A 60,948-nucleotide genomic window follows, 5' to 3' on the forward strand; every position below is an offset into this window, starting at 1 on the left:
TGGGCACTGTCAGAGCCTGTGCAAGGCCAGACATTGCACAGCTGCTCACACCCTGGCACAGAGACCCTGGTGCTTGCTCGCAGGACCAGGAGTTGTCGAAATCTAGGCAACAATTGTTCCAACTTTACATTCTTGTTTGCCAAGAAGCTGGAAAGATTAGTTCTTGTAAAGAGCTTAGTTTTCAAAAGCTCTTCTGCCTAACACCTCTGTCTGTCAAGTTAGATGCCAGCCTGCTCCTCCCATCCCCAGTGCATAAATAAAAACATCCTGGTGGGGCTGCAGCATGTGACAGGCAACACCCACAGTCCAGAGCCCATGGAGGCAGCAGGAGCATCTCCTCCCAACATCCAAGTAAGCAGATGAGTGAGAGCCATGAAGGCAACAAAACATTGTGCTGCCATGCACAGATTGCCACATGGAGAAGAAGGCTGGTAATCAGCTGGACCTGAAGAGATCTGCATCTTCAGCCAGGTCACACAGCCTTGTGTGACACTGTGATGCTTCATGCCTCACACTCGGGGAAATTCCTGGCCCTGTAGCTCCCCATATGCTGCGCAGGTGGAGATGGACTGTGTACATTGCAGCACATACACTTGCCTAAGCTGGCTTCAGTCTATCTGCTGAGCAGGTCTGCTGACTGAATAGATATCTTGTCTAAATAGAGAGAATTTTGCTGGGTTTCATTCTCTGGTGAGTGCTGCAACTTGACTGCTTTGTTCCCCATGGTCTGTCAGAGATTTCTGTACCAGGGTGGGAAGTCCTACACTGAGACCCCAGCAAGCAGGGCATGAACCTGCAAAGCTTGGCAGGAATATTTGCCAAGAAAATAGTGGATGCCCAGATATGGCCACACACTATACGTGCAAGGCACCTCTTTTCACCAGCAATTCCTCAACCCACAGCTCCAGTATAGGATTCAAAAGGAAAAGAGGCAGCTCTCTTAGACAGGGATGTAAGAGACGTCTTCCTACTCCACAAAGACCTGATATGTGCAGGAATTCCTGATTCCACTGACTTTGAATTAGGACCTTGATTCCAGATTTGACATGTTGACAGGAAGTACCCTCCCTTTGCATGCTGTCCCCTTGTTGAATCTGTTTCCAGTTTGTGTAAGTCAGGATTGAGGGAAGATACTTGGCTTGTCATGTTGCATCTCTGTCAAGTGCTTTAACCACCATGCTATAACGTTTTCTGCCCTGATTAATGTTTACTGTTCTTGAAGGGTGGACCTATACTTCATAGGAAGAGCTCATGCCTGATTGCCATATCCTAATTGCTACCTCCCCCACCAGATTCTGTCCCCTTTCTGAGCAAGGTAAAATGGGGTCTCCTGGGTTGCAGGGTAGTGCCTTAGGGTAGGAGGTAAAATAGTGACAGCAGTTGCTTGTTATCAGGGAGATGATCTGAGAAGACGAAGTAGAGACTGCCTTTCAAGCAATTGATGGGGAAAAGCAGAGTTTGATCATCCCTCTGGACCTTAGGCATTTGTCTGGTCTCTGCACAACTTGGCAGTGTCAGAATGCAACTTGTCCATGTTGATGGAAAAATTATTGGGAGTTAAGGGATATTTGGGAGTTGATTGATCACCCAGGATCTGAACAAATGTCTAAAGCTGGATCCAACAAAATACTGATTTAAGGCATCAGAGTGACCTCTTCTCTGGACCTGCTCTTTCATACCTGTGACCAGGTGCGCATTTCTGTTAGAAACATGTAATTTCTGTTCTCTCTCATTCTCAAGTATTCCTGTTTGTCAGACCTTGATTAACAGGAGACTCTTAACATTAAAAATCCCATTTTTACATTAAGGATAATCTTATACAAGACAATAGAAGAGTTTGCTGACACTCTGAGAGTGTTACTTGAAATTAATTCAGTCTTCAGCTAAAACAGTATTTGGATTCAATTTAATCAAGGAATAAATAGGAGACAATTCAGTGAGTAATGTATTATAATAGGATTTAGAGCTAAAAATTGAACCCATATTTATCAGACTCCCTCTGCACATTCTCTGTTGCCTCCTTTCTTCTCCAACTGCAAAACAAAGGATTCTCTCTCAGCTGTGCCCTAGGTATGACTGTTGTAGAGGCCTAGAAGTGATACAGCCAACTTAAATGGAAGCAGGGGTTTAGATGATTTTAAAAGCAAGAATCAATGTACAAGCGTGACCTAATGCAAGGGCTTGCTGGGACTTGACTGAATATATTTATAAACTTATTTGTCAGTTTCTTTCATAGGCAAGGTCTCATATCTGGTGCATCCAGACATACAAGCTAACAAATGTATTCAAAAAGTGTTCAACATCCTTTGCCAGAGAGCTTCACAGCCATTCTACAGGGAACATTTCTTCACAAAGCTGAATGCACACATGCCTATGCTTACTAATTATCTTTGCTGATGAAGTTATCCCTTCAATTTTTTTTTTTCCTTAAAGGATCCAACATTTTATCCCATATTAACTTAAGTCCTGAAACCAGGTGGGGAAAATTCTCTCCTGCTTACTAATAATAAGGCTCCACTATCTCATTTTCAGTGCAGGTGATATGGAGATATGCATAAACTTATCTCTGACTATATCTAGTCTGTGGGTTTGTCTTAGTCTTTTATCTGTATCTTGGCATGACTGGAGTGTGCTCTATCTAACTCCTAGCAGACTGCATGCCTGGGTTTTTTGCTCAGAGATTTGGGAGGTTGCGTATGCCCAAGACCTCCAAATTGGGCTCCAAGTCAGGAGCTTGGGTGAGGCCCGAGCATCTTCCTCTGGATAGTCCTCCAGAGGGGTCAGACAGGGAGATAATGAAGGGCTACCTGGCAGGAAGAGCATCCTGAAGCTCTACAGGGCAGTACAAGAGTAAGTTATTATTCGAAGTTTTTGACAGAAAATACTACATTTTCAATCTGAATGGAGGTTCCATTATACTTTCAAATATTGAGATTGCCACTGTATCTGTTCGATCAAGATGTTGTAAAAATAAACTATAAAATAAGTTGGAAGTAACTCACCAAAGACCTGCAAAGCGGTTTCTTCATCTAAGTTATCTCTTTAGGTGCAGATAAGAAATTCCTTCTTCTCCACTCTCACTCAAAACCTCATCATGAACCCTCAGTGAAAACAACTCTCCCAGTCTCTGGAGAGGTGAGGCAACTCCCTGCAATCCACTGTCTAGCAGTGACATTATCACATTTATACACAGATTCTCAAATCAGTACGGTTCAGCTGGTGTTGAGTGAACAGAGCATCCATCTCTGGGCTGTCCCTGAGCCTCCAGGCTCCCCTGCTGCCTACTCCTGACCTTTGGGAGAATTCTTTCAATCACAGAGGAGCCGGCTGGGAGGAGGCTGTCCCGATCAGTGTCAGACACACACACACAATTTCTCTGACTAATTTGACAATACAATATAAACAAAAAGACACACTTCATGGAAAAGGCATGAGGCACACCCTGACCCAGTTGCTCTGCACACTCACCACCCTGCATAGGAAAAGGCTGCATAGCTGAGCTATTTCCATTAGCTGAAGTAAACACTACTTGAGTGAAAATAGGAGGGAGACGTGCCTCCTATTGAAATATTTGAGTCCTTTCTGAAATGGAGATCTTTCAAATGTTTACTGTCCTTTTCCTAAGACTGTGTTTATAGTTACTATTAGTGCCACACAGTAGTGGTGCCACCCAACACCCCTTCATGTTTTCATGAATGAGATTTTGAATTGATTGGTTCTGATTCTCTTGCTGGGGGAATATATCTCATGGAAAAAACAAACAGCATTTTTTTTTATAACTTGAGACTTTTGTTTTAGTGGTAATAAAACTTCTCTTCTAAAATGGATCCTACTACAGCTTTTCTTTGTCTCAGCTTTTTCATCTTCCTTAAAACTGAAACATATTTTGGCTATTCTGATGATCAGAGAATTAATATGAAGAAGACTGCTACTTCTCTTGTGTATCAGCCATAAAATTGTGTATCAGCCATAGCCCAAAGGCTGATTCCTGGGCTGAGAAAGAGACGCCTAGGAGGTGCCTTCTCACCTTTCATTGCCCTTTGAAATTCCAGTCCCTGCTGTTATCTGCACCATTGACTGCAGCCATAAACCTCTTTGCAGAATGGGATTAACAGGAATACTCATCACTTCTCACATTTTTTTTAATTAAGGTGGGTAGAACATGCATAGGGTCCCAAGCCCATGCCATGCTAAACAATGTAGAGTCAATGATCTTGCTGCCTTCCCCAGCAGCGGCATTAGCTGTGGCTCTTTTTTAAAATTGCTGTAAAGCACATTCTCGTCATCAGAAATTATGAGTTTTTACTCTGGTTTTCTCACTTGTAGTCTGTGAATGGATTGCATATATAGAAGCTTTTCCAGCAGTCAGTGATGGCCATTTCTACAGCTGTGCTTTTGACTCTGAATGGTGTGGTGTGGCTGAACTGGTAGAAATTGAGTAATGCTGCAGGCAATTCACAGTGAGAATTTCTCAGCTTGGAAATTCAGCCGTGAACAGTCTTGAGTATAAAATCTATATTGATACATGTCTGCCTGAAAATTGCAGTTAAACAAACCATATTCATTTTAACTAACTGCTTAATGACTGATGGTCTTTGAGTGCTTGGGGTCCTTGGCATCTTACTGGCAAAGGATGAAGAACAGGGAGCCTGGATTTCTACACCAGCCCTCTGTGAAGCTGTGCTTTGCTCTGTGTTCCACAGGACACTGGCTCAAGCCTTCCCTCAGGCAGGAAGAACAGGGATCTGAGGTGAAGGGACAGTGAAGACTGGGATCTTCAGGTGTTTGCCAGCCTCTGAGCTGATCTCTGTTGCAGCAAGCTGAGCAGTTGCCATGAGTTTCTGAGCTGAGCTAAGGCAAAACTTCATTCCTGCTTTTTTTTCTCAGCCAACACTGCTCTGTTGTCATTTTAGCTCACAGGTCCGCTCCCATGATACTCACATGCTTTCCACTTTGATGACAAGTAGATGAGTTGGTGGATTACTGAGTATACCAAGCTCTGCTTTGATATTCTGGCCATCTGCAGCCAACCTTATCCCTAGTTATGCACAAATGGAAAGGCTGCCTCCTCCCACAGCCTGAGCTGACCCTCACATACTTCTCCATGTCTTGTTACACTCTCAGGCCATAACAAAAGCCCTGATCTTAAAGGAACACAAAAGGTGTATTTATAAGGAATCTTTTCTGGGAGATGGAAGTCTCTATAACCCTGAAGCTGCAGAGGTCTTGTTAGGATGCTGCTGAGGGTCACATCCCAGTTGAATTACAGATTATTAAACCTGGCCCTGGAGCTATATGAATGCAACTCTGCAGCATCAATCTGTTTTGTAGTGTGGACAGAGTGAAACTTCTGCCATCCAGACACCAGGGGCATTTTCTTTCTAAAACAGGAAAGATAATACTTCCCCCAAAACTGAGATGTTGCACAGAAATCTTTGCAAAGCTTTCAGATGCAGTTCTGATGTGAAGCAGATCAGCAATAAAATTTCAGATAGGTAGATTACCATGTGAGTTTGTGAGCTTCTAGCTTACCTTGGCTACTCTCTCAATGTGAAGTTTCAAAGAACTTTGCTGCTGAAACTTTTCAAAAATAAAGATCTATCTTGCTGCAGCTAAGGGAAAACTGTTGAAATGTTAAAATGACTGATTTCACTAGAACAAGCACAAGTTATTGTTGTGTGCAACTAACAGCAAAATTCAGCAGTGTGAAAGGATCGATGGGAGAAGATGAGAATACAAAGCAGCTAAAATCTATACCACTATGACTGTGTGCTGAAAATTCATGGGCATGAATTATGTGATGTAATGAACATGCAGCTCAGGATTTCAGCCACAATTTTATAAGCTTTGAGTGGTTCTAAATAAAGTGGAACAGAGGAACAGAACCAACAAATTGCAGTCATATTTCAGATGAGATTCTCTTAGTACATATATACTTTAAAAGAGCATGAGTGTTATGTAGAAAAAGAAGAAAAGAAGAATGAAGAGTGATTTTATGCTGTTTGCAATGATGTGAAGAATAATTTTATGTTAGGATATTAACGAATCACGGTTGTCTTAAATTTCTCTCTGACCTACCTACTCACTGCTGCACCCTCAGCACTGTAACATGGCCTGCTTTGGGTTTTTTTACAGTTTTATGCAGCAAAAGAAGGCAGCACACTCCAGACTGACCCCTGCAAATAGCTTTGCAAATTGGTGTTTCACATCTGTGCCTGCAATTAGACAGTAGTAAACACAAACTAACCTTTCAGGGCAGTTTCATGCTTTGCAAAACTCAGATGGCTGCAAGAGTGATATGTCCCAGCACTAAACAGTTTGCTGGCATTCCCAGGCGCAGCTGTGGAATTAGACAGCTGTTTTCAAAACTTTGGCCATAAATTAGAAAAGAATTACTTTTTTAGCTGGTGGAACAAATGTTGACTTAGTTGAATGCAGTACCTATAGTTCAAAGGTGAATTAAAGAGACCAGAAAAAGGGTATATGGCTTGAGGCCATATGGCTAAACTCTTCTACCCTTAAAAGTTATTTCAGGTCTAAAATTTCTATGTGGAACAGACTGAGGTCCATTCTACCTCCCCGAAATGTGTCCATCCCTCTTCTGAGAAGGGCTGACCAACATGAGACCAAGCCTGATGTGCACATACCATTGCCTGAGCCAGTGTGCTGGCCCTGCTTGGCTCACTGGTGTGGATGCAGGCAGCAGGGACAAGGGATGATGCAAGAGCAAACCGTGGCTGCATCACACAACCCTAACAACACAAGGCATCCCTTCGGTGGTGTCAGGAAACCTGAGCCTGTCCTGCAAACGTTCTGCTACAGAGCAGCATGGAGCACATAAGGAAAATGTCTTAAAGCCCTTCCTCCTTTCCTTCTTATTGACTTGCTTTGAAAGAGAGGAAGAGAAAAAAGGGGAGGAAGAAAAAAAAAAGGCATGCATCATGTAACAGCAGAAATACTGACCTTGCACAGGTTTAAATAAAATATTAACTTAGCATGTAGGGTATAATCTGCCCTGACCACAAATGGGATCTTAAAAAACACTTTTGCAGCCATAGAAGAGTTTGTCATTGATTCAGGAAAGTCTCCTTCCGTGTGTGCTTTAAAAGATAATCAAGCGATTGATCCAGGCTATTTTTAATAAGACTTTCACAGTCATCTTTTTTTTTTTCAAAGAAACGTGAGAGACTGACCAAATCCTAGATATAATCCCTCTAAGCCTTTAAACAAAAGGGCAATATTGACACAAGGATATGTATGTACAAACCAGGTAAGTTGTGATAAGAAGGTACCTGGGGGAACAGCTTTGTGTGGAAAAAGTAGAGGAAACATTGCACAGCACTAGGGGATGATGTGGTGGAATAGCTGCAATAGCCAGGAGCTGGACTTTGAATCCAGTGAATATTGCCCCACTCCTGTGACATCACTCTACAAACAACTTCAAATTACACACACACATTTTTATTATCATGAGGCCTTACACTGCCCAGTCTTTGCTCCTCTGCATCTTCTCTCTACAGAGAGAGAAAAATATAAGAAAGAACATTCTTTCTTTAAAAGCTGTAGTGTTATAAGAAAGATAAGTTATCCAGTTTATATAGTCAGTCTCACACTGGTCTGGTAGGTTGATTTGAGATGTAGAGGACAAATACCAGTTGTTTAAATGAAGGGTAGAAGGAGGCAACTTCCATTTCCATTCACTAAACATTAGTAGCAGAAAGAAAAAAAAATCCAGGAAAATAAGTAAATATTAAACACATAAATTCCCTAGAATAAAGAAGTGTTTCCACAGACCATATCTGCTGTGCTCCCTCCCAGCAAACTCTCTGGGTGCAGTTCACAGACTTTCCAAGGTCTGAGACTATTACTGCAGGTAATCTGAATATATCAAGAACATATGTCATCTTTGTAATACCTTAATAACAGGCTACAGTCTCATAGGATATGCCAGGGACATTATTTTCTGCTAAAAATTGCAAGAATTTCTTCATTGTTTTCTTGTGCCCCGAGTCTCTAAATATTCCCAAGGAGAAAGGTGAGAGCCATCCATGGTCAGTGATGGCTGAAGTATTTGCATATATTTGGGTTATCAAGTATTATTAAAAATATTATTAAAAATAAGCACAAAGTCAGACATTTTAATTGTAAGTGTTTCTGAGGGTAGAAGCCTTTCAAAAACCCACAGACCACTCCATTAATGAGACAGGATGCAAGAGAAGCACAGAACTGCTGGGAAATATATTGCACACTTCCTCCAAGTGACCAAGCCATCTAAAAAGTAACTGAGTCTACTCAATTAAAGTACAGTCAAAAGAATCATCTGTCCCAATATAATTACTGCCTTAAGCAGGAAAACTACATTCAGACCAGATAAAAGAGTTTCTATGTATCCCAGCCTCAATTCTGCAGTCAGGATTAAAGGACAGAACAGATGCTAAGGAAGAACAGAGAAATGAAGTTATCTTGTGCACTTCTACAGTACTTTGGCCTATACTTGCATTTAGCAGGTTCTCTTCTCACCATAAGTGAAAATGACACTTTTTTTTTCCCCCACTGGAAAATGCCAGCACATCAAAACAGAATTTCTGTTGTGATGGACTTACTTCAGCTGAATTTCTTCAGGACATCAATGACAGAGAAGTACTTTCAGGTCAGAGAAGGGAGGAGAAACACTCCCGAAGATCTGAGCACCTGGGAGTGACAGTGCTCAACTTGGCCAAGAACAGAGTGGTTCAGTGAATTTTATTAACTGAAACAAATATTGATTGGTCTTTGGCCTGGGGTTGAGTACCCTCTGGAGCAGAATGTGGCTGGACAGGGGGAGCCAGGACGAAAGGCAACACAGAAACACCATGGGACATATTTGATCTAGCAAACCTCATAGCTTAACTGGGTTGAAAAAAGGGCAGTCTCTGCCATGGGTAGGTTGCAGGTTGCAGGGAAGGGCTGAGACCCAGCAGCAGCACCCCACCTAGCCTACATATTTCTCAGACACCACTTCTTCACAGTCAGTACTTCCCTGGCAAATCAGAGCAGCTTTGTGTAGCTTCCTCCAAAACTCTGGCTTCAGGGGTAACCTTAGACAGAAGAAATACTACGGTGAGGAAATGGAAAATAAGTGAGGTTATTTGTTTACAGGAGAAAAACATCTGATTGAGCTGGGAGAGGAATTTCTGAAAGAGAATTCAGACAATAGTCTCCTGTGACCCTCAGGACAACCTAGCACAGATGTCTTGCTGCACTAGATTAAAAAAAAAGAAAAAATGAAGAAGAACAAAAGAGAGGACTGTGAATTTAATGTTATATTAATCAGTTGAAGTAGCTGATTCTAAATTCAGGAGTCCTGTGTAATTTAACAAACACAATGATCTCTTAATAGGCTAAATCAAAACTAAAAATCTGCTTTTCTGGTCCTTACCTATTTCCTTTCAACTGCTTAATAGCTTCCCCTCAAAAGGTGTGACAACATCATCCCTTCCTACTTCAAAAACTGTTTCGTTTATGAGTTAATAATTTACTAGAAGCCTCAGGTAGTTCTGCTTGTAAAAAATGCATGGGAAATCCCAGCTGCAAAGTCAGCCCTGGCACAGTTATACCTCCACATCATCATTAAATTACCTTAAAGCTGCTCAATACGAGGTAAAGAGCCTGGCCATTGCATCTCTGCTTCATCAGCACTTGTCATCAATATAATCTGCCTCTACTTGCAGGCATCCTAAAGGGCCTGAAACACTCATCTAACTTTTGCACCAAGAGACGGAAAGCAAGTCTAAAACTGCTGACAGCCTCTCTGATTTTGCAGCTTCTGCTCAGAGGATCCACATTGCTTGCAGGAAAAGTAGACCTTGGTATATTTACTGTCAAAGCACATGGAAATTCGAGTGGATGTGCCTTTGCCACATCATGTGGGTAAAAAGGGGGATGCACTGTTGTACCATATACCCATGAAAGGGAGGGCTGAAGTCCAGGTGAGCCATCCTGCTGAGTGAGCCCTTGGAGATCTTCAGTGGGGGGAGTAAAAGAGGCCAGTTTGCAGAGCAGCTTGCCAGCCACACTCAGCTGGCAGAAGTGGTGTGCCCCAAGGTGCTAAAGGCACACATGCAACATACAAAAATGGTTTCCCATACAGAAATGCATGTCAGTGATGGGCCAGGGATGGGGAATGTGAATTATGGGCAAATTAAAAGAAGTAGGTAAGGATGGGTAAGTACTGGTGAGGAAACAGGTGAAGGTGGTCATTGCATAAGTCAGGCCTATTTTCATGTCAGAGCTGAAGATTTCCTACTTCCCTTTAACCATTAACTCTCAGAGGTCACATCCTTTGCTCCCCAAAACTGGCATACTGATACTGAGTTAGTTGGGGGTTTTTGCATGTCTTTTCCTGAGGCACATCAAGTGTTTTCTTTTCAAGCTGTAAATTAATTTAATGATAGAATTATTGGCTTGGGTAAGTTTTACTGAAATGTAATTACAAAGGATATTCTTCAGGGAGTACGTTTTATAGGAAATCTGACTATTAATATCACATACAATGCATGACTGAAAGTTACTAGAAACTATGTAGAAAAAAAATCTTATTTACATCACTTACATATTCAAATAGTAGAGGCAAAACATAATAAATTAAACCAAATTCATATGCAGCTTCACTGAAACAAAGATTTTGTTATATACAGCTGAATGCTCTAAACATTCTATTTTTCTTCATAATTACATAAAATGTTTCCTGCCCCATATCCACTACATGGGGAGAACAAACTTTGTGTAAATAAACAAAATTTAGTTTGTATCTATAAAAATGCCTTTCATATACAAATGCATTGAAAACTATGAATAGTTTCATACAAATTTTGGGGGGGTTCAATGAATAGTAAGTGTTAAAATGCAGACCTCATACATGTGTCTGTATATATATGTACATGTAACAGTTCTAAGCCAGAAATGAGTGATGGCTCTCGCCCAGAAAGGGCAGTAGATTGTCTAGAGGAGACTTTCTGTATTTAATAAAAGCTTTTTTTCATGTCAAGCTGATTTAAAAACTGCAGCTGCTGTATTTGTTGGAAATTCATTGTAATCACAACAGAGTTTTTTATATTTGAATAGCTGCAGTGCATTCTAACTCTTTATTTTTGCTCACTTGAGCTTCTATTACTATTACACAGAATACAACAGATTTTTGATAGAATTTGGAACTCATTAAAAGGGACAGATGTCTCAAAGACTCTGCAGGTTGTATGTATGTATATAATTTTAAAAATTCCTCAATAAACTATATTTCTGTGCAGTACTCCCATGATTTTTTTAATAGTCTCAGTCAGCAGAGCTTTTATGAGTACATCAGTCTCCTAGATGATGTGTAAACCTAAACCAGATTTTCAAGGATTGTTTTATGTAATATTTTTTGTATCTATTCCTTTCATAGGTGATTACAAAAGTAAAAAAAAAAAAAGGCATGACAGTTTTTTATTTTTTTATTTTCAGAAGTTCTACCTTGTAGCATTTTCTAAATTAAACCGTATTTCCTCTTCTGCACTTTCCCACCTTCCTACCATTTATCCTTTTTACGAGGTGTAATATACTATCAATATCTTCACAAAATTTTCCTGTTACTTCTCCTCAGTCTTGTTCTTTATATCTTTTCCCGTTATTTACACCCCCGGTACACACTACTGTACTCACATTTTTTCATGGCACAAATATAATGCATTGAGAGGACAAGAAAATGAAGTCTACTACTCTTTGTCAAATCCCTCCTCAGTTCCAGACATCTAATACAAATTTAAGCCTTCACAAAATAAGAGGCTCTTTAAAGACAGAATTACAGTCTGCATAACCTATATTTTGACATATACAAGGTCCTGTGCCCACAGCTGATAGAAATGAGAAGGCTTAATGCTGCACATGAGCTAGTAATGTACCTAGGACTGTCCTGACAGATGCAGCCTTAAATTGCATTTTTAATGTACTCAAATAAGCTATACATAATTAGGATTAACATTGCTACCCCCTGACTGATTCATGATTAGTATGTGTGGGCCCTTAATATTGCTTAGGAGGAGGATCAAGTGACCCTAATTGTATCCAGCTTGCCTATTTAAGTGCTTGATTTTTTTCTGGAAGAGTTGTTTATATAAATAACACAGTGAAGGGAAGCTGGTTGTTCTGGTTAAGTTATTATTGTTCTGGTTTTCTTTTAAACATGGTGTAAATTACAATTTCAGTTATTCATGCATCTTGTAGAAGTGTACTTCAAAACATTTCATGTTAAATTTATTAGAGATTGTGAGCCAATGCATGAAAATGTAGGAAATGAGAAACCTTGTTCATATGCATCAGTATAATTACTCTAGCATGTAGAAGTATTTCTTGGTCTTTCAGCTAAATATTTTCTTTTCCAGTTCACTGTTAAAGCAAACAGAATGTGTATGCTTTTTATCTTACTGTTGATTAAGAAAACCCTCCTAAAACCCTACACCAGACCTCAGAAGCATCATTGTGCAGCGACAAAAGCTTTTTATTGCTAATTGTAAAAGCAGGGCAGTCTCCAGCAGAGAGTTGCTGGGTTGCTGACTGATGCCTTGACAGATAACAGACAATCAGTGCGACACTCCAAGATTCCCGGTGGAAAAACAAAAGACACTTAATTTACGAACAACAACCAGGCATCCACTTAGGGATACCATTATGCACTGGAAAAGACTCTGTGCCACGCAGACATACAATGAGCTCGCTACAAAGTAGGGAAAGCGTTGGGCTTGCCCCTGAAGGAATGGCCATGACACTCATTAAAAGCCCCAAACCCTTCTTTCCCAGCTGGGGTGGGGCTGTCTAGTGTTTACACAGCGACAACAGGGCAGAGGTGCTCACTTGGATATTTAGACTTATTTTAAGGGATTTTCTATCCCTCAGTTTGTCAAAATGGGACTGTTGGACATTTCAGTCCTGTTCCTCACTGTAGTGGGAGGGTGACAGCCGGTGAAGGTACCATAGGTGAGGCATGAGGCATCAGGGTGCTGCTGCGGACATGGAACAAAGGTCCAATGATTAATGGGATTTCTGGAGCTTCTCAGTAGCTTATTAAAAACAGGCCATGGCTGGATCCTTTTTCCTCTGAATATAAATCTCACACCAAATGCAGTGCAGGAGGAGTATGAAATACAGAATTGTTATGGCAGCAAAGGGCAAGTTTTACTGAAGCAGCAAGGTGGATCTAAGCTTGTCATGTTTGCTTACTCCATTAACAGCTCCTCTTCACCCTTCATCAAATCTCTGTCGCTGTTATTATTTTTATTACATGGACACAGACTGTGATGGCAGGAACGTGCCAGCCACAAGCAAAACCATGATGACAGAAGTAGATGGAGGCAAGGAGGAAAAGGGGGTGGTCTCTGCCCTACAGCACCAACCACATCACAGGAAAGCTTGGCAGGCGCTAGGGAAATGTATGAGAAAAGCAGAGGAAGCCAAAAATCTAGCAAGCATCACAGGGAGGCTGAGATCTACAGATCTTTTAGAGCAGGAGCTGGCTTATTCATAGTGTATGAGAAATTCTGGGTAGAGCAGAGCTGCAAAGCAGCCCTGAAAATACAGGGTCTCTGTGCACAGCAGTTTGGCTACTGCCATTTGTTTTATTAGGTCTTTTGCTTTTAACTTCAGTCTTTTGAAACTCTGCTGTCTCATTGAGCGCTGAGCTGGGTGTGAAGACTATTGCCTTATGGAATTCTTTGTAGCTGCAGAACATGGGAAGAGGAAGTGAGGGATAAAACCCGTCCAGGCCCTGACTGGCTGCAGGAAAGACTTGCTCCCTCTCCTGCTGACTATGCAATTAAAGCCACACAGAGACTACCAGTGCCTCATGGAGTGCTATGACAGAGGCTGGGCATATCCAACAGCTTCTAAATAAACCAAAGACAGGTTTGTCCAGACATGGGAAAGAGGGTGTGTGTGGAAACAAATGTGTCAGACCCTCAGCATGAAATCACACCAGCTGCGAAATTTCTGGAGAAGAGCAGGGGTTTTGTCAACAGATAGCCCCAAAAACCATCTGAGGAATAATTCTAATGTGACAATAAATTACTGACTGGGCTGAGGTTTGGCTATCTCTGGTACAATGGCAAAGTTGATTGGAAAACTGTTCTTCCCCAGTATTCCCATGCAAGCATGTGCAGCTTACTTACTATTACCTAGATGCTCTGCAGCACACTGGAGAGAAGTGGCAGGTTTGAATCAGTTGGTAGAGTGGAACACAAGCTATGTTGAGACACAAGCAGTGACCTTTTGACCATGTTTAGTGGTTTTTAACACTGTGCTGGAATGTACACTGAACAAAGAGAACAGTTTCTATGAAAACAGGTGCATTTGAACTGGTCAACCAAATACTGCTGAACAAAATAGAAATGCTGCTGAGATTCCTGCCAGACCCCCTGGGTGGGAGCTTTCAGTTAAGACCAGTGGAAGCTATCTCTTGCATAAGATACAGTTAATTCCTGTGGCACCCTATAGCTGAATGACCTGCCATCAAAAGCTGTCCTTCTCCTCTGGCATGCAGGAAGATTGTCCTTTCCCATTCATATGTACACTAGGAACTCATGGAGTTTGCAGGAACTTGCTCTGAAGTTTGTTGTTATTTTTTTTTTTCAAACTCTCGAACAATATCTGAATTACATTCCAGAGCAGAAACAAACACAGCAGTGCAACATTCAAAACTATTCAGCAATTTCCCTCGCAAGTTACGAAAGTGCATCTCTTACTAAAGGAAAAGGAATGCCTGTTACCTTTATTCAGCCCACCCAAGGGAGTATCCTGCTGGTAAAATCCCTGTCTGTGGACCCATAAGCTTCTCCCTTTTAAACTTCTTTTCTTCAAGGTTTGCTTTTTTGTTTTTACTCTAAATTACATAAGAGAGCATTAAAAACTGAGTATGTGTGCATGCCAGAGTAAACTTTATTGTAAATTTAGTTACTTACACATTGAGTGTCAGCAAATGAAATGAGATACAGTACTTCATGCTTACAGTCCATTTTTCACATGGATGTTTGTGATAAGAAATCTGAGTTCATTGCATGAAACTGTGTGTTTGGGTAAATCTACAGAGATAAATTACAGATGGTAATTCAGACTACTGCAAACAGTAAGAAAACAGAGCAGTTATGTGAAGGAATTAGAATAGTCATACTTGTGGGGAATCCCTGTAAAATAGGTACTTTTCCTGTTGATAGAGTATATATGGGACTAGTAGGCATCCAGGCTACCAAAGACATACTTTCTCTTTCCATTGAACAGTTTTATATAAGTGGAGAATGAAGCATTGGTCATACCTAGGATTTAGGATTTTGTCCAAAAAAAAAAAAAAAAAACCTGAGAATTTTTTTAAAAACTTTTTTCTTCTTTTACCCTGAATTAACGGATGTCTGGTATTTAACAGTCATTCAGAGAGAAAGTCTTTTTTGCCTTTTGTTTTCCTTTTATTCTTCCCCCTAAGGAAAGAATGCAAGTTTTCAGTCCTTTTGTTTTGGAACAGTGTAAAGTCATATGAGAAATATCCATTTTAAAAATCAGCTGAGCTTTTCAAAGCCTCTGAAAACCAATTATGTGCAAATTCCCTTTGATTTGATTTAAGTGACTACATAAGGTGCACAGGAATGGTAATCTGGCCTATTTGATTCTTAAACAGATTATTGAGCAGAACAGTAACTAAATGCCCAAAGAGGAGGGACACAGTGCTACGTGCTAAAGCCTAAAAAGGTAGATGCTGCAACTTTCCAGACATTATTAGGTATTACTGAGTTTTTGCAAGTCTGTTCAAGATATAGCATCTTCTGGAGTAAAAAATACTTCCTCATCTCGGCAAAAGTAGAGGAAGAAAGAAAAGCACAGGTCCAAGGGATTTTTTAATGTAACAATTTTTGATTGATAGATTCCTGTTGTATTTCTTTATTCTTATAATAATCTAGAGTTTGGACATAATTTACAACAACATCACAGCTCTATACTGTGCACGTGCTATGACTTGCCCTTACTTGTGCCATCTGTACATTTATGTGCTGTGCCTACCCTGAAACTCATTGCCAGCTTTGCCAGCACTCTCTATGTGGCTTCTTTATAGAAATCCCCCCAAAAACATATTAATTCTCTTTCATTTCTTCTAACAACTCCTTAGATAGCTCAGTGACAGCCATATACCACCAAGAGAAGCTACCCACACCCTCAGAAATCACCTTTGTCTAATCTGATGTTACTTATTCAAAAGTCAGGTATTGCTGAACTGAGTCATTTTGGCTTCTCACAGTCAGTCCTTCCCGAAAGCAATTCAGGCCACCTATCTGGGAGACCTTGTGTGGAATGAGGTAATTTCCTTGCTGGCGTCGGTGCTGCTCACTCTGCTGGCAATATGAGGTCCCTAGGAGACTGGTTTAGCCCAGATTCCTAAATTTCAGATGCCTTTGGACAGATGTAACAAATTCCTTCCTAAATCCATTGCTATTTGCCTTTAAGGCATTAGAAGAGACCTTCCCCTAGCTTGCTGGGAAATTTTTAAACCAGCTTTCTTATCTAAGCATTGCTCTTCCCTTAAAACGGAAATACCTTATAGGAAACAGAATAAACAAAAAGTTCATGGACTAAAGCTCTGAAGGATTATAGAAAGATTTAGTCTGACCTCCTGCATATTACAAGTCACAGACTACACATAACACAATAAAGATTTTTTATTTTCTCAATGACAACATGGAAAGTGTTACTTTTAAAGAAAAAATGTCTTTTAATGAAATAATGGAATAATTTTCATTGAAGACAAACTCCTGGCAATATACAACTTCACTTTATAGTCTTTATAGAAAAAAAACTTTGTAGTAAAAGTAGTATATTCTTCTAGAGATTTGGTTTTATCTGGCTTGAACTCACAAATGCTTACTGAAATGCTGGAGGCGAGTGTAAAACACAGAGATAATTTTGGCTCTGAACCTCTTTTAAAATCAGGTTTGTTTTGGGGAAGATTTAATGATCTGTTTGCTTTTTTAAACCTAGTTTTCTCACTTCTTGGATGAATATTCAAAGGAAACCACAATGATTATCCACAGCCTTTTATTGATGGAAGGCAAGTTGATAGGAGACCTTGTATCTCAAAGACAGACCTTCAGCTTTACAGGAACAAGACACTTTTCCTACGGGCATTTGAGTAAGTGAGAGCAATTAAAACTGACGTGGCATTGTGCAGCTACTCAGGCCAAACATACAATGACTGTATTATATAATACAATAGACACTTTATTTGTTGTATTCCTCTTAGCAATATGTGTCTGCTGAAGACAGTAATTGTCCTGGCTGCCTTCCTTTTAGTCTTGTTTAAGTCTGTATACTTACACTATACACAGTAAATACTTTATATATATATAGTATAGCCTTTATAGTCTGCATACGGACTTGGCCTTCTTATACCTGGAAAGCTGATGTGATCTGAATCCATAGGGAAATACAAACAGTGGCTCTTTGTTGAAAACCACATTATCACAATGAATTTTATTATAAAATGTGATTTTAATCAGTGCAATTTAGGCTCAAATTAGTGTTGGAATATGTAAAAAATAGCATTCTGCATCAGAGAATCAGGCAGTTTCAGCCTCAAATTTAGAGAGAGGCCACTCAGGAAGCAAAGTCTGCTGTCACAAAGGAAAGCTCAGGTCATGTCTCTGCTTCTTAGCACATATTGGGATGGACAGACACCAGAAGGCACAGAGCCTGGTTCCAAGTGGCACACTCTTACCTCTGAGCCTGCGGTGGCCATCTCAGAAAAGTCAGGGAAAGCATCGTGTAAAAGGGAAAGTGGGTGAAATTAGTTCTTGAGTTACAATATGTAATTATGGGTAATGGTATAGAGAACAGTTTGTACAAAATGGGTTTTTTTTCTTTTCTTTCTCATTGATGTCTTTGGAGCATTCATCTCATACAAACCAAAAAGGGCTTGATATTCCTCCAGTTAGTAAAGGTGAAGATCACACATACCTATGTCAAGGAGCTGAACTGATGTAGTGAGTGAGCACTGAGGGATGCTGTTAAGTGGGGTCATCCTCCCCTGCCTTACACAGCTGCAGATGTGCCACCCAAGATATGTGGTGGCTGCATTGCATGAAGTATTTGGTTGCACCTAAAAAAGGGACAGTGGAAGACCTGTTTGTTCCCTTTTGGGTTTTGATTTCTAGTCCCAGCTGGATCATTCTCTGCTGTGGCTTCCTTGCTTTCTAGGGAGTTAACATCCAGTGTCCCCAGATTACATGTCCCAGAGACAACCATACCAATGAACATGAGATATAACAGTACACTTCTGCAGGCTGTTTGAGGTGAGGTGGCCAAACATTTTCTCATTAAAAGTTCTCTATGGCTCTGAGGTTAAATTTTATAACCTGATGATTCTTCTGAAAAAAAAAAAAAAAGGAAATCCTCGGAAGAAAGTTCTTGGCTGCAGCACAGCACACATGGCAGCCAGGGAGGTGACGAAGACTGGGTGGAGGGGTCGGGGTGCAGGAGCAGCCCAGAGGGAAGGTGACTCCCAGGCAGCTGACACCAAAGGCTGGGCTTGGGAGAGTGCCGTCAGCTGCAGATGATGCAAACGCATTTGGGATACTTGGCTCCTAACCCTGGCATGTTTCCACGGTGCACACACCTCCCTGACAACCACACACTATTACTTAATGTGGGAGGCTGCTGTGATTCTATGCTAACCACAGTGCTGGAAAATTATTAACCCTCCGATAATAACAGAGCTTTAAAGTGCCCCTTTTTATCACCCTCCCTGCCTATCTTGCAGCCTGTGTCAGTCCTCTGTATTTATTTAACACCATATGTGGAGAGCTTTTCCCCTTGATTTGTAGTAACTTAACATCAGACTTTGAAATTGTTTTCCTCTAATCTCAGCTCTCCTGGAATTCTTATTTCTGGTTTTGTAGATTTGTTCTGAAGCCCTCTTCATCTCGGGCACCTAGGGGACAAGTTGTGGGTTTTCAGCCTTTTTTGATTTGTGAGCTTCTAAAAATTTGTAAGGTAAATTCATAGTGTGGTACAGTGTAGTTAGGCCTGCTGGCATTAGGCTTTCTGTTCATAGTTACCTTTCTTTGACCTTCTAGAAGCAGTCTGTGCACAATAAATACTGGTTATAAAGCTGGAGTTGTAGGCATACCACTATTATATCAATTTCAGTGCCCCAGTGACAACAAAGGAGACCCAGGATGAAACATAATCAAAATCATCGAATCTAAATGTAGTGCGAAGAGCTAGAAAAGCCATTATATAATCATACCCATTTTATTAGAGGTAATTTGTACATGTGAAACATAAACCCACTTTTTTGTTAGAGGGAGTAAAGGGGTCACAAATTTCTAACATTTCAGATGTAAATGTACATTTCAGGTGATTCAGATTTCAGGTATAAATAAGGTAAGCACAGAGGAAGCTTTCCTGAAAATCTTGGTGTACCAAAAAAATCACCAAATTATTTTCAAGAAACTCAGCCCACTCCAAAGACATATTTAATAGAACCATCCCCAAAGACATTAGCTTCAGCAGACACGATTAAAACAAAAAAGGGGAAGGCTCACAGTGTTAATTTTAATCACCAACATCTCATTCTTAGCACCTCTTCAGTTTTGTGACCTTTTTTCTTTGGAAAATACAGTCAGAGGCAGTGACAAGAAACAAAGTAGTCCTAAAACCCTTTCTGCTTTGATTCCAATTGTGGACATAATCACATCCATCCATTCCATGAACTGCCTCTTCCCACATATCTATATATACATCTAACGCTAAGAAGATGTACGGCAAATTTCTATTTCAAGCAATAACTTCATAAACCTCAGTTCTTAGGAAGAGTAGAGAGTTCTATGCCAAGGTGAAATTCTCAGCAGCCAGAGGTCACAGTGTGGTTGATAAGCACCTTGTTCTTCCACTAATGCACAGTGGAATAGAAATACTGTGAAGACCACAGATACTGATTTGTTATGCGCAGAAGGATGTTGAGCAACACAGTTAGTGAGCACACATTATAGAATCAGGAAAATCTTCCCTTTGGGAATAATTTATCTTCATGCAGCCCTTCATGTTGCCATAAATTGCATCTGAGATAAGGAACTTGTTTAACTCAAATGATCTCAGAATAGGAAACTAGACATTAACTTCTTCTACTTTCTTGCCATCGAATAGGTTAAAAAGCGGCTTTCTGCATTACATTTTTAAGACACAACCAATTTTCATGCCGACTGCAATTGTCTCTGCTCTTGCTCTTCTGTGTGTCAAGTCAAATGACCCCTTTAATAAAGAGCATGAAAATGAACTTATGGTTCTCTTCATTGTATTCTTTAGGGAAAGTTAAGTAAAAAACAAGGGAAAGTGCATAAAGCCCCATACTACTGGCGTTTTTGGAAATTCTTTACAGCCAGACAGTGGTTAAAGTCTTAATAATTAAACTTTTTGGCTTTCATTAGTGAATGAGTTAATACTCTTAGAAAATGAAAGATTTTATATGTGTTTTGGCATTATAGTGGTAATGACAGTCTTGAAGGAAAGCTTCACTGTTGATGCTACAACTTGTCTTACAGGGTGCAAGTGTAATTTCTGGATACCTGGTGAAGCATAGGTCTTGTTGTCTACAGAGTCAGTGTATCCGTATCATTTCATCTTGCAGAATGTAGAAGAATTTGGTGGGGTCTAAAATAACACCCTTACACACTGACACTGCATGAGTTAGAAACTTTAGCTTTTTAAAATCACTTCTGGTACACTAGGAGTGGAGAGAAAATATTGCCTGTAAATGTAGGGATGAAGGTTTGCAGTAATGCGTATTTCCTCAGAGCAACTTGCCAGCCTGACATGTCCATCTTGGGCTGAGGAGTAGGCATCCAGAATGATTTGACAGAGCTTTTGAGCAGATCCAGTTGCCCAAGTCTACTGGAACTAAGATTCTTCATTTGGGGCTTCTAAGACTACAATTTGCATTCAACATTGCCTGATTAGCCTTGCCTGGTCAGTTTGATCTGTGGCCTTTCTCCTCTTGATTTGTAGCTTTACAGGATCAGCAGACTGCTGATACTCTTTCAGTTTGTGTTTTGAAAACCAGAATAAACATGAAATTCCATCACTGTGCAAAGCCCTAATCATTTCCCTGATTCATCACTGACACAGATGTGACATGGCAACAGCATTCTCCCCAGTCAAGACAGCCATAATCACATTTACTTCCACAGACTGCAGCAGCTTCAAGAATGAAAGTGAGGTCTGAAATCTTCCTTATTTTCTGTCATGCCAATCATCCTACTTGCTGACATCCTGAGAACAGTACGAGGAGGACAAATGAATCTGTAGAGTAGCTCTAGTGACTTCCCAGGAATTGTGTCATGGGTGAATTTGATGCCCTCCACCCCTAGTTACAAATGCTGAGACAGGACAAACACTAGAATTCTTGGGGAAAAAAATCAGTATTAGCCAACAATAGTCTCCAGGCTTTATTATCATGACAACACACAAATTAATAGAATTGATGGAGGCTGGACTTCTGCTCATTTCAACTGTTATTCTGCTGATGTTCTACATTGCAATATAAGCAGGCATACTGTGATGGCTTCAAACATAAGTATATATACCAAAAATCAAGCCTTAGCTGAGCATTTTCCTGTTGATCACTCTTCATCTGCAGCTGAGGTATCACAGTAGTTGTCCGTACAGAGTAGCAGCTAATGGTGGAACTCCAGGTTTCCTTAACATCCATGTAAGACACTGGAAAACTGCCTGGATTCTGTATTGGTGTCATTGGATGTTTGCATTCCTCACAGGCAAGTTTCAGACACAGGACTCTTTGTTTTCCAGAATAATGATGTTCTTTTCTTCATATGGTCATTCCAGCTGCTCATGTCAGGGCAGCTTCCCGGGGAGCATGTTCAGTGAGGAGGACTGAGTCTGTGGTCAGGGAGCAACAGGAATTACAGCTCTCTACAGGAGCAGAGGCTTTGCTGTGGTGTGGAGGGCAGAGGGGGACTGTACTTGAAAGCTGAGCTGCTCTCTTCCACTGAGCACAGCTGGAGTGAATCCTTCAGCCTCAGTGGAACTGAGAAGGGCTCAGAAGGGGCTGCAAAATGAAAGCCACTGCTATTGCTTCAGAAGAGCAGCAGTAGGATGGTCCTTCCCTGGCATGCTGTTGTCTTGTTCCCTGTCAGAAGCAGTCACAGATGCCGTATTTTGCTGCACACTTCTTTGTCTAACTGGGGATTTTGTACTTGGTAGTCTGGAAGGGCTCTGGATTGGACTCCCTCATCTTGTAGCTCATGAGTGATGGGCCTGTGGTGGGCTTTGGGTGCTGGTGTTTGCCTGTATTTCAAGTGTAGCATCCAAATCACAGCACTGCCACATGAGCAGTGGTAAGGATGGGTTACAGCCCTAGGAGGACCTTAAAGAACCTAGCAAAGGCTGGTGGGGCTGGAACCACCAGAGCCCTTTGGTGACATGCTCAGCCTGCTTCATCCTGCTGGCAACAACTCACTCCCCAAAGACCTGCTGCTACCACCTGCCTTTCAGCTGCTCCTGGAGCACCTCTCTCCTTCAGCTCTCACCTTCAGAGCTTCAGACTAGGATGGGGAAGAAAGCACAAAAGACTCCAGCATAGCCTTAAAATGTCCGCTGGGCTCAAGTTCATCAGCATGAGAATCATCCACAGCTGATTTTGAGACTTACCGCTGCCTTTCATTTGCCCAGTGCCCTCCCTGACCAGAAGTCATTGCAAATGAAGGTCTGAAGGATGGTGTCTCTGACAAAACATCAGTTCTCTGACTCCATCTCATGGTTTGGGTAATGCATGTGGACTTCAAAATCTAAGATTATGTCAAGGCCAAGAAAACTGGTAATTATCCAGTTCCAAAATTGTTTGTGCAATAAAAGGATTAACTAAAGTTTTTAAAATTATAATTATGATCTATTCTGCAAATTGCTCCTAAAGCTTCCTTAATTCCCTTTCTATTATCTTTTTTACTTTCTTTTCTTTCCTTTGTGGTTTAGGAGCAATTTGCTCCTACACAGAAGTGTAAATGTCTGCCTAGGACAGAAGAAAACTGCTGATCTAGCACACAGATTTCAGCAGTAGATGATTTTTGTTTCACTAGAGCTTGGAGTGATGATGACAGATGTTAGTTCCTGCAACAGAAACTCTGCATAAAGCTGTTCTGAAGCTGCCATTAGATCTATACACTTGCTAATCGAGTCACAGTAAAAGTGCTGAACTTCTCACTGCCAAAGTTTATCAGGTTTGGTGCTAGACTTCTAATTGTATCACCAACTAACATTTTTTGCATTCTCTTGGGTCTTTGTAGTACAAGAGGCTGTGGGGTAAAAAGGTTTTGTAGGTTTCTTTTGAAAAGCAAAACAAACAGTGGATATTTCTATTTTGTATGGCCATCATCCCATGGATGGGCATCCCTTATTTTCATGATGAGGCTAAAAGATATTTTTATGGTAGTTTTATGATGCTTAGTACATGCACGTAAAAGAATAGTGCATCAGAGTATTTATTGACATTTGTTGATTTTAAGTATGTTTCAGCTGTTTGCTTAGGTGGCAGGTATTCTGGGGTCCTGCCAGCAGAGCTAGCCCAGTCTCCAATGAACAGAGGCATCACACTTGTACCCAGTGGTTATCAAAATTCTTGGTGTATTTGCCAACAAAACACACTACAGTACACTGAACTATCATGGTTTTGTGTCAGTCCACCTGAACCACTGACCACCCAAGTCTCCTGCCCTGTTTTGCACTGTCCTGTTTCTTCCCTCCAGAGCTCTGGTCCCAATGCAGTTTCTGATCCAGCAGATGAAAGCAGTGTTTCCAAAGGGCAGTGCTAGGGAGAACATCCAATGTCCTGCAGCACACAGGGGAAGCACCACCTGTTCTGCCCTTGACAAAAAGTCACAGCTCAGTAGCATCACTGCACATTGCAATGCCTCAACACCTTACAGCAGGTTCTCTACATTGCTGGGGTTCTCCAGCACCACAGGTTTCTCTTGGATCAAGTGTGGGCACATAATCATATTTCTGTCAAATTAGCCAAAGCACAGGATGATGTTTGGGCCAGCTTTATGCTTTTATGTTGGGTTTGTGCTGGCTCTGGGAGAAGAGAAGGTATCTGACCTGGCAGAAAGTGTGAGTCGTAGAGGCAATGATACCTCATCTGGCATAAAACCTGTCAGTACAAAATTAAGTCATCATTTTTCTTTATTTGAATTGGCAGCCCAAATTCATTCTGTATCAGCACTTTCATCATGTGTCTGGCAACGTTTCTGACGGAGTATTAACAGCCCTAAAGCAGGATTTACTGAGTTGTGGGACCACAAACTTATTGTTTGAGCTTACTCCGATAAAAAGGCAGGGAGCTACTGGGTGGCACATTTTACCAGGTTTCAGAACACTCCTACCCAGAGCATTTTTCTACTTAAGAACAATTTCCTCCTTTATGAAAAAAACACCCTCAAAATTCCTACCTAACCAATAAACCCCACCCCAACACAGAAAATCCCTGGATTAAAAGATCATATGTAACTTTTGACACACTCCCCCAAATAAAACCTTTTGTGTAAATGGAAAAAAGGATCCTTTCATGGTGTAGAAAGTCAACAAAGTATAAATCACTATTTTGTTTGTTCTGTTGTTAGACATGCTGAACAAGAAACCACTGCCAGACTTGTGAATTTCTCCAATTAATCCTTCCAGAGTGACTATGTCCAATACTCTTGGAACAATGAAAAAATGTTCAAACATATTCCACTGACTAAAATGTAATGCTTTCCTAGTTATAGTAAAGATGATATGTGCTATTTAGAATACTTTAATTAAATGACTTTACATACCTTTTACTTTATTAATTTTCCACAAATTATTTGAAAATTGAGTAGTTTCAAAATATGAAACAGCTTCCAAATAGAAGGCATTGGCTGAAAGTTGTCTTTCAATATTTCTGTTGGCTACTGAATCCTTGGAGTAAACAATCACTCTTTTACCCAGTTTCTGCAAAGCACTTACCTTTTGTTTCAGATTCAGTTCAAGCAGCTGAATGAGGTAATGCCTACATCTCCTAGGCTGGGAATGTACTCAGACTGAGCACTGAAATAGGGCAGGTGGATAATACCTGCTCTTTTGTAAATTCAGGGTGAACTTCAGCACAGCTTCCAGATTGCCGTGCTCAGGGGAAAGAATTAGGACTGCTTGTCTGAACACAAAAAATTCATTTTGTGAAGAAGTCACAAAATTACTTCTTCAATTTAGACACTGATACAAAGCTTCACATCAGTGCCCTTAAATACATTCAAAACACATTACATATACATAAATATATGTTTTAAATTAAGAGTTTCTTCTGAAAAAATTGCATCACTTTAGGTGAGTCAGTTAAACACTACCCTGTTCTCAATAAAAACACCATTTTCAAATTCTTTCATTTAGAATCAGGGGCTGAAAAAGCTTTCCTGAGGCAGAGGGTGAGCAGACCCTGGTTCTTACTGAGCTACAGTGATCCTCTGAATATAGAAAAGAACCCCTCTGCACAGTGATCATAAAAACACAGAACTATTTCATATCAGAGACCAGAATAATTTTCTGACATTAAAAAGTCATACAAGCATAATTTTCAGTACCTTAAATAGTATTTATTGAGTTTGCAACTTCAGGAACAAAGCTATTATTTCAGTCCCAGCTAAACACACACTGTGGCATGTGGCCCTCATGTTCTTTCATCCATTCAACAAATGAACAATAACATGGAACATTGTAAAGAGGGGGGTTGAAAAAACAACCCAATGCTATTTTGAAAAAAAAAAAAGGAAGCAAACTGAAGTCTTGTTCTCATTCACAAATACACTTGCCTTCTTGGTTAAGCATACTATGTTTTTATGGAAGAACAGATTCATCCTCCCAGTGTTTGGGAGACGGTATGGGATGGCTGATCTGAAATAAAATAAAACTGTAGGAAACAGAGATTTTCCATATGACCGCAATAACAGCTAGATGGTTAATACAGGCATCAGACTGCAAGAGGGAAGTATACTTTCTTCTTAGCAAGTCTTTCTGTCTGGACTGATTCTGTGGGTGCATATGGTTAAAAAACCACCAAGGGCCTGCCTGTAAAATCTTACAGGGGAGGTTGTTTTCATTTTCACCATGGTGACCCTTTTGGATAATTAAAAAAGTCATCACATAATATACACAGAGTTTCATATTTACAGAATAAATGGCAAAAGAGGGATTTACATACAGTGACATTTATGTTCAGCCATAAACAAACAAGATCCCTTGTGCAGACTCAGGGATTATTCACAGTTCCTTTAAGAAAGTCCTTTTATTTTGCAAATGCAAATAGACATCCAGCAGGATGTCTCACTGTAAGAAATAGATGCTTGCTCTCCCTTACACCATGGTCATGACCTTCAGAGAGGCAGGTTGGAACCTCCTTATCTTCTTCTTCAGTGCCTTTGAAGCTTTGATGCGACAGATTTTGGGCACTGGAGGAATAGGCTTGGAAGAAGTCTGGACAGTCACGGATTGTCTGACTGAACCTTCAGGCCAAATCAGCTCACTTTCATCCCCCTCATCATAGTCAAGAGCAAGGCTGCTACTGTTACTGCTGCCATCCCAGTCGCCTTCACTGGACTCGCTGTCCCCGAACCGGTTGGCTGTGAAATCGCTGACCTCCCCTTCGCTGGTCTCTGCGATGGTGGAGTGAAAGAGGGAGGCGCACTCTGCAGAGTACTCGGAGTGGTCTGACTCGCTCTTGGCACCATCTCCGTGCGGCTGCCCCTTGGAGCGAGCCCTCGTGCTGACGCTGCGCAGGACGCCAGCTCTCCTCGCTGGCTGCCTCGGCGCTCCCAGGCCAAAGCTGTGAGCCAGGCCGGCCGGCTGGGCCTTGGCAGAGATCTCCACTGTGGACTGCCACTTGCGCTGCTTCTTCCTGCTGCCTGTGTCTGCACAAGCTGCTTCCAGGGAATACAGCGCATTGGCAGAGGCTCCATAGAGCTCTGGCCTGGATGGCACAGTGGGGAGCCTGACCTGCACTGGGAACAGACTGGATTCCGAGCATGATCTGCCAGCCATGTCTCCAGAATATGAAGGTCTGCGCATGAGGGTCTTCATTCCTTGTGGTCTTTGGAGCTGATTCCACTCAACAGGCAGCTTGGTGGCCCCATGAGGCCCTCTCACCTTCTCCATGCAGAAGGCTTGCTTCCCAGGCCGAACGACCTTTTCACTGTTCCTCCTCTTTATCTTCACTGCCTTTGTTTTGGAGCTGGCAAACTTTACCCGGACTTGATGGGATTCTGCAGGGACAAATTGAGCATGGACAAACTCAGCTCGTGTCACTCGTTCATGACCCCCAGTGTAAGACAATTTGGCATTGCCACACCTTTTGATGGGCAGTTTTTTGGGTGGGACAGCTTTAGCATTCCAGGTGTCTGGGCTAGAGTCCTCTTGACACAGCTGTGAGTAGGACAAACTGCGCTCCATGCTGCTCTCCGTTTCTTCTGCCAGAGGAGGGCCCCTTGCTGCTGACTTGGCAGGATAACAACTATTCATAGCTGATGGCTCTGTGTCAGGCCGAGTGGATGACTGTTCTTCATTCATACAGCTCATGGTCACCTGCTGCTTGGCACACTCCCCCTCTGGCACCTCTATTGACAGCTTCCCTTCAGCTTTGTTACTCTCCAGAGAACTCATCTGTTTTTCCAGCTGGCTACTGCTGCTGTTAATTTTCAGCCCACCGGCGCTGGGGGTTATAATGAGTCTCTGGTGCATTGCAGCTGGCTGGCTCTTTGGTGAAACCCACTCACTGGTCTCAGCCCGACTGCTCCCTTTGCATCTCGTCAGCTGCAGCAATTTATTGATGTAACCCCCCGGCTTGACCTCAGTGGTTGGCCTAGTCTTAATCAAGCTGGGACCTGTTGTACTAGGCATAGGTTTGCTGGGAGGAGCTTGGAAGTCTGATTTTGGGGATGTTCCCACCAGGGAGAAAAGGGGACTTTGTAAAGCGACTGCATGGAGGGGGCTTGGGTAAGGATACACATCAATGCCGTTCTTGGAGACCAAGTCATTCTGGAATTTGGGATCGATGCTGAGCAAGTGCATGTCTCCATTATGGCACTGAGGCAACATGGATTTGGGATCCATTTCTTTCTGAAATCTAGTGTCCGCTGGAATGAGTCTTTCCAAGTCACCTATATGGTGGATGAAAATAAACAACCTAACTAAATCATAGACAATTACATTCAACCCGGTTCATGCCAGAAGTGATATATCAGAGATGTGATAGCTTTTACTAAAATCAGTAGCATGGATAAAGAAAGTAATTTCAGTCTTCCAAGGTCAATGAATTACTTTAAAGCTTTTATCACCTAAGCATAACAGAATTTAAAATGCCTTTTAATGCAAATAGTAAAACTTTTACCTTTGCAGAAAATTTAAACTGTACTACTCAGACTTTTTTACTTAGAAAGTACATCCGTGCAATATACAAAAAAGCCCTAAAATGTCACAGACCAGCAGGAACCCAACTAGACAAAACCAAGCATTATTTTTAGTTCTTGGCAGAGAAGTCATAGAAGACTGAACTGAAGAATCTTTATTTTCACAGAGGAATAAAATCTAAGGCTAACTACTCAGGCACGTGGGAAGTGTAGTCCCTGAAGATGACATTTATAGACACCAACTCCTATCTCTTCTATTTTTGGAGTGTTGTCAAGATTGCTGTAATTTACTCTTCTTGACTGCAGCCCCCTCCTCCCAGCAGCATCTCCTGAGCACAGAGAGGGGAGGCTGTGTTCTTGTGTGAAGAAAGGTTGCTCCATCCAGACATGTCATTCAACAGAGCACAATGGTGCTGCGTTACCTCTGGGATCAAGAATTCTGGAACCAGTTAGCTTGGAATTTCTCTGTACTACAATGCAGACTTTAGTGCCAACAAATCCTCAGCTAACCAATTTCATGGGTGCTTCATGCTATCACGAACTCAACTATCCCATTTAACCACATTATTCACAAACTATGTGAACAGTCACTTGATGACCATCTATGTCCTGTCACAGCAAGCTTTTAAAAGACCGCAAAATTCAGGGGTGGTCTGCAGTGTCCTACCCATGTACAGACCTGCCACAACAAAGGTTGGACTGACAACCTAACAACCTAATTTCATAACAAAAATTCTTTAGGAAATTGTTGGCAGTGTGTAATGCTGCGCTCTTTTGCAAACAAACCAGGAAGGAGTCAAAAGCACCTTGTGCTTGCAATGTCTCAGCAAGCTTTCTGCTTGCCAATGAAAGAAAAGGCAATTGGTCTGTACTTGCAATTTCCTCTGAGGAAAAGAGAAATTTCTTCCTCTCTCCAAATGACAATTTTCTGAAGTAAAATCTTGCTTCACTTCCTGCAATGTGGTCAACTTTATAAGAATTGTTTCTTCAAAGCTATACCCACTACTACCCCATTACTTTTGTTTTTCACTGTGAAGGCAGTAAGAGGCTTTAGCCATGAAGAAGGGCTGAAGGAGGTCTGCAGTCTCTCTCCCATACCCCTGCTCAGTATCAGCTATCCCTTTTTGTGCTAGTCTATATAAAAAAAAAAAAAAACAAACATAAAGCTCCTGGAGTCTCAGCAACATGTCTCAAGGCAGGAAAGCTTCTGAGAGAGAAAAATGTCTGCAATCTGAACATGGAAGCCATGGGTCATTAAGCTCAGCTTCATCCCCAGCCTTTGACAAGCCTTGAGAAGACTTTGCTTTTATGCTGTAATTACTGCCATCCCTTCAGGTGTGTCTACACATCTACGTATAGAATAGGTGGTCTTTGTTTCTGTTCCAAGCCAGAGGTAAGATCAGGTCAAGCAGCTGTAGGAATGATTCCAGAGTGGCAAAGTACTTGAAATTATGTTCCCCATAGCTTCCCTGTGTTGTGTGTGTTCTATGATATGTTCTATAATGGAAGTGCTACACATCTAGCTGGATCACTCTAACACCAGGTTGCTTTGAGGCTATGGAAGAAGCTGTAATAAGAAGTGATACAATGTCACTTTACAGAAGGCAAAGAAGAGATCTAAAATATTAACAGACTTGTCCATTTTGTTAAAGGTATGATGCAAATTCATGGCTGATCAATTTTTAGGCTCATGACTGCTCCCTAGATAGTCAATTAACTTTTGGCATTTTTTGTCCCTAATTGTACATCATAAATTACGAGAAAGAGTCATTGTGTGACTCAACATTAATTTGTGTAAATAGGGAATTTTGAGTTTACTTGAAATCTTTCATGCATCCCTGCACTTTCACACAAGGTATTTAAAATACTGAAACTTAAAAAAAATATCTCAATAGTCTTTACAATTTTATCTCAGAGAGTATTTTTCCATTTCTAAATGCATAGATCCTTTGTTCCTGTCTCACCCACATATTTTGTTCCTGTGTGACCCACATATTTTTTATTGATTGATTCTATTATTTGTTACTGTTTAAAAGTATCTGGAGTATGAAGACATGGGGAAGTGGGACAGTAAATAGTTTGGCTCTGTGATTTTGATCCACTCTCACTTTGTGTATTGAAACTGACAACTAAATATTGATTACACATGACTAAACAAGGTCCTAAGAGCAATAACCAGGAATCTGCCCTTCTCTTGAATGAAGTACCCAGTTCTGCTGTAAATTACCTGTGGAAACTGGCCTTGGTCTGGACCTGGCAGGAGTCCCAGAAACATCTCGGCTGGCTGCAATCCGACATCCATCGCTGCCATAGGCTCCCTGCTGCTGGAAGCTGGTGGTGTGCACAGTGGTTTCATCTGCAGACTTGGGTCGGTAATCGAACACACTGAGCCTTGCTTTAGGGTGCTGAGAGCTGGGTAAGAGACTGGTGTGGGAGGAGGAGATGGACTCACTGTACACAGAGGTGCAAGAATTGGAGAGTGAGCAAGAACCACCATCACTCAGGTCGTAGAATCCTGCAGAGTAAAAATAAATAGGATATTTCATATTTACAGCAACTAAACATGCTCTGTAGAAGAAAAGTGCAGAGAATAAAATAGATCTTCATTTGCTATGTGCCACAAGCCTAATTTATTATCATTTATTAAGGTAACATTAGCAGAGGTATACTCTAATTCAACTAATCTTTACTGGGCTTCTGCATATTTACTTAGGCCCTGAGCCAGCTTGGCACACACATGCCTGCTTAGTTCTGAGGGTGGGATGGGATGAAGTGCTGCACCATCATGCCCAGTTCTTCACTGGGGAATCTCTTTGGGGATTATGATGCAACTGGGCCCTCTGTAAGACAGGGCCCTCTGACACTGTTGTAACTTGTACTAGGTGCATACAAGCACGGATTAGATGAGTGGATTGGACAGAGCAAAACTACCCTGTGATCAGAGCTGCCAAGTCTATAACAACTGGAATGTCTAAGGGCAGAGAATGGAGACTACCTTCTCTCTCCAGCTATTGAGATAATTTCCAGTAATTGTGGAAGCATTAAAAAAGGCTTTGTATAAATTCAAGGTATTAAATTTTATTATTCCTCTCTATAACAGAGAAGGAATATTTTCTTTTGAACTGTGCCTAAGTGAACAACTCCTGAACTTAAACACACAACAGAAACTTGCACATTTTACATGCCTTTTAAGTACCAGGCTACAAATATGTATGTTTAATTAAAAAAAAACAAAAACAACTCCTTGTCTCACTGAAGACTTGAGGCTTTGCAAAAATTCTGTTTAAAAGAGCTACTTTCATTGTGTTTGACTAGATAACAGAAACCAGTTTTGACAGACATCCTAGCTACAAAAGTCTGAAGTACAGCTCTCTCTGTGAATCAGACCAGAAACTTGATACCCAGTATCTTTCTGTCCATGAGAGCTTTACTCTGTAGGGGTAGTTTTTCTCAGTGTCTTTTAATAGTGCTGTTTTGCTTCTACATAAATTCATTTGACAGGAGCACTGCAATGGTGATATTCAAAGCCCTAGTGAGGTTCAGAATCCTCCCTGGATACAAGCAGAGTGTTGATATTGGTCTCCACTTCTTTTAAGTAGTCTAGCCATTTTACCAATGGTCATTCTACACTGCACAAGGTAATTAATAAGTAAATCTGTCTCCTTCTCCTTCCATGTGTGGCTACAAGGTTCATTAAAAAAAATATTAAATAATCCACAAAGATCATTTGAGTGAGTGAGCTCTTTCTAACTAAATCAAGTTTGCAGGGAAATTCCTAGCAGCTCTGTGAGCCCACGCTGTGCCAGATGACTATTACCCACTTCAGCCATGGGGCACTGTTTCTGACCAACTAATACAGAGAGTTAGTTTTGCTTAGCAGTTGACACTCTTCAATTCTCCTAGCACCATACTCCTGGGAATAAACAGCCAAGTGCACATTACCTGAGCTGGGCCGGCTGTCACTATCCAAGTATTCACTGGAGGTCTTACTGACGTCCAATTTCAGCTCACTTATTCGCTGGTCCAGCTGATCCAAGTGGCTTTTCAAGCCAACATCCTGTCTCCTCAAACGAGACTAAATCAAGGCAAGAAGGAAGAAATGAAGAATAATCACAGTTAGAATCTCAGCAGCAATGCATGAATTCAGGCCAACTGTGTCAGCAAGATTCTACTCTCATGAAGTGTTTTCCTTAGCTAGGGACTGTTGCAGTTGGCTCTCTCTAATGAGACTGACCTAATGGACAAGGACAAAACATTTTGTTTCTTCATATACATTGTCTTCTGCCCAGCTAAACATGTTCTCAAAACTCACTCTGAAGGTACTTTAACCTTTGGCTTTTTTGTTATACCCATGGCAGGAACTGTACCTCTAAATATGACAGAAGTCTTTTAACTTAACATATCCTTATTGTGCTACACGTTGCCATATGCTGGATCTGAGCCAGAAGAAGATGTAAATATTATGGATTGTCTGCAGGGACTCTTAAGATCTGCCAGATGAAAGGAAACCACTGTGGCTGAGGCATCTTACTGCCCTACCAAGTAAAGGCAGCATGCCCACTCCAGTAAAATCCTTGGCTTTGATGACACGTCTTTATAGTTGAAAGGATACAATGCAAGAATTGTGACATCTATTTTACTGCAGGTTTTCCTTGCTTGTCTTGTGGCCAGATATCTCCACCCATTTCCTGGAAGGAGAAGGTGGCATTTGAATATGGTGGGGAAATTACTGTGTTTAAAACAAATGATGAATAATCCTTCAGAAGCCAGCAACTAGATGTGCTGCCTACTGCAGCCAGTGACCAGGCTGATCTGAGGTAACAGCTCCTGCAGTTGCTCCCCCAGTGTTTATGCCGTCAGCTTGGCACGGCAGATGGCCAGGCGCGAGGCACCAGCCAAAGAACCACAGTTGGTTTCTGTCACAAACTTCTCACGTGGCACCTGCCAAGTTATCTAAAGCCCTGCCACTATTTAGGCAGCTTCTAATTATATCACACCTCACCATCCATCCTACAGTACTTTATAGAAAGGTGGTCTCTTGAAGTTGATGGTAAAGTTGCGCTCAGCCCTCAAGGTGATGGGTTTCAACTCAGTAATGGTAAGAAAAACATTATTAAAATTCTTCTTTATGTGTTCATTTCATATTTAAAAACACAAGTGGAAGCTCTAGCAGCATTTCCAACCTCAAATATATAAAAATAAAAAAATCTATGTCCTTTGAACCAATTAAAGTATCTTAAAATTAAATGACATACAGAAAATCAAGATTGGTATGCACATGTTTTTACCTCCTTCCTTTTGTAGGAATTATTCAGTTTTTAACATTTGCATAGGTTTCTCCATACCTATAAATATTAAAAGAAAAAAAAGCTAAGATCCTAAGGTAATCAGTAAATTATTAGAAATTGTAAGAAAAAAATTCATATGCCCTGAGTTTCACAAGAGAACTCTTGAGGCTGGTGATGCTGCTGAGAAGAAAAAAAAAATCTATTTATAGCATGCTTTTAAAGAGGACCGGAGGAACATATAAGACACAAGAGATAAAGCCCTTTTTGTTAGAGTCACACATCTAGAAAGGTTTAAACTCAAGAGGCTCATTACTGCTTCCTAGGGAAATCCACAGTGAGTGATTTTCCCTGATTTCCCTCTTCCTGTTTCACATAAACAAAAAAGAGGGGAAGAAATGGATAGTAAAGGAGATTTTCTATTCCATCTGAATGATGGATGTACGACCTCCTCAGTACTTCTTTATTTTGTGGTAAAAAAGCAAAACCATGCCATGTCTTCTTCAATCCCACCTACTCAGGAAATCATAAAGTTCTGTTTTGAGGGCTGGAATTAATTGCTTAATGATTAATGTTTTGCCAGCCAATCCCTCAGTCTGTGGTTTCTGATTAATGACAGAGAGGCCACAAGGCTCTCAGGTATTCAAACATTATTTATTATACCTCCAGGTTCTGTCTGCGCTTTCACAGCATTTTAACCAACACACATGATTTACATCATCGTTTTTAACCCTTTTATGGTGCCTCACACCATTGGGTTTTCATGTTTCCAGCCACTGACCCAGCTTTGATCTTTCAGTTAACTACTTCTGCACTCTAAGAGGAGAGGCATTCCTCAAACCATTTGGATAAGAATGACTTTTCCGGTGTGTTTGTTTCAAGCTGTTATCGCTCCAATACCCACACTGGGCAGCACTCAAAACAGTAACCCCTAAATACACTCTTCCTCTATTCACCACATGAATTTTACATGTGACAAAACCTTGCATGTAAAGTTGTCTGTTTGCTTGGGGCAATGCAGCTGTGAAGACTACTGGACACTGCACAGTGTGGGACCAAACTTTCCCAGTCAACATGTACTATCAATGGGCTACAGTTTTGGGGAGGCAAATCTGGAGTATCACCGTACCACCCACTTAAGTCCCTGGTTTAAAAGATGTTTTCTTTTATTTAAAATTACCTAAAGGGAAAAAAAACCCTGTGTAAAATGCGGGGTACCAACTGTTTGTTTTTATCTATTCAGTATAATGTGTCCCTTCTCACATTTTTATAACATCATAAACCACCTGAAAGCTTGCAAAACAAAATAATCAGATTCAAATAAAATAAAATAAGGTTTATAAATATGTCCTCTGAGGAAAGAGCTGAGAACATACTGGATATTGCAAGCTTCGATATCCACTTACACTGACAACAATAATGGATTTCTTTCTTTGCATTAGCCTGAATTTGCATCTCTTTCCTCTTTGTCACCATGATGTTTGGCTAAGAGAAGTTTAGCACCTTCAGGATCTCTAATAGTGGGTGGCATCACTTAACTCTGCTCCTCTTCTGCTACAGAATTGACCCTGCCTGTGCTGTAGTAATTTGCAGTTGTCAGAAACGACCTTGGTCGGCAAAAAGGGCACGACTGTTAGGGGTAGCAGAGTGCCTAGAGCAGAGTGCTAGAAGGCCAGCTGATCACTGTCTCTGGTAAATGTTGTTGGGGAAGAGACTGAGATTCTGGAATGGCATCCACACGTGGAGTCTATGGCATTTGATGGCTCTGCTCTACTATTCCCAGTAGTCAGATCAAGTCCTTAAGGTTTCTGCCTCTGCTCTCCTCTTTCTTACCCTACCATTATAGAAGAAGCCTGGCTTGACTTTTTATCTGCCTTGTTTCCATTGCTAAGATGCCTTGAGCCACTTTCAGCTGACACAGCTTTCTCATTCTATGTTGTGAGGACCAAACTTTTTATGAATTAAACTGTGACCACACTAAAGCTCAGGGCTACAGTCTTCCTTGAAATCTGGAGCAAGATGCACTGCAAGGCAATGTTACATTTACACTGTTAATGAGTTTCTCAATCTGAAAGCTTATAAAGCAGCAATCACATTTTGTACCCTCCATGGGCCAACAACAACAGTTGTTGCTGCTACTGAAGATGCATCACTCCTTGAGTAATGCTGTGCTTTGCATTTTCTGTTGTTTTCAATTTTAACTTCATTTCCTGCAATCATGAACAGAACTTTCATGGGTTTTGAGTGCAATACATCGCTCATGAGTCACTGGGAAAGTTTTCAGCCTGTGGTCACTGAGATCCTAGATCTGTGAACTGCTTCTAAAATGACTGTGAAAAGCCCATTTTCAACTGGGTTTACTTTGCTATTAAGGAAATCTGAGGTATGTACCTCTACTCAGATACATATCTGCAATTTGCAGGGGGAAAAAAACCAATAAAGCTACCAGGAGGCCTGAACAGTACAGTTTGAAAAGCCTCCAGCAGCCACGGGTCAATCAGAAGAGCTCTGTATTACTACTTTAAGCACAACTGTATTTTTGCTGAAGAACCTGTACCTGGATTTATGTACTTCTGAGTCATCCTGAATCTTTATGAACACTTCCCTCCCAGGCATCCCAAGAGACACGTTTCCTATAATTGCACTGGCACCTACTGGTGAAATTCGTCCCTCTCTGGAGGTGTGCAGAGTTATTCTTGAGTCCACTCAACTGCATTTCTAAAGGGCAGCCTCTTTTTCCTTCCATTTTAATAGCTAGTTTCTCCCATGTTCTTGAAAAGCCAGCCTTGTAAGGGGCAAGTAAAATCTTGACAAATTCATCTTCTATTTTAATATTTTATTTGAAAAATATTACGACAAATGAGTAATTATAGCAGGACAGCAGACACGAAAAGTACAGTCCCTATGACCAGAGCTCATTGTGCGATTCTGTTACCCCACTGGCCTCAAACAGGCAATAAATGCCTTAAATTCTTTTGCTCAATTAAAAAAAAAAAAAAAAAAAGTAGAACCATTACTTAAGACTATCAATGACGGGTAATCAAGTGGCTGGCTGTCCATTTGTCTTGTATTTTCGTAATTTAATCAAGACATGCCCATCGCTGTGTTTCCACACAGTGGTGGCTAGGTTTCCCTGAAGGTTAAAGCCCATTTTATCCTGAGGTGCTGCCTGAGAAAGCTGCCTACGGAGAGTGAACAGCCCTTCTGTTTTCACACCTGATGGATAACTGAGGGCCAAGACTTGCACCAGTACAGCGAGGGAAAGGATTCTGAATTAAGTCTGAGTTTACTGAAGTGTGTAATTGCCTATACTAGAGATTAAAGCCCTTTACCCTTTGATTATTGTCTCAGCTATGAAACTCGGTTCAGCTACAAATCAGAATTGTTTTTTAGTTTCAAAAAAACCTCTGTGTAAGTGGCCGGTGCAGCACTTCAAATACAAGGTCTGGCATTCAGTTATTCCTGCCTTTTGATCAGGCAATCCATGGACAGAACAAAGTACTGCCGTCCCACGAAGCGTTTCCCGGCGGATGGGCTCCCGCGGGCGCTCAGCGGTGCGCGCTCCCGGGGGTAGGCGCAGAGGTGTGCGCGCACCCACGCACCCAAAGCCCCGAGCGCTTGTGCAGGTGTATCCCAGCCCGCGTGTCTCTGATCTCCTAAGCAAACGGCTGCTGCCACTGAGAGCTGAGCGCTCTGTTACTGAAGTTAATAATCGCCTACTCCTCGGCTCCGATGAATGAGCGGTGCCGGGTTAACAACTTCTCCCCAGCGCTCCCGCTGGCACGGCGCCCGCCGCCGGCAGTGCCCGCTCCGGGCGGCCCGGGCTCGCCCCGCCTGAGCCGCGGCAGCGCCCGCCCGCTACAGCGGCTGTGGCGGGGCTCGCCCGACCCCGACCGCCCCTGCCCGCGGAGGAACCGCGGCCGGCGGGGGGGAGCAGCGCAGGGGCCGCGGCTGCAGCGCCCCGCCCGCCCTCGGTGCCGGCACGGCGCCGGCGGCTCCCGAAGGGGAGCCGGGTGTCTGACAGCCCAGGGGCGCTTCCGTCCGCCGCGCTCGGCACCGCGGCTGGGCTCACGGAGCCGGGCAGCGCGGCGTCCCGCGCACTGCGGTCCCTTACCAGCTGCTCCTTCAGGGCGGAGAGGGTGACCTCCAGACGGTGCTCCTTGCTGTGGGCGGACAGGGGCTGCTGTTCTCCGCCCGCCGCCGGCCACTGCGGCATGGCCAGGGCGGCCCGCACCAGCTCCCGCTGCTTCTCCCGAAGCACCTGGAGCTCCTGGAGGCCGGCGAGGGCCGCTTGCAGCCTCTCGCCCACCCGGCTGCGATCCCAGCCGCCCGGCCGCGAGGCGCCCAGCAGCATCGTCAGCGCTGGGCCGCGACACCGGCCATGGCAGGGGGGCGGCGGGGACGATGCGGGGCTGCTCCCGCCCCGGGCCGTGCCTGCGCTGAGGGCCCCTCGCCCCCCGCCGCCGCTGGCACCGGAGAGAGTGAAGCGGAGCCGTAGCGACTCCTGCGGTTTTGGAGGAGAGGTGGGGACGGGGGAGGGAGAGAGGGAGGGCGGGAGCGAAGGGAAGCGGCTGCGGCTCAGGCAGCGCCGGGGCCACCTCCCGGGTGGATACGCGGGGCGAGGAGCCAGTACCCAGCGCTCCCTCCGCCCCGCGCGGGGGCGGCTCCTGCCTGCCCCATCCCTGTCCCTGCCTCTGCCCGGGGGCTGCCCGCGCCTCGTCCTCCGCCCCAGCAGCCAAAAGGGATGGGGTGCCCGCCCTCTCCTGGCAGAGACATGGGCCGGCGAACCGGCACAGAGAGGAGAGCCGGGGTGAGAGCGCCCGTTCGGCCGGGAGCGGTCCCCGGAGATGCTGCGGAGACCGGAGCCGAGCCGGTCGTCCTAATGCTGCCGCTGTAAATTAAAGTGATGCGAGGATATGGTGCGAAGAGAGCTCGCGGGTATAACAAGGCTTCCCTCGCGAGAACGTGGTGCTTGTGACTCTATCCCTTCTCCTCCTGGCTGGTGGTGCCTCCTGCCAGGCACACTGGCACTCATCTTGCTCTCCAGAAACCGACCCAATTGGGATCTCACTGCACAAGTTCGCTGTCTTGCAATGAATTGTTGATTCTCACTTTGGAAGCAGGGCAGAATTCTGTCTTGTGAGGTCAATGTGTAGTTCATTCCCCCCTAAAGTCATTTGAAGGGCTCAGGACATGGTTTGAATGGGACATGAAAACAGAGTTGGCCATGGAAATTCAAGACTGTAGTGCCGTTGCTACCAAGAAATGCCAGCATTTAAAGCTCCCCAGACGGACAGCTGCAGCTCCTTCAGAGACAGAATGCATAATCAGTAGTGATGCAGTAGGGGACAAGAAACCCTGATAGCAAGAGTCTGATGAGCACAGTAGAGACTATGCTACAGGAGACAGAACTTTTCTGCTGCCTACACAGAAATCTACAAACCCCAAGATCACTGTGTGCCAGACTCTTGATTGACGTAATGTCAGGGAAGGTGTATTGTTCTCCATGAAGCAGAGATCACATGCAAAGCCCATCTGTCCATGGTTATCCTCCTTTCAAATTGTGGCATATCTTTAAGAGCTAGCATCTCTGATTTGAATGCTGCTTGTCTTTGTGCTGAGACAGGAGTTGGGTGAGTGGGAACCAGTTGCTCTGTCATCTGTTCGTCACATAGTCTCTTCTCGACACCATGTGTGGGTGGCTGTGTCCACCACTGAGACTGCAGCCAGCTTATCTTTTCCTGTACCAGTCTCCAGCTTTAGGAGAGTTAGAAGTACTAGAGCAATGCCAAATCCACCTCCTCCTGGGGGCAGAGGGGCGAATTATTCACGTGTTTGTTTACAGTCCTGTGCAACACATTTGATAGTCTCAGTAAGACCCAAGCCTTGCTTTCGTTGTGTCACTTTGAACAATTTTCCTGTAACTTGAAGATTTGAGAACAGTATTTACCCTGCAAAGCTGAGCTTGTCAGAAGGGGTCCCAAGAGGCCCTACTCTGACAAATTGTGTAGGAATATTCACAAATGTCTCCAGCTGCAGATGGAACAAGAATGGCTGGTGGTCACACAGTGCTTGGTTAAAGTGTGTATGTGGTATGACTTGTATGACATCATCTTAGTAACGTTGTTTGTTTGTTTGTTTTCTATGTACTTTTTTGCTTTTTTCCCTTACCCATTCTTCTCATGGGGCTCACCTGCGCAGAGCAATGCCTCAGTGCCATCATGACTGAACTATTCATCTACAAGGTGGAATGAAAAACTGAGTTCAACACTGAGATGCTCTTGAAGGTGCTGACAAATGCCAGCATCAAGTTCTGCCACATCTCAGATGGAGGGGGGCAAAGAACCAAACAACCATCACTGTGCAGCACATGGCAAGAATTTTACAAAATGCCATTGCAGGTATGAGGAGTGAAGCATTTTTGTAAATCACTTGGTTTGGCACTTGTTAAAACAGACATACAGTGCAGTTCCTTATTTTATTCAAACCATGTTCTAACATGACCAAAAACGAGTCACCAACGCAACAACCATTTAGTATATACTTGCTAGGAGAATTAGATATTATAAGGTCATACATTTTTCTTTTTTTTCCTTCTTTCCCTTCCAAGGAACTGTTATCCCTTGCTCTTTGTTCTTCCTCTTCTTTCATCTTTTTATCTTTTCATACAGGAAATCTCAAATGGGCTATATCACAGCAGTATCTTTATTTTAATCAGCTTCCTTATTATTTCCTCTGTTATACTGATTACTTTCTTCCATAGAACCCTTATGATTTCACTTAATCTTTTCAGAATACTCAACAAATACCTTGTGTTATCTGGTTTCTGGGGGAAAACATAAAAGGTGTGAATCGCCCCCAGATTTAAAACCATGTGATTATGTGGGGGAAGGGTAGTGGCAAAAGGGAAAGTTTCATAGCAGGGACTTAGAAAATTTCTGCTATTCTTAATTACTTACAGAGAAGAAATTTCAATATTGATACTCTAAAGTTTCCCTAGACTTTAAAAATTACTTGAAAAAAGTTACCAGTCTATATGTAACACCTTGTTTTGCTGCCCAACTTTAGCACACTGAATCCAAATGCTTATATATTGCTTGCGCTTTTCAGGAACCAAAAGGTTTGACTTTTCATTTACATTATTTTAATTCCATTAATTTCAGAAACATTGCTCTTGATTGATGTAAGACTTGGAATAAAATTTCTGTTTTCCACCTACAGATCCTGAGTTAAAGAAATTTAATGAAAAAAAGCTGTAGTGAAGGAATTATATGGTTACAAAATCAGACACCAAAACAGTAGGAAATAAAGCAATTTTTCTACATAAGCTAATTTAAGTTCTGATTCGTATGATATTATTACAGAGTGTTGTTCCATGGTTCTATTCCTCAGCAAGTGTATAGAATGAAAGATACTGCTCAATGTTCTCTGTCCTCATGCTCCAACCTATGCCTTATTTACTGCTGGTCATTTAAGCTATGCTTTGCTAATAGAATTTTTTTTGTGTTTTAAAACTATACTTAGCATTCTAGCTGTTAAGTGCCTTACAGCAAGAATGAATGAATGAATGGTGTCTTTACAACATCCCAAAAGGTATAAAGCTGCTCTTGTTTAAGAAGGGAAGACCTGAGGCACTGAGTTTCATTACAGAAATGTTCATTCATTTTGGGTGCCCACTGGAGATGCCTTTGGCCTTCTTTTTCAGCATACTTAGTGTTATACAGTTAACATATATCCATCTTATTGTTCCAAACAGAGCTCCCTTTAACTTCTTTTCAAGTTCTGAGCACTCAGCACTTTGGTAAATTGAACACTGGGCATTCTAATTTGAATCTCCAGAAAAATGAGAAATACAATAAGTGCACCTCATATGGAGACAGCTTGGGTGTGCCTGCACCTGTGGTAGAAACATGCCCTCAGAGCCTCATAAACTACCAGAAAGGAGGCAGGTGTTATTTACCCTCTTTGGCAGATGGAGATGTACAAAGAGGTTAACCCTTGTACACAGGATCAAACAGGAAATCTATGGTAGGAATTGAAATTGAAGCCAGATAATTCGTGTGACCACAGATATTACTTTACTCCCTGCTTTGTGGATGCATATTAGCCAGTTTGTGTGGGACTAATGTTAGGGAAAGGACAGTATTTGTTGACCTCCAGATGTGTTTAAAAGAAAAGCAGTTGAATGTTTGCTTTGGATAAAGTCCAAAGTATACAAAATGCTTTGGTGTACCACACAACTTCAAGAGCTAAATAGCAGTTTGCTTCCCACATTTGCTTATGTTTTCCTGTGAAAATAATTCAGAGGGTGTTTTCAGTAGCATTTCCTTATGTAGGAATATAAAGTCTCCCTGCCTAGGCTTCACTCTATGTATTTCAGTTGTGTTTTTAGACTGTATTGACATTGTCATGTGTGACAGTAGGTGAGGATGAATCTATTTGTTTAGGACTGTTCCTTGACATGACAGAAACTCAGTGCATCCACCAGCATCCTAACTTTACTAGCCAGCCTCTGTGTCCTCTTGTTATCCTGTTGTTCTACCCTACCAGATTTTTGCCACTGATCCTGCAAGGGATTTTATCCCCCTGTTTAAGGGGGTCTCTCAGCTGTTGACATCTGGTGGATATTTAGAAGGTTAGTTGGAGGATGCAGAACAGTCACATGTGGATTGAGCCAAGTCTAACTCAAGCCATTATCTTACTCAAGATAAGGCAAAGTGCATTTTTTGTACCTGTCACTCTTTTTCCTTGTATGCCCAAGACATGTACTGAGCATATCCTTTTATGTAAAAAGACTGAGGCACTGCTTAGCAGTACAGGCTTCTGTTAAAATGTGGGTTGGAGCCTTCTGCCAGTTTTTGGAAATGTTAAATTCAATCATTAAGAGTATCCTGAAAGTGTAGTAAACCCTTAGGCTGCATGCACGCAGTAGATGAGAATACATCATAGTGTGTGTGTCCCTCTCTGAGGTGACTCTAAGTAAATTGCCATCATTCAGGCCTTTTGTCTAATTAGCAGAACGGCTGCCTTTGAAAACATTCTTCTTAAGGTCTGATGTCTTGAGGATTATTTAATTAGAAAGAAGCAAATCACGGGTGTAAATGGCTCTTTGTTGAATTCAGAGGATTTGTTTTGAATTGAAAAAAATGACTTTTTGAACTATAGCTTACATGGTAGAGGAGTGGGAAAAAGAAGGAAGAGTGTAGCTCTCATGGATACAGCTTCTACGACAAAGCCAGATTTAAGCTGATGGAAATCTTTAGAAGGGGGAATCTTCTAAAAACATGAGTAAAATCCTGTCTTGAGCTACAAGGGATTAAGAGATGCCCATCTGTTTTTGCGCTTATTTCTGTTTATTTTTCATGGGGTTGCAGATTGATTCTCTTGTGACACTCCCAGCAAAGTGGTGGGGGTTGCAGGGAAGGGAGGAGGGAGGAGGCGTTGCTAAGGCCTGTCACAAGCTTAGCATGAAAGTGCTTATTCTTGTCTCTCTCCAGTTTATGCCCTCCAACTGAAATCTTTGTAGCTAAAAGTCCTTTATTTTGGACCACTTAAAAATTTGTGCTTATCCATAAATTGGTGGATAGATAGGCAAACTGAGGAAGCACATGAGCAAGTGTGGAACAGATGGGGTCCTCAAGAAGCACAGAATATGCAGAATGGAAGGAGTCAGGCAGGCAGAAAGAGTGGCACACAGTAGTCAGAATAAGTCTGGGGACAGAAGTCTAAGGGTTAAGCCAGAAAACAGGGTCAAGGGTATCAGTTATTTAGAAAGAAAGGGGGATGTGGAAGCCTAATTGAAAATGGGGAGAAAAAAAAGTCATACAATTTGGTGTTATTGAAAAGGCTTGGCATCCTAATTAGCAGGGAAGAAGGTGAAGCACTAGGAAATAATTTGAATTGCAAAAGATCAAATTTTACAACAGATCATAGCTAGAGGTATCTGGGGGGCATATGGGCTGGGTGTGATTGGCCTGGGATCAGTGCTCAGAGAGTTGTGGCACCTCCACGTGTTCAGGGACACAAAGTTGGTGTAAGACTCTTCGGAAATAAATGAAACTGTTAATTTCGGTGTCTCTAAGAATGAGATGCCAAATTTGAATGGTGGGTGCTTCTGCCATGTGACGGAAGAGTTCTAAAGTGAGGAGCTAGACCAGAAGGCTGTCCCACAGAGGAACTATCAGTAACTTGCTGCCAAGGTCTTCCTGTTCACTTCAAAACCCTTTCTCAGTTCTGAGGGAAGGAGCCAGGGTGGCTGCTTGGGCTGGGGTTCAGGCAAAGAGGAAATGGAGTCATGACCATTCTGATGGGCCTTGAAGCCTTGGCTTGCTTTGTCCAGCCCTCCTCTGAGGTGGCTTGTGGCCTTGCACTGGATTGTGCTCACTTGGTGTTGATTTTCCCTTTTCACCTCAGCTCCTGCTAAGAGCAGTTTGCAGGTGAATGCTTGCCACAAATCAGGCACACAAAGCCAGGACACAGCCTGCCTGGTGCTGTTATGTAAGAAGCCAGGGAGAATAATGATTGTTTCTCCATGTTGAGTAATACCTTCTTTAATACCTAAGGGTCTCACTCATTGGCATGCTGAGGAAAATTCAGAACTGCCTACTAGTCAGTCCTGATACTGGTACCTAATTCTCTCTCACAGCTGCCCCGCTCTCCATGTTTCTTCCTACCAGCTGCAGCTTGCATTTTTTCCCCAGATAACCTCACTTTCTTCCTGTCCTCCTCATTTCATGTTGGCTCTGCAGCAAAATTTTTCTGCCGTCATTATAATTCATAATGCTCAGCAAGTTCACATCATGCAGAGATTTAATTATAATCTTGTTTAAAACTCTCTTCTTAACTGTTAATATTAAATGTGAATCCAATCAGTGTTGCAGTAGAATTGCAGACCCTCCTCCCAGTTTGGTTCTTGGTCTTCATTATTGCTTATCTTTAATTTCATTCTTTTCAACAGCTTTTTAATATAGCTGCTTATGTTTGCATATCCAAGCAGCCACTTTTTCTGTTTGTATGCCAGGTTACACCAAGTGATTTGTAATCCTTCATTCCGGGGTCTGCTCTCATTCTTACATATGCAGTTTATTTTTACTTGTGGCCTTTTCTGCTATTATTGGGCATATTTTTGGATTGCACAGCTGACTTCTAAAAATATTTTGAATCACAGTGCTGTTTGGTTGATTTAACCATTTATCATTTTAATTTTCCTCTAGTCCAAGGGTTCATAATTTTCTTCTTTCACTTGCCTGGCATTAGGAAGAAATTAATCCTTCAAAGCCCTATTACACCAGTTAGATAATTGTTGTTCCATTGCTTTTTTTAACACTGTACATTTCACATCAGATTCTTAGCCAGCATTTATATGTGGATTTGTCTTGTCATCATTCTTTGTGTGTATAATACTCTCTGATATTTCTGTTTTCAAAATTCCATACTTCTCTGAAAAATAAAGCAAATCCTGGTGAATGTGATATCTGAGTCTACTTCAAAAAAGGAGTGTGTTTTCAACAGAAGCAGTTACATGCCAGTGTGCAGTTCCAGAGTATAAAGTATAAATCCTGCCCTACTGCAGAATTCTACTGATCAACCCTGAGGCCTTATAAAAGAAGGACACTATCTTTTTTCCTGGAGAGATGTAACTTAAAGTTTAGTTAGAGCAAAAAACCCCCAAAGAGCCTTTCTGCAATGAGGACAAAACACAATGCCAGAAAAAAAAAGAGGAAGCAAAAAGGGTGCTTTCATGGCACTGTAACAAACTTAGTTAAGGATGGCAAAGTTTTGAGGACATAAGGTTAGAGGGCCCCAAGGCACCAGCAAGGTGTGTAAACACTCACCTAACTCTAAATAGGTGAGTTGTCCCACTGAAGTCAAAAGCACTATTTCCATGCTTAAACTTTGACACAGGCTTTAACTGCTCAGTAAAGTGAAGTCTAAAGACACTCTAATTTCAATTTGCCAAATATGCCTCTAATTTCTGGGTCAACAGGCATTCAGAACTAAACATCTTCTAATAAAAAGAGTTAGCTTAAGGATATCAGGAGAAAAAAGAAAGAAATATAAATTCTTCCTATGTTTTTACAGCATGCTGATTTAGCTAGTGTTCATCTTTATTTGCATTGGAGATCTGTGCAGGTAGTGAGGGTTAGACTGCAATGCAGAGGGTGGCATGGTAATGTACTTTTATTGACTAACAGGCATTTAATGCATTCAGATACTGCACCCTTAACTTCCTGGATGCTCATAGACATGCTCCTTTTACATTCTTTCACTACAAATCAAGGCAAAAACATACTGGCTTGCAAGGACTGTGATTTTATTTGGCATGCTTTGAAATGCATTCTCTTTTCTAGCAAAAATAAAGTGGGGCTGATCCAGTTTGACCACTGGCCTGAATGTTTAGGGGGAATATTTTTATGAGCTTTGTGAGCTAAGAATATTTATATGAAGGTGCATAAAAATCACACAGCACTGTGCTGACTGGGAAATGTTTTCATTTAAATGACTTGTTTTAGAAAGTGCAGATGTGCATTTCCCCACAAAAGCACATCAGTGTCAGCAACATCTGAGATAGGAGAAGAAACTATCAAATTCTTTTTTCATTCTGATAATGTTAAATCCTTTTCTTTTCACTATGATGGATGTATATGAAAACCTGTATACTGAAGCTTGTGTTTCTGTCATAGCTTTGCTCCTGTTTATAAGAAGGGGCAGATATATGCAAAACATGCCTTGAGACTGTGCTTTCCTGCTGAGTCTGCCCTAAAGAATTATTCACAGAGCTACAGTTATGTCTCCATTTCCTAAAGCTGGGGCCCATCTTGGCCCCATAGCTAGGTCATTAAGAAAACCATAGCAGAGATTGCTTCAGCATTATAAATTGGCAAAATTCACTGGTGTACATCAAAACACTGCAGTATTGCTAAATGCATCTGTGGAGCAATGTGATATCAAACTTGTCTCATCAATAAAGTCTTTGCTTCATTTTGTGATGTCTAAAAAGAGCAGTGGCAAATTAAAATAGTGATATTTATTTCATTTTCACTTCCTTCTTTCCTGTAAAGGTTAAAGGTTTCCTAAGCTCCTACTGAAGGTTTACTAAGCTAGCTACTGAATAAAACTGAATTACTCTACAATGGTTCTTTGCTCTTAGGCATATTGTAGAAAAGCTTTGCTGGCAGGAAGATGGTGCTTATTTTCTGAGACTATATTTTCACCATGTTATGCAACACCAGCAGGTGTGCAAAACTCCAGTTGCATATCAGTAGCAACAGTTTATATTTTCCGTGCTTTCCCATTTGCATGTTGGGTCTGCTAAATTCATCATCACCTTTGCAGCAGGGTGGTGACAGGGCAGTTACAAGTCATTAGTGAGCTGTGGAAAAACAAATGGAAATGTGCAAGCACACTGAGACGCTGACTGTGTGCTCAGCAGTGGGATGGGCTAAAGCACATATTGCACATTCCAGGATGGGGAAGATGAATGGGAGATGTATAGCTGGTCTCTAATTCCTCAGCCACTGAGGCTGTGGAGTTAGTGCTTTGTTTAACATTTCTGTTCACATATTTTTTTAATGTGAATAGGCTGTGAACAAACACATGCAAACACATATATACATTATTTATGGCCTGACTTTGCCATGTCACCGTCCTTAAAACTTACTCCTCTTCAGCAGATTTGTCAGATGCCTATGAAGATTCCTTGGTTACATTCATAATTGTATTTTTTTATTAAACTAATTTAAAGTATGCAAAGTATGTTGCCATGTGAACACCTGGGAAAGACAGGGACCAGGAAATTTTAACTAAATTTTTTTTATCAAATACTGAGTTCCTAAAGTCACTGTAAGTATTATAAATTAATATAAGCATCCCATGTCCAAGTAATCCAATCCTGAATCATAATTTGATTGCAAAAAGACATAACAGAGTTAACTGGGCATGAGAGGTTTTGGTATTGTGCAAAATATATACTACTATATTGTCTACGTACTACCATATGTAACATCCCTCACCACAGGAAACTCACATGGCCTCATTCTTTTTCCATATGTTTTTCTGATGTAAGAATGTGAACATACAAGGCCTCTCTTACTTGTCTTGCTGGTTTTTTTTGGCTGCAGTGATACAAGGTACTCTTCCCACCTGTGTCAGCTATAAAATAAGCATCCTGAGTCTCACCTTCTGCTGAATATACTTATACTAACCCACAGAGGATATTGTGCAGAGTTTGCTTCAATGGACAGGAATTGACAGTAGCCTGTGTCAACAGTGTGCTGAGGTAAAGCTGCATCAAGACTAAGCAGAGAAATTCCCTAATTCCTGGAGAAGCACAAGCTATACTGGAATCTACTTCAGTTATAGTACTACTAGAAAATGTCACATGGCAATGACTCTTTACTCCCTGCATAGAAATTATCTGACCATTAAAGTTACTGGGACAGATCCACTTTAAGCATACCTGAATCTAGTGTGAAAAATTAAGTTTGGTCTGAGCTTGGCCTACAACATGTGAAACACTCTCCTGGCGTGGAGGTTTTACCCTGTGGATGCCAGGTGCCCACCAAAGCTTCTCTCCGCTTCTCAGATGGACAGGGAAGAGAAAATATAATGGAAGGCTCCTGAGTTGGAATAAGGACAGGAAAATCACTCACCACTTACAGTCAAAGCAGCCTCGATTTGAGGAAATAAATTTATTACCAATCAAAATCAGGTTAGGATAATCAGAAGTACAACAAATCTTAAAAATACCTTCCCCCCAACCCCCCCTCCTTCCCAGGCTTAGCTTTATTCCTGATTCTCTATCTCATGCCCTTCTGCAGCTCAGGGAGATGGGAATGGGATATATGGCCAGTTCGTTGCATAGCGTTTCTGCCACCACTTCCTCCTCAGCAAGAGGCATCTTTCCCCTGCTTTGGTGTGGGGTGCCTCACAGGGGAGACAGTCCTCTATGAATGTTTCCAAAGTATGTCCTTCTCACGGGCTGCAGTTCTTCACAGTGTGTGTCTCTTTATAAAGGAGGCGGTCCTTCAGACACAGGCTCCTCCAGCATGGGCCCCCATCGTCACAAGTCCTACCAGGACCCTGCACCACTGTGGGACTCCCACGGGGTTACAGCCTTCTTTTGGGCTCCTTCATATCTGCAGGTAGGTCTCTGCTGCCCTGTGGCCCTCCATGGGCAGCAGGGGCAGGGCTGCTTCATTGTGGTCTGCGCCATGGGCTGTGTGAGAATCTCTGCTTCTGTGCCTGAAGCACCTCCTCCCCCTCCTTCTGCATTGACTTTGGTGTCTGCAGAGTTGTTTCACATATTTTCACTATTCTCTTCTCTGGCTGTAGATACTTTTTTTCCCGTTCCTAAATATGTTCCTACAGAGGCATTAATTACCATTTCTGATTGTCTCAGCCTTGGGCAGCAGTGCATCTATCCTGGATCCGGTTGGCATTACCTATGTCAAATATAGAGGAAGATTGAATCTCCTCAGAGAAGCCACTCCTATAGCCCCTCTCCCCAGCCTCCAAAAGCTTGCCATGTACATCCAATACACCTGGTAGTAAGTTCTCTGGATAACAGACATGTTGCCATTGGGAATGGGTGCAGCACAACTGCAGGAATTTCTGATGCTCTTTCCTTCACTGGCTGTGGCAAGTGTGCTTTGGTGTTGTGGGCATATATACTCCCTCAAATACCAGTACCAAAGAGTTGGGAAAAGAATTTCAGAGGAGCATTTACCCCTCACAAGTGTTTTTTGGTTATTGTTATGTTTATAAAACACTGTAGGCTATGGTGCAGTGGTATACAGTTACTGCCACATACATTGGCGTGAGAACCAGAAAAATATAGCACTGCTACAAGGCAACCATGACTTTTAGGTCAGCAAGGAATAGGCATTTCTAGACCTCAGCCAAAGTTGTGACTGCCTGCCCTACTACATTAATTTAACCTGGATCTTGGAGAAGGTGTTTGCAGTTGCAGTGTCTATTTGAAAGTGTTTACAGAGCTAGATATTTATCAATGATCATAGAAAAAATATCAGTAACACTGTCAGGAATCCTGAATGACATGGAGAGAAAGAAAGGATATCTGAAGTCACTTAAGTGGTTAAACAGCCTCCAAAATTTATTCAGCTCAAGTTTGGATTTTGTAGCTTGTCCTTCTCCTATTTGCACTTTCTCTCTCATCTCTCAGATCTGACTTCCTTCACTCTCAGGAAGCTGCTGATGTTTCTGTTCTCACTAATCACGGGAGCGCTGCTCCCATTGGAGATCTGGAGTGAGCTGCTACAGTAGTGCAGGAGCACTCTTTCATGTCCTAGCAGGGCTGTGTGACTGTCCTTGTGTTGGAGCCCCTGAGCTCCTTTGTGCCTCAGCACTGCTCTGGCATGGCCAGTCTGCAATTGCAGTGCTAGTTCATGGCTTCATGCCATGGCTTGAGCCTCCCCTGGGAATGTTGAGCAAGCCTGCCTGAGAGACAAAAGTTCTCAGTCACATCCATGCCTTCTGCAGCAGCATGAGAAAAGTAGAATCAAGCAACATAAACTCTTGTCTTCTCTTTTACTGAGCTGAAATTATCCATGAGGTTGTTTCCAGTCCTGCTTCCCAGATTCCTCTTCCCTGCTGCACCAATAAATTTCCTCTCTCTTCTGTGTACACGTAGTTCTTCAACAGCTGTTTCTCAACAAAGTATAGATACATGGTAGAAATCCTTACCCTGAAATTTTCCTTGCAGAAGTGACCATCTTCTTTTTCCATCTTCTTCTGACCTTATGTGAAACATTAGTGGTTTTTTAAACCTTGCTAGGAATGCCAGAAACACTAAGATCAGCTCTGTCCAAACACTAGTGTGGATCACGTTCTTCATTCTCTCTCCTGACACAGGGGCAGCTGCTATCCTCATTGCTATAATGAAGAACATCTGCCATCTGTTATCTAGAGAGTGAAACCTTAGTTAACAGCTACCCTGCTGAATATTTTTAATACCTGTAAAATAACACTGATTCACCAGCTGTAGTATAGATTAAGGAGGAACACTTGCAAAGAACCAAAGCATCTCCACAATTGTGGGCACCCAAAGAAATACTTTATCTTCACAGAAGTGTATATTTAAAATTAGATACTCAAATCTCCTTTACTGCAAGCAAATTTTTGTGCAAATACTGTAAAGCTTTTCCTAGAGAGAATTCAGAAATCTAGATTTGCCTTATGTAAATTTTTCTTTTGCTAATCAGCATATTCTGTTGCCAATCTACCATGGCTAGAAGACAGCAATCCAGCCCTCTCAGGACATCAAATTATGGTAGCAACACTAAATCTTTGTACTTTTACAAAATACAAAGCAATATTAGAATGCATGACATCTCTCCACCACATAAGGTGAAGTGCAGAGGAGATTGCAGGCTTTGCTATCCTATGACAAGATTTGGGATATGTTTCTAATTGTCTCTAGATGAATGTGGGAAAATGAGAAAAGAAGTTGAGACTTGAGAAGATGCAATGAAGGGGAAAATGCTCACTTCCCTTTCCCACATTGCTGAAGAGAATGAAGGTGGGACAAAAAGACACAATTTGCTCTCTTCCAGGTTGAGAAGTAACTGTCTTAGACAAACTCTCTGAGCCTTTAAGAACACCATGTGAATTCTACAGGAGGTTTTCTGGAGAACTGTTGCTTTGCAAACTTAACAGGCCCATTTTCCACCATTTAGAGCAGCAGCTTGTCCCCTGTAATGGCAAAGGTTATGGTGACAGTCAGAAGGTAAAAGGTGTTGGTTTTCTGCCACCTCAGTTTGAAATGCTTTACTGCTATCCAAAGTACACTCCTCACCTGATGCTGATATCAATATTTACACGCCAGTTTGGACTTGGAACTTTACAGTAATTTTTGCAGCACTCCTGCTTCCTTGGTGTTTGAGTTCAGGCCTGTCACTTTGTCTTAGTCACATTGGGCACCCCCTCAAACAGCACAGCCATGTGATTATGACCTCAGGAGCTTGTGCTCTGGGTCCTCATATCTGGAGCACAGATTAAGAATTTCTTCTCTATGCAACTAATTTCTGGGCCAAATTCTCCAATGAGGGCTGTAATTTCTGGTATGTGAGCTCTTGTCCTGACAGTGCTATGCTTCTCACTTGATTTGAAGTTAATTTTACTTACAAAACTATCAGATCTTATAACCACAACCCCTGTTCCTTTGGCTTTCCACCTGTGTGTGTATGCAGTGTGATTTCTAAGAGGGAAAATGCCTTTGCCATCAGAAAGAAGAATCTTTAATAACCTCTATGATTTTATAATCCTTTCTTTAATTTCCTTTTAAATTAATCCAACCCTGCCTTGCTGCGACATATGAGGTGCTCTGCCTACAAAGACATAAATCTGATTCGATTACAAGGTACTTCAAAGACGCCCCACCTTTGGTGTTTCTGAGCTGCTTAGAATTAGTGGAACTATGTAGCAATGGGCAAAAGTCTTACCCCAAGCAGTACTTTCCCTTTGGCTGAAAATCCAGGATGCACCCAAAACTCCATAGCTAGTGTGTGCAGTACAGTCATGTCAGCAGGAAGACTGGGGACCTTAAAAATATTTCCTGTTACGATGTGGCAGCTCTACTCCATGCAGTTCATGCATAAAATACCGTGATGCCCAAGCCTGAAAGGTTAGGAATGTAACAAAGGCCATAACTGCAGTTGGACTGTGATCCTGCTGCCACAAGAAGTCAATAAGTGGGTTTTTTCCCTCCCGGGATTTCAGCATCAGCAGAATCCACCTCCAATCCCACAGCTGTGGGAATACCTCACTTTGCCACTGCTACTGCATCCCCAGAGATCAAGGTCACTCCCCGCTTCCCCTGGGGTAGTTGCAACAAACTGATGCAATGCTTCACTGGGAAAAAACTGCTCAGGAAAAAACTGCAAACCAACCAAACAATGAAAAAAACTAAAGGAAGTAGGAGGCCATAAAAATGCAGTGCAACAACAGAATGTTAGTCAGTCGGCTTCAGATCTAATCCACCATCTCATTTGGTGACTTATTTGCTCTAAACTCAGACTATGCTCAGCTTGGCCTTTTGGCCCTCTGGCACCTAGAAGGGACTGGACAGATTTCTGATCTAAAATTTGCACACTTCAGAAAATTATGTCACAACACACAAATGGTTGAAAATATTTCATGGAACATATTTTATGAGACTATGGTATTTCTTGCAAAGCAATTTCATTGACTCTTGTAGTTTTTTAATAGAGGGTGATGTGTATGAAAGTGGTGCATCACATCAAACTCAAAATAACTCAAAACTCAAAATCCCACAGCTGCATTCTTCATGGTGCTACGGACCCTGGAAATTGTTCCTTTGTGAAATGAAAGAGGGACAGGAGAAGGTTTTTGCTGTATGGAGCCTGACCTGCTTTCCACTGTGTGCTGCTGTGTCAGAGCAGCAGCTGCAGAGGAACGTGGTGGTGGAGGCCAAGGTGCACATATGGGAGAGGGCACACGGGTGTGCTGCAGTCAGTGAAGATGCAGACCTGTTTTGAAACTGGGGTTACTATTTGCAAGGGGGAAGATGCTAGTTTATGCTTTGGTCTTCTTTTGCGTGGTCCACAGTGACATCTAATGGCCCGGCACCAGACTGCACCACGTCTGGGGAGAGCTAAGCGGAGAAAAAGCTGGGATTGCCAAACATTTATTATTTGACAGGGCAAGCTAAATTCTATCAGGGGTGAAAACCCATATATGCTGTATATAAACTAAACTAAACACTATTTGCAGCTATACTATGATATATATTATCGAAATAAAGATGGGAAATAGTCTAAAGGTAGTGTTCAGCTGCTTCTGAAAATGTAAAGTATTTCACATACTATGTTAGCTTAATGAACTATCAGCAAGTCTAAACAGTATTAAAGGAAGAAATCAGGAAAATGTTCCAGAAAGGAGTCAATCCCAAATATTCTATTTTGAGTTTGATGTGATGCACCACTTTCATACACATCACCCTCTATTAAAAAACTACAAGAGTCAATGAAATTGCCTTGCAAGAAATACCATAGTCACATAAAATATGCTCCATGAAATATTTTCAATCATTTGTGTGTTGTGACATAATTTTCTGAAGTATGCAAATTTTAGATCAGAAATCTGTCCAGTCCCTTCTAGGTGCCAGTAAAGGCCCCATTAATTAATGTTGCAAAAAAACCCTTTATGAGTTGTGTTCAAGTGTAAGAGACCAACATATAAAATATGTCATCCCAAATAATATAAAACAGTATCAAGAAAGCCTTTGACATTATTAAAGACAACTTTTTAGGAAAACAGCTGTTTCCCTGTTTACCTTAAATTGATGGTGCTTTTTTTGCAGTAGTGGACCTTGAATGGTATTCCATATAGATTAGTTTCAGAATTGTCAAATTAAAAAGAGAAATCTAACTGCACTTTATCTATATACTTATGTGTGTTTGTGAGTTGGTGTATAAAATGCAGTAAGTAGATTGTGCATAGTACACTTCAAGAGTGTGAGCATTAGCACACACACAGTTTTTATGTAGGTTTTTCATCCCTAGTATGAATTCACAAAGTAAATTTTGTGAATTTACTTTGTGAATTCATACTAGGGATGAAAAATGTGAATTTACTAAGTTGCTTACTTCACCTTAGATGTATGAATGACTATTGGTTCTGAGCAGTGCATGGTGAACTCAGGGAGAAAGTGGCTTTCCTCCTGCAATTCTTTAGACTTGCAAATACATAAGTGTAATTTATCAAGAAAAAAGGTATTCTCTTTAAAGGAGGTTTCTAAAAGACATGTATACCTACATATATGCAGGTTTTATACTAGGAAATAGAGTTTCTAGTTAGTTTTTTTGCCTAAAAGTCTTTATAGGGTGATATATATTATGATTAGAGGAAAATATTTTGGCACTTATGATAGGGGAGAAACAGTGCAAGAAAAATCCTTTTTGCACAACACTGAACTCAGTTGCAAAACTTATTGCTACAGGATTCTGTGGAAACTAAAGTTCACATAGCTAGACAGAAGAAGATCTGGAAAAACCATGAAGGATTGGTCCACTGTTGATGACTGTTAAATGTAGTTGGAGTACATCCATCAGCTCAAGACGTCACAGTTGCTGATTGTTAAAGAATGGGTGTATAAATGGGAGAAAGGAATACTCTCTGACTGTGCCATTACATAAGTTATTTCCCTTACCATCCAGTATTAGTTACTGTCAGAAATTTATTTCTCTAGCTGCACTTTTGTTCTCTCCCCTATGGCTGTGCTAATGGCTGATTTTTCTTACATTTCTTACATGAAAGCCCAGTAATAGCTTTCCTTTTTTTTATTTTTATTTTTTTCCCCTGAAGTATCAAGTGTGTAATTCAGACTGGGAAAGCATTTCCTTATCTTAATGAAAGTATGACTGGGCTGTAATTTTAAAAGTTAAATGAGTTACTGTTGTGACCATGTCACCTTAACCTAATATCTAGTATCATAGATAGTTATTAAATTGTCAAATATGGAAAAGTAATGTTTTGGGTACCCTCAAGCTTCCTTTTACTGCTTAATGATTGCTCTCAAAGAAGCTTTCAGCTGAACATCTCCAGCCTTCAGACCTTTCTCTCACAAAGAGTTTGGTATCCAGCTGGTGGAGGTGACATTTTTAGACCCTAGCCCTTCATCTCTGAAGAAGGTGTTTAATTATATATAGTTTCACATCCAGGAAGTAGCCTGGGAATTCACAAACTACTCTTTAGGCTCTCTTTGTGAAAAGACAAAGAATGTTATCTTGCCATTGTGCTGGTTTCTTAAAAGACCCCTCTCCATCTCAGAGGAAAAAACTACATTTGAGGATAAAAGTCATCATAAACAAGAGACATTTTTTTGAAGCTAGGGTAGTTAAGTACTGGAACATTTTAAAACCAAAAGGAGGTGACTTGTTAAAGGGTTGGAAATCATTTAGAGAAATTCTGAATAAGATGTTGGAGGTCAGTCTGACTGTGATAACGTTAGGAAGAAAAAAAAAAGGAAAAGGAAAATAGTGAGTTGGGATTCTGAGCCACTATTACTTCTCAGGAACAAGACAATACTATTATAATTGATCTTTCTATGAACACATCTATCCTGTGCTCTGTGTAATTGAAAAAAAAAAAAGATGCAAGTTGACTGATAAGATCTGTAGATGGCGCAAAGACATCAGATAACCTCCCGTTGTTTCAGGTCTGGTTTAGGGATCAAATTCCAGAAGATTTTAGGGTGACATGCCAAGAAGAAAAGGATCCTAATGTGTGAAAGGAAATTAAAGAAAAGCAGTCTATATGGGTGCCACTTACAGCAGCTTTTCAGTGAATTGTCTGCAAATGCTATCTATAAAAATTATTTGATTACAGTGTTTTACAAACATAAAAATATTATAATCCCACCTACACCTTAGTAGCTTTTCCCACTGTGTTTATTTTTAGCTGTTGTATCCTTCAGGTTTGAATTTCCCCCCTCTGCATTGAGAGGAAAGAAAGCCTTGAGAGCTTTCCAAGAAAATTAATACATTGCTATGTAGTGCTTCCCCACACTCAAGTTATAGGAAAGGCATGTTTAATTCCTTTCTTTCTGTTCTCTCATAAATCCTTATTCTATCTTTTCTCTAAGTATATTCCATATTCTCCTATGTACCTTGGATGTCCTAGTTAATATTCTGTTTTGGGTGGACTAGTCTGTTTCTGTCTCTCTGCAACAGAATTTTAATTCTGGAGCTGAGAAACTTCACCTAAAAAAATTAGGTGTGTTTTGGTGGAGCAAGTGAATCCCTATGAGAAGTAATGGTGACCAAGCACTTTCTGACAAAGCCACCTCTGACAACTTACAGAGCAATGTGGTATTCCCCTCCTTTTCTGGGACATGGGAGCCAGCACTCCAGCCCTGCTCCAGCCCCTGTCTCTAGACTGTGGGCTTGGGGAAGTCACACAGGCTCTACTCACTGTCTCAAGTACATGCAGCTGGTGAGTTTGCCAGTTATTTTTGGCATATCTGTAGCTCTCCACAGAGCTGCTGCCATCTCACAGCCTTACACATAAGTCAGTCTGAAGGACTCACCAGACTCCCCAAACGATCTCGCACCATTGTGTGGCTGGAAGAGGAAAACAGCTCAAATGAAGGGAATGAAAAATTTTATGCTCTGGATCAAAACATTCTCCCCAAACTGATCCAGCACTTCTCCACACTCTGAAATCGCTTATCATCCTCTACTCTTTGGAGCTGGCAACAGCTGCTTATGTTACTGCTCTGAGGTAAGAGACTTCCAGTGAGCTGCAGGGGAGCAGTTGCACTATGTCAAGGGCTTTCCTGGAGTGCAGGAAGGAAGAACGGAGAGGGCAGATATGGTCATGGTGACTGGTGGAAATCAGGAACAAAGCCAGGAAGGAAATCAGGAGGGCAGCTTGGTTGGACAAAGGGGAGAGAAAAAAAACATCGGTAAGTTGCCTATTATGGAAAGCTAAGGGTAGGCACTGCTCAGGAATAGATGGAAGTGCTTCCAGAAAAGGCACCTGCAGAGATTTTGGAGTGTTCATAATTGAGCCCAGGTAGGGATCAGATGTGAGCATGGCTGCAAAGACCTGTAAATACAGGTTCCTTACAGAGGAAGGGGCCATCCTGGCAGTTAATGGCAGTTATGGAAGGATGATTAGATGTGCTAGGGATGTTGCTTGCGTGCTGAACACTGGGTGCATGTTAAGGTGGTGGCATCTTTAAAAGAGACAACCAAAAAGAGACGAGACATTGTAAATAGTGTGTCTGTGCATCAGGAACTAGCTGGGAGTGAGAAAATGAGCTTTAAGGATAGAGAATACCCAGGACTAAATGATAGGGGAGAAACAGTACAAGATGCAGACAAGCATGGGAAGGAGAGGGGCTTGAAGAAGAAGGTATCTGCCCAGTGCATTGACAGAGGAGCTGGGTAACTGTCAGAAGCAATCAGATATCGTTTTTGAAACAAATTTAATTTGAAAACCAGCAAATTTTCCAGTGGAAACATTTTATAATAATGTGTTCATTTCAACAAGCTGCTGGTAAAATGCAGGTGTTTTCTTCCTAGCCCACTTGGAGGAAAACTAAAGCTTCCAGAATTTATGGCTGTTGGACAGCTGTGCTGTCTAGCAACCAACTAGTTCTAACCTAAGCTACTCCATGCACCTGATAGCGTGGTGCTGTGCAGAGACAAGACTGTAGCCAAAATCATTAGTGCAGGATCATATCTGAGGCAATAAATTTTTGGTTTTCCTGCTCATTCAGCTAGTCAGCTGCTCCCTGTATAGTGCACCCTGCTCCATTAAGAGAGATAGATGTCTTGCACAGCATTTGCTGACAGCTGCTTGCATGGCCACCTGCAAACAGTACAAGGATAGGAGTTGTGTAATTGCCAGCACTCCTGATAAAGGGGTCAAAATCACAATAATTTGTTGCAACTCATGAAACTATCCACAATTTATTAGTGTTATCTTAAATAAATATGTAAGTTTTACTTAATTGCTGAGAAACAAATAACCCAGGTACCCCTTTATATCACAGCTTGCACAGGTTTACACAAAAAACAGCCAACCAGAAGTTCATTGATGTGTAGACAAGGTAATAACTGCCCCTGTTAATCTGTCCCCAGAGAATTTGATGTTATCCTTCCAGGGAGTTTTGTCCCCTGTTGTGATAAGCAGCCAGAAATTTTTAAAGCTCTTTAAGCTTTTTTTAAAAGTCAGGAATGGTGGTAAGTTATTAGCAGAATATGCTAAATCTGGTGTAATTTTATTCTGGAATAATTTTTCACAGCCTCAAATGAAAGTACTATGAAGTGATCAGCAAGTATTTGAAATGCAATTGAATGGAAAAGAGTGGAATAAGAAATGAAATTTTAACAAATTTTTAATCTACTACTAAGTGAATGCTAATAAGTAAGTGCATTGAAATTGTGTATGTGAGTTTGGATAATATATTTTCTTTAATACATAATTAAGGTAGCACCAATTAAAAAACAAGCAACAAAAAGTTAATGTGCCCAAAACAGACTTGGACTGACCTCTCTGTCATGTGCCAGGGCCATGTCAGGAAGGTTTTTCTCTGGCTGCTGGACCTGTTTATCTTTCCTTTGTGTCAGTTTCTTGGGCAGGGGCATCTGGGACAGTGATGGACAGGTCAGGTAACTGCTGTGGACTGTGAATGGAAGACGCTGAGATGTTGTCTTAGTTTAAAAGACAGATGTCTGCAAGGAAGGCAGGAACCTTCCTGGTAAGTGACCCTTCCCTCCAAATTATTATAACTTCAAACCTATGAAGCTTCCAGGCAAAAATATGAGAGAAGTAATAACAGTTCCTTACTGGGAAAAAAATTTAATATGTATATATATATGCAACAGGACAGAACCACCACCACCAAAACAATATCAGAAAATATCAGAAATTCCCCACCTGCTCAGCAGTTTCCCCACGGCAGTGCGGGCTCGGCCAAAGGCGAGGACAGGAGATTTCTGCTTTTTGTAAAACTCACAGGTAGCAGCTGGTCCTGGTACCACCACTGGCAGCAAGTCACGACACGGCCGTAACCCGGGAGCAGAGGCAGCCCCTCGGCAGCAGCGGGCAGAGCCGGGCAGGCAGCTGGAGCGCAGCGATGCGCTGGGAGCAGGCACATGCTCGCCACAACACACGCGAGCACTCCCTTCCATCACCGAACAGAAAAAGGCGGGAAGCCGGCCCCCACTCTCTGTCAAGTTAGCCCCAACCCCTCTTATGGCATTGTGCTGCTATTCCCAAAAAAAAAAACCCAGCGGGAGAGTCCATTCCCCTTGACGCAAGACTCCCAAACCCCAAAACTACTTTATTGGGATGCCAGAGCTATTGGCCACACGTGGCATTCACATTCTCTGAAAAATCCTTTGCCCAGGATTTTCTCCTGGGAAGCTGAGAAGCCTCAGAGAAAAAGGAAAACAAATTCTTATCTAATTTGCTTCTCCTGTGTTGTGCTCACATGTGGAATGTGTTTGGAGATGGTTTATCACAGGTGGTTGTTTCATTGGTTTCTGTTGTGAGTTGTTTTGACTCAATGGCCAATCAGTGCCAAGTTGTGTCAGGACTCTGGAGAGGGTCACGAGTTTTCATTATTATCTTTTTAGCCTTCTGTAAGTATCCTTTCTGTATTCTTTAGTGTAGTTTAGTATAGTATTCTTTAATATAGTATAATAAAATAATAAATTTGCCTTCTGAGAACACGGAGTCAGATTCATCATTCCTTCCTTCATTGGAGCACCCCACAAATACAATAGGCCCCTTCCTTTGCATCTATTCACTTGAAAACTACTCCTTCCCCCCTTTACAGCTTTTCTGCTGGCAATGGGATGAAATTCGTGTGGGAAACTCATGAAATTTCTGTGACCCACAACAGATGTCACCACTGTTCTTGAGACACTTATTTCCATGTAGCTTGTGTGATATACTCACTGATATTTTATTATAATATTTTTATTATAAATTAGTGGTTAGGAGCAAATAAGTTTATCTGCCAAATGGAGGTTCAAATAAGAAATATGGAAGTGTCTTCAGCATGTTTCTTTCAATAAAGGATTTTATTTCCAGTTGTAATTGCTTTTTTTCCATTGAAATGGCATGGTTTTGTTTTAAATACAGCTTGCACTTAGTTTATCCGAAACACTTGGAAGGGAATGTGAATAATTTGGCTGCTTGCGAATAATAGTTGCTATACTTAAAAAATGGGAAGTAGACGGAGTTACTTGCATTTTAATTACAACATCCATCCTCGAGGAATCAGCAATTGCTGCCTCTCAAGCACGTGTACAGAACAGCTGAATAAGGGAGGAGAGTAAGTCACGTCCAATGCAGTGAAGTCCAGAAAAAGGTCTTGAAAACTGCATATTGGAGAAATAAAACAAGGGAAAGGCAACCACTGCTGGCAATTCAGTTCAGTGAGCTGTCTTAACAAAGGAAAATGGCTAAAATTTCACATTTTGTACAAGTGATCAGACCAGATACTTAATAGTTTCTTTTGGACTTCAAAAGAAATCTGTATTTTGAGCACTGATGGAAGTAGATTGATTGTGGAAATGCTTTCTGCAGAAGATGGGTAGGTAACAGAGAGTCTTCATACAATAAATAGAGTGCTAGGGAACAAGGAAGAATGAGTCTGCCTATGGCAATGGAAGGTTTGGGACCAAACTGAAGCC

At 41.7% G+C, this 60,948-nt stretch overlaps 1 protein-coding gene across 1 annotated transcript; it reads right to left on the minus strand.

The window, feature by feature from the left end:
- Positions 1 to 25,658: 25,658 nt before the first annotated feature.
- On the minus strand, positions 25,659 to 38,434 carry DACT2 (dishevelled binding antagonist of beta catenin 2). The gene is given in 5 exon segments (XM_058801963.1): positions 25,659 to 28,220; positions 30,697 to 30,984; positions 32,412 to 32,544; positions 37,869 to 38,335; positions 38,338 to 38,434. Coding segments are annotated over 5 exon segments (2,784 nt in total). The 3' UTR covers positions 25,659 to 26,421.
- Positions 38,435 to 60,948: the final 22,514 nt, after the last annotated feature.

This window comes from Ammospiza caudacuta, chromosome 3, assembly GCF_027887145.1.
Source record: "Ammospiza caudacuta isolate bAmmCau1 chromosome 3, bAmmCau1.pri, whole genome shotgun sequence".
NCBI lineage: Eukaryota > Metazoa > Chordata > Aves > Passeriformes > Passerellidae > Ammospiza > Ammospiza caudacuta.